The sequence below is a fragment of the Hordeum vulgare genome, chromosome 3H (genome assembly GCF_904849725.1).
Source record: "Hordeum vulgare subsp. vulgare chromosome 3H, MorexV3_pseudomolecules_assembly, whole genome shotgun sequence".
NCBI classification, from domain to species: Eukaryota; Viridiplantae; Streptophyta; class Magnoliopsida; order Poales; family Poaceae; genus Hordeum; species Hordeum vulgare.
In genome coordinates, this window is record NC_058520.1 from 20,320,676 (window position 1) to 20,391,970 (window position 71,295).

At 44.0% G+C, this 71,295-nt stretch overlaps 4 protein-coding genes and 1 pseudogene across 4 annotated transcripts in view; 3 read left to right on the forward strand and 2 right to left on the reverse strand.

Moving 5' to 3' along the window:
* Positions 1-4,525: 4,525 nt before the first annotated feature.
* LOC123441392 lies at positions 4,526-48,780 on the forward strand (annotated as a pseudogene).
* Positions 48,781-48,886: 106 nt separating this feature from the next.
* On the reverse strand, positions 48,887-50,631 carry LOC123442639 (thylakoid lumenal 15 kDa protein 1, chloroplastic). Its single transcript, XM_045118745.1, has 7 exons — positions 50,400-50,631; positions 50,217-50,312; positions 50,028-50,100; positions 49,809-49,870; positions 49,479-49,560; positions 49,289-49,349; positions 48,887-49,185 (listed from the first exon to the last, which is right to left on the reverse strand). Exons 1-7 carry the CDS (start codon positions 50,574-50,576, stop codon positions 49,134-49,136), a joined length of 603 nt encoding a protein of 200 aa, XP_044974680.1. The 5' UTR covers positions 50,577-50,631; the 3' UTR covers positions 48,887-49,133.
* A 4,950-nt stretch (positions 50,632-55,581) lies between these two features.
* LOC123439308 lies at positions 55,582-58,146 on the forward strand. The gene is made up of 2 exons (XM_045116043.1): positions 55,582-56,168; positions 57,036-58,146. Exons 1-2 carry the CDS (start codon positions 55,838-55,840, stop codon positions 57,980-57,982), a joined length of 1,278 nt encoding a protein of 425 aa, XP_044971978.1. The 5' UTR covers positions 55,582-55,837; the 3' UTR covers positions 57,983-58,146.
* Positions 58,147-67,409: 9,263 nt separating this feature from the next.
* LOC123442641 (glucose-induced degradation protein 4 homolog) lies at positions 67,410-70,502 on the forward strand. Its single transcript, XM_045118747.1, has 8 exons — positions 67,410-67,573; positions 68,307-68,368; positions 68,696-68,839; positions 69,465-69,538; positions 69,656-69,710; positions 69,788-69,850; positions 69,953-70,080; positions 70,180-70,502. The coding sequence occupies exons 1-8, from the start codon at positions 67,522-67,524 to the stop codon at positions 70,256-70,258; spliced, it is 657 nt and encodes a 218-aa protein (XP_044974682.1). The 5' UTR covers positions 67,410-67,521; the 3' UTR covers positions 70,259-70,502.
* A 142-nt stretch (positions 70,503-70,644) lies between these two features.
* LOC123442640 overlaps positions 70,645-71,295 on the reverse strand; it is a 2,233-nt gene continuing 1,582 nt past the window's right edge. Inside the window, exons 2-3 of the mRNA XM_045118746.1 lie at positions 70,988-71,295; positions 70,645-70,899 (exon numbers count right to left, since the gene is read on the reverse strand). The exon at positions 70,988-71,295 is cut by the window's right edge and continues 316 nt beyond it. Coding sequence (XP_044974681.1) covers positions 70,880-70,899; positions 70,988-71,295 — 328 coding nt within the window. The 3' untranslated portion in view covers positions 70,645-70,879. The remainder of the gene's footprint in view (positions 70,900-70,987) is intronic.

Below are 71,295 nucleotides of genomic sequence, written 5' to 3' on the forward strand. Positions count from 1 at the left end.
TTGTTGTGGACTGCATTTCAATTGAACCCAGTTTTCTCAATTTGGATTAACTGCTATGAGATTAAGATATCACCAAACAGTATTGTCAGATTTCAGCATACTTATCTTTCAAGAACCCTGTTTATATACATAATCAGCTCGTGATAACCGATGTGGTATGGTAGCGAAAGATCTTGGCGGCTTGAATGAATATTTGGTGATAGCACGTCATGGACAAAGTCCAACCTGCTTATTAATGCAAAGATGGATCTTTGCTGCGTCTTACTGTTTTGTAATTTTCAGATTTCAGCATACTTATGTTTGCAATAACTTGTCTATTTTCAAGCAGAACCAGTTTTCTTTAACTACATGAGAGATGCAAATAATTATGTACCAAGTATCGGATGAGCGGTCACTATGACTGGGTAATTATCTTCTACTCCCTCCGTAAATTAGTATAAGAGCATTTAGATCACTGTTTTAGCTTACAGGAGCAGTACAGTATATCTAAATAGGAGCCCCTCACCAGCTGATTTTCCTGGCCTGTGGTGAGGCCACGTCACCCCATATTTTTCCGCTCGCAGTGTCCCGCTTCCTGCTCCCGCTCGGGGGCTCGATTCGTTGTGCCGCGCGAAGGCTGATCGCAGGTTTAAAGCCCAGCTGTTTGCAGGTTTTAAGTCCATGAAAAGCCCAAAGGGAAACAAAACCATGAGAAGCCCATAAAAAATTCAAAAATGCTACACTTACAGGCAAGATACGGGGAGCTCCTATTTCGCGCATTCAGCGCCGCGGAAGCCAACCGGCGCCCAATGGAACGCCAAATGGGCCGGCCCATGTTGCGAGATCGCTCGCTCGCTCGCGCGTCTGCTGTTTTATATGGTCGTGGTTGATCAATTGACTGGTCAACCGTTGATTTAATAATGAAAAATTAAAATTAAAATAAAAAGTCATAAAAATGAAAAAAAGTAGAAAAAAAGTTCATGGATTTTTTAAAGATCAAATTTTTTTTATAAAGTCAAACGAATTTAATAAAAAATCATTTAAATTTTAAAAAAATACATTAACCTTGAAAAAAGTTCACCGATGTTAAAAAAAGTTCATCGAATTTGAAAAGATTTCACGGGTTTTAAAAAAGTTCACCGATTTTGGAAAAAAAATCACTAATCTAACCATCATGTATAGCAGAGTTATCTAAAGACATAACCTTGCAGTACTGCACAAGTTATTTATATTACTTTTGTCTACCGCGTTCAAAAAATTCGTTGTAGATTCACGCTGCAACGCCAGTTCTCTGGATGCCAATCCTAGTTCTCTATATGGATCTTTCACCTAGTTCTCTATATGGATCTTTCACTTTTCTTGGCCTTGTGGAAGGTTGTTCATGTTAACTTGTTTTCCTGATATAGTGAAGTAGCTCACTGGATGCCAATTAGAGTGTGTGAGAAATAAGACAAAGGTGGAAATCCCTGAATTGCTAATCTACATTTTTATTCGCATTATTTTGATCAGTTTGTGCCTATATATATACAACTTGCAGCCTAGGTAGTACACACATTTAACAGATACAACAACATTTGCATTTGGAAAAGAATAGTTTTCTCACATAATTTGTCATTGTTTTCATGTGCTTATCATGCACGAGAGAAGAGAAGTGGAAGTCAAAGCACAAGATCATGTTCAATTGTTGTTAAATCTTCTTTTCTAAGGGATGTCTTAACTGTCGGACTATTGTTATTCCAAATCATATGCACTCGATGCATCTCCCACCCCTCATGTGTAGCCCCCGCGCGGCGACCAGGAGGGCGACCTAGATCGCGTCGAGCGCCCCCTCCCCTTCCCCCTCCTTCCCTGCTTCGTCGCCGCCAGAGGGCACCACCGGGCAAAGCCCGACCGGTGCCAGCGGCGGCGAGGCCCTGACGTCTTCCCTGCTCGAAGGGGGGGGGGGGGGGGGGGTGTGGACTGCGCGGGCGTGCTCCCCTGGGCCGGAACGTCGCGCGGTGGTGGGTGCGACGGCGTGGCATCGTGCGGGCGTGGCTGCTGCACGCGGTGGCGAGGGCGGCGCGCTGGTGCGAGCGATGTGGCGGTGGGGCGCGACTGGGCTGCGACGACCAGATCCGGCCACCGGGCGGCGCGGGCTGCGGTGGTGCGGGCTGGAAGTCTCCGTGGTTACGATGGGTGGAGTCGCTCGAAGTAGAGTCGCCACGGATCTGCTGGGCTGCGAGGGCGGGCGGAGGAAGCAGGGACGGCGACCCCGGGTCGTGGTGGTGTCCAGTTTGTCTGGCGTGTGCGTTGGCATCTCACTCACAGCTTGAGGTGCTGCTGGGAGTGCAGGCACGGCTGAGCTTGGTGGTTGACGGAGGAGGTCGCAAGGCGTAGCACGCACGGCTCCGATGATCTCCATGTCCAGATCTCCGGGCTTCTATAGGGATGTGCGAGTTCCAGGCGAAAGCCTAGACCCGACTTTGTCGGTGCCGTTGGCGACTACACTCTCGGGCGTCGCATACCTTCTTGGAGGCGTCGTCGTGGAACTCCTCTTCCCTACGAGGGGCTTGGGCTCTCTGGGTGAAAACTTGAGTTCCGAATGGTTCATATCCTTGACCCCAAGGGTGAAATATAGCTACTGGTTCATATCCTTGGTCCCGAGGGTGAAATATAGCTATTGGTTCATATCCTTGGCCTCGAGGGTGAAATACTCTCTCCTCGTCATGGCCTCCGTCGGGATAATGAAGATGGCTACCGGAGATGTTTTCCCTCTCCGACAGGGTATTGGAAAGGATCTAGATGGGTTTTTCGTCGATACAGAGAGTTGCGGCGGCGGAGCGGAAGTTCTTTCTTTATTTCTGAAATTTCTGGTATATATATATAGGATTTTTCAGCTTTGGAATCACGTCAAACGGAGCCATGTGAGCCCCACGAGCCATCACGACGTGGCCTAGGGGGCGCCCTGTTTGCTTGTGGCCCACAGGTGGATCCCCTCTGATGGTTCTTCTTTCCAATATTGCTTATTTTCTTTAGAAAAAAACTATTAAAAAGTTTGTGGTGATTCAGAGAACTTTTATTTTCTGCACAAATACAACGACATAATAATTCTGCTGAAAACAACGATACTCCGGGTTAGTTCTAAATAAATCATATAAAATACATCAAAACTATATAAAATTATTGTAAATATAGGCAAACATGACATCGAATATTTCATTAATTACCGATAGGTTGAAGACGTATAAATTGGGTCGCCGTCATGCATAAAATTTTGCCGACCGTGGATCTATACCAACAACTGTACGGACACAGTTGGCATAGGCCTTTATGCTAACGACGTTTCTATGTCGACGGACGTGGCCAGATACGTCGACTTGCCGACGGCTTATGTAACTGTGCCGATGGGGGGCGGCCGCCTGCGTAGGACTCCAGTCCAGTAGGGTTGGAGGTATCTGCATACACGGAAAATACATAGCATGCGTATTATTCCATGATCATTCTTGGGCTTCTGGCTTCATGCGGAATTCTAGCTTTGAATTGTACGCGCGTGTGCAGCAAACGGCGATGACCAAATTGACCCGTGCATTGTATCTAGCTGGTGCATCATTTGAGAGTGGACTGTAGACTGGACAGTCGAGTAGGTCACTAATGTCGACTTCACACCTACTCCCTCTGTAAATTAATATTAAGATATTTAAATCACTATTTTAATAATTTAAATGCTTTTCTATTAGTTTATGGAAGGAGTATAAATTAAGGCCGCAGCGATGCTCGTGGATTAAACACTCCAAGCTGCAAACCTGTACACACATATGCTTTGATGCGTCTCCGTTCTGCCCTGCAGCAGCTGTAGCTCTTGTTCCGGACAGGGAAGAAGAAGAAGAAAAAGAAGAAACCTCATGTACGTACATAATTCATACTACAACACAATCTATGAACTAATTAATATAGTAGCTGGCAATATATAGAAAGCTACTTTTTATTCCGAAAATTGCTTTTGGAGACCGAGTTCCATGAAGGCTTCCGTTTGCAAAATTCAAAATCCATCCAAATTCATATTTTTACGTTTCAATTTTTTTTTTTAAATACAGATATACATCTCGAAATAGTCTTTTGCCCCGCTATACATCTCGAAATACAGATATACATGGAGGCATAATGTATATGTGTGTAAATATTTAGGATAAAATACATCGATATGAGGGTTGTGCAAAAACAGTACATGTCGGGGCTTTTCAGCACAACGGATTCATCTTCAAAACTCATGATTTTTTTTGTACAGTTCACATTTCAAGGTATCTCATTCTGAATTTTACAGAAATACATTTCATCCTTCTATACTTGCATATTTTTTTCAGATATTCTTTAAACCAAAAAATTTGAATTTTGAATTTATGAAAAGTAAAGGACTCCATGGAGCCCGGTCACCAAAACGGCCCACTCCTTTTATTTACAGTTCAAAATTACCCGTTGCCTTGTGTATGCATACATAGATAATACCGAAGATCTGACTTAGCCAACATACATGTATAGAGTATATATGGATACAGAGCTATACCCGGCCATGAAAGTTGCTACAGTTGGACAGTTACTGCTTTTGGCGTTGGTGACTTTCAGTGCACAGCATGTGCTGGCCGTCTACGGCTCCTTGTCCTTGCAAGGAAACGAGACGGACCGACTATCACTTCTTCGATTCAAGGACGCAATCAATCTTGATCCGCAGCAAGCTAGCCTTTGGAATTGTAGCACTCACTTTTGCGATTGGGAAGGTGTCATGCATGTGTAGGGTGAAGGTTGCACGCCGTGTGGCTTCTCTAAACCTTACAAGTCGAGGTTTGGCAGGGCACATCTCTCCTTCTCTTGGGAATCTAACGTCGTTCCTGCATTCTCTATACCTCATGGAAAACACACTCGCAGGAGAGATCCCGCCCTCCCTCGGTCATCTTCGTCGCCTCCAATACCTAGGCTTGAATAATAACACGCTGCAAGGAAGGATACCGAGTTTCTCAAACTGCTCAAATCTAATTGGCCAATTTCCTGCTGATTTGCCTCCTCAACTTCACATGCTGCATCTTTCAGTTAATAACCTTACTGGCACCATCCCAACTTCTCTTGCCAATATCACAACACTAACGGCCATTACCTTCTCATCTAATTACATTAGAGGAAATATCCCGAGTGAGTTTGCAGAGTTGTCCAGCTTGCAGTACCTATATGCGGCTGGTAATCAGTTAACAGGCAGCTTTCCACAAGCCATCTTGAATCTTTCTACTCTCATCGGCCTTGAACTTGGTAGCAATGGTCTATGTGGAGAGGTGCCATCATATTTATGTACCTTTCTACCCAATCTCCAAATACTTCACATGGCTGCCAACTTCTTTCTAGGGCACATTCCTAGTTCAGTCACTAATGCTTCCGATCTATACAAAATTGATTTGTCTGGTACTCCCTTCGGTCCTTTTTAGTCTGTATATTAGCTTTGTCCGAAGTCAAAGTATCTCTATTTTGATCAAATTTATAGAAACATGTATCAACATTCACAATGTCAAATTAATATTGTTAGATTCATTACGAAAGGTAGTTTCATGATATGTATATTTGGTATTGTAGATGTTGATATTTTTTAATATATATTTGGTCAAACTTTGTAAAGTTTGACTTGACCTAAATCTAATATGCGAAGTAAAAATGACCGGAGGGAGTAACAACTTCACAGGATTGGTGCCCAGCATGATAGGCAAACTTACCAAACTCTCATCATTGAATCTTGAACATAATCAAGTCCATGCACATAGCAGAGAAGATTGGAATTTTTTGGACAGCTTAGGAAACTGCACGAAACTACAAATATTGGCCATGAGTTCAAATCGTCTATCAGGGCCTATACCGAGTTCATTAGGTAACCTTTCCAATCAAATGCAATATCTATACTTAGCTGATAATAACCTATCAGGAGATTTTCCTTCCGGCATAGCAAACCTTGGCAGCCTAGATGCTATAGCATTGTCGGAAAATCACTTTACAGGTGTAGTTCCAGAGTGGATTGGAACTCAACATACATTGCAGCATTTAGTTTTAGACACAAACAACTTTACAGGTGTCATCCCATCATCCTTGTCAAACCTTTCTCAATTGGGAGTGCTTTTTCTACCGGTGAACCGGTTCACTGGCCAGATACCATCAAGCTTTGGAAACTTCCCGATGCTTCAATATTTGAGCATTGCCAAGAATAGTCTTCATGGCAGGGTTCCAATGGAAATCTTTAGAATCCCAACAATATTTCTAATTGATCTATCTTTCAACAACCTTGATGGAGATCTTCCTAACAACATTGGAAATGCCAAACAACTCCAATATTTTTTCCTTTCATCAAATAAACTATCCCGAGATATTCCAAACACTTTGGGTGATTGTGAAAGTTTAGAAGCCATTGAATTTGACTCAAATATTTTCAGTGGAAGAATTCCCGCTTCATTAGGCAACATAAGGAGCCTTATTCTTTCGAATTTTTCTACCAATAACTTATCTGGTTTAATACCACCATCTCTTGGCAACCTACAACTTCTTGAGGAACTAGATTTGTCGTTCAACCGTCTTCATGGTGAGGTTCCAACAAAAGGGATCTTCAATAATGCAACTGCCGTGCGGATTGAAGGAAATCAAGGACTTTGTGGTGGGGTATTGGAGTTACATATGCCAGCATGTTCTGTTGTTCCTTCACATTCAACTAGCCACAAGGAATCTTTAGTGCTCGAAGTAGTCATCCCAATAGCTAGTTTGGTGTCACTTGCTATGGTCATATTTGGCGTATTGCGCTGGAGAGGAAAGCACAAGACCAAATCTTCATCTCTACCATCATTTGCTACAAAATTCCCCAAAGTTTCTTTCAGTGATCTAGCTAGAGCAACAGAGGGATTCTCAACATCCAAGCTAATTGGCAGAGGGAGTTACGGTTCTGTATATCAAGGAAAACTAGTCGAAGATGAATATGAGGTTGCCGTAAAAATCTTCAACCTAGGGATAACAGGGGCACAAAAGAGCTTCATTGCAGAATGTAATGTGTTGAGAAATGTGCGTCACCGTAATCTGGTCCCTATCCTAACTGCGTGCTCAAGCATCGATTCTAATGGTAATGATTTCAAGGCATTGGTCTATGAGCTCATGCCACGAGGGGACTTGCGTAAACTTCTATACTCGAATCGAGACTACAGAGGCTCTTCATATTTGAACGTCATTACACTGTCTGAAAGGATCAACATCGTGTTGGATGTGGCGGACGCACTGGAATACCTACACCATAACAACCAAGGAACTCTTGAGATGAGGGAGGCGACTGGCGAGGCGACTAGCGAGGCGATCGGCGCCCCGGCTGTTGGAGACTGGGGTATTACATCCGACGATGAGATCCAGGAGATTTATCCTTGGGTGACTGCTGCTAGCGGTGAGGATGACAGTTGCTCTGCCGACGGCGGGTTTGGTCAGATCCGGGGGGGGGGGGGGGGGGCTCGGACCGATAGCGCTCATCGCCGGTGGGAGGTTGTTTTCCTGGCTTCGTCCTCATATTTTCTGGGAGACCAAAAGGGATTCATCATTCTTCACCTACCGTCTTTGTGGACTACCATTAGAGATGAAGAGGGAGACATTCTGGCGGGTCGGTATCTGCAAAAAGATGAATTCCCCAGGGCAGGACAGATCCTTGAGATAGATGGGTTCCGTTTGTTAGTGCAGAAGCAACCGGAGATAGGGGCTCCTATCAAGGAATCGGTAAGTAATCTTTCGCCTCCTGTTCGTTTCGGTGGACGGTTTTGGGTTCTTGCCGAGCAGGATGACGAGATGGATGATGAGCATGATGACATGCTGGCGGAGGTGTTGACGCCGGCAGTTCCATCCCCGTCTACCCCTTCCCCGTCCATGGCGATGCTCCAGGAGTGCAAGGTGCGACGCGACCCTATCCTTGCAAGGAAGAAGATGGAGGCACCTCCTCGGAAGCCTTGGATTGGGCCGATTCCAAAGGTAATTCGTCATCATATTTCCTTATCTGATTTCTTCAAGCCGGATTGTTGGATCAAGTGTACGAAGAACAAACAGCAGGCGTCCAGTGGCCTTCGGCCGTCAGGGTCGGCGACGATCACGGAGTCCGAGCGTGATTCCAGGGCGACGAGCGCGGAGTCCGTGCGTGACTACAGGGCCAACTTTTTGAATGTTGCGGTGACGGCAGCTGGGCCTGATGCGCTACCGAATTCGAGGGGCTCTCAATGGCCAAAAGCTGGGTATATGGCCCAGGACATACTGTCTTTGCAACCCCAATTCGACCTGGACTCCTCTATGACTGGGTATAAGGCCCAGGACGTATCAGACCCGATCGCCTCGACCGCGATCAATCTCTGCGGAGTTTCAGCGTCAAATTTCCACGTACGACAAGTCCCATGTTCGCAGCCACCAGAAGCTAGGGTTCGTAGACCAACAACTGACTTTCCACGGCTGGGACCAGGGAGAGCGATCAGGGTGCCGCCTCCTACTGGTTCTGCTTTGCTTGCTATGGCGGGTCGGGGCTCCAAGCAACCGGCACTCCATCGGCAGTCAGGGCAGCAGTTGGGGCAGGGGAACCCACCCGTGGCTAAGGCTACGACGACGGCCTCCGCGCAGGCGGGGAAGTTCCATGCTCCTGCACACGCCGGGAGGCCGCCCAGTGGTGTTGCCGGGCAGGCGAAGGAGACGCCTCAGGCAAACCCTACTCAACATCGCGGCCGCTGGGGCGATGACGGTTTTAACGGATATGGCGATGGGCAACATCGTGGGGGTTCGTCCTCTAAAGGCGGTCGAGGGTATGCTTGGCAAAACAATGGGGCTACTGGTAATGGTTTTAATGCACCTCCGGGGCAGTTTGTTCCGGGGCCTTCTGGACCTTCGCATCCGAAGAGAGGAGGCTTTAGGCAGAATTGGATTGGCAGAGGGGGCGGGAGGAAGCCTAGGCCTCCTGTTCTTACTCCTGAGCAGCCCGCAGATCTTAATGATTCTACCGTGGTGACTATGACGGAAACAGTTAAGGAAGTGGCTGATTCATCTATAGCTGATCAGAGCTTGGTGAGTGCCAAGGGAGACGGGGCAGAGAGACCTTCTAAGTGGGCACGTAAGAAAGAGAAAATGATGTGCTATCGTTGCAGTGAGACAGAGCATTTTGTCTCGGAGTGTAAGGCCGAGCTATGCGTGTATTGCTTGAAGCCTACGCATGGTGCTGCTAAGTGTCCTCTTACAATTGGGCCTTTGCCAGTCGTGACCATCTATGGTGTTTCTAGTCAAGATTTGATGTTTTTTGAGTCACCGGCTGCTACGGCAACTATTCATGCTCCTGATGCTGGCTTCACGGGTACGATGACGGTGACTCGGGGGGTGCTGACTGTGGAGCAGATAGTGCAGCAACTTAAGGAGCTAGTCTCCTCAACCTTCAGATGGGAACCGGTTTTGATAGCGGATAATGTTTTCAAGGTTGTTTTCCCTATCAAGGAGGATCTAGCCCGGCTGCTTAAGTTCGGAATGTGCCGGGTTGCTAGCACGAGTATTGTGCTTGAGTTTGATGCCTGGAAATGTGAAGAGCCTAAGGGGAGACCTTTACCCCAGATTTGGGTACACTTTGCAGGAGCTCCTTCTAGAGCTACTAATGATTTTCAGGTTACAAGGAGTTTGGGATCGCTTATTGGTAAAACTGAGGAGGTGGACATGGTCTACACTAGAGCAAAAGGCGTTGCGAGGATGTTGGTTAGTGTTCTTGATATTGAACTAGTTCCAGATGAGGTTATTTGGACCTTTGAGGGGATGTGGTACACTCTCCAGCTGGAAATTGAGAGCCCTACACTGTCTGATATACCTGACACAGATAAAGATACTCACATGACAGATGGCGATGATGCGGGTGGTTCGAAAGATAATGCAGAGGGGTCAAAGGACACAGGTCCGAATGGCTTCCCTAAGCAGACTACTACTACGCAGCAAAATCAGCCTAATCATAGCGCAGGTACTGGCCCAAGCAAATTGGTTTCTGCAATATACCAGGATCTGCGATTTGGCTCTTTTTAACCCGCGTCCGCACCGGCAAAAATTGGGTCTCGGGCGGCGTGCAATGACACACTATTACGGTCTAGTTTGCCGCGCTTTTTGGGAAAGAATCCCGGAGCAACAAAGGAATTGTGCAAGTCTCAGTCTACGTTGCAACCACTGTCTGTGGAGGAGTATTTGGCCGGAGCAAAGGCAGCGAGTAATCAGTATGGTATGCTCGAGTCTGTGCTTGATATACCGGCCGTGTCCAGTGTCGTCAGTAAGCAGGCTGATGGTGCTATGTCTCCTCGCTCTACAGTGTTAGATGTACCAGTGGAAGTACAGCCAGATAGCAACAACACTTGCATGGGTGGAGGAACGGCTGCTGGGATCGGCTCCTGCGTATACACTAGCCAGCCTTTGCATGCTGTCGAAGCGCCCCAGGTTACGTATGTGCATGAGGGCACTGTTGCTGCCCAGGCCATGCATATGCATGCAGGCGCTGCCACACAGCCCATGCATGAGGGTGCTACGGCTACTGATGTCAGCGATTCTAGTAGACCAAGGGATGGTTCTACTGAGTATGACCCAGCGGCAGTAGCGGAAGCTTGTGACGGGTCGTGGTGCCGAGCTGGGTTCGATCCTCTGCACCGCCATACCGGAGAACAATTTTGAGGATGTTGTCGTCTCCATGGATGGACCAGCTTTTATACCCAAGGTGGGTACGGAGTTTGCTCCTGTTGCTGATTCACCGCAGTCTGTACCGATCTCGGTTGATGAAGTCATAGCTTTCGAAGGTGTTCCCAATCCGATGGGTCCGGATAGACGAGCTAGTCTACGGGTACGTTGCTGATTCACCGCAGTCTGTACCGATCTCGGTTGATGAAGTCATAGCTTTCGGAGGTGTTCCCAATCCGATGGGTCCGGATAGACGAGCTAGTCTATGGGTACAGTCCCAGCCTGACGCGGATGACCTACAGATTGGACGGGCTATGCGAGCTGCTAAAATGAAGGAGGTTCAGAATTCAACAGGTATGAATTTTAATACAGAACATTCAATTCTTTATTTTACACCGCAAGAGATTTTAGATAATGCTGCGGCAATGGGGGTGACTTTGGGTGAGACTAGCAAACAAGTTTCAAAATCTATCAATGACCTATTAGACTTAGAAGTTGATAGGGCTTTGGATATTATACGAAACTTAGCGGCGGTTCGACCTATGAATGATAAGGAGATATCTGATATGGGGGGTCTGAATTTACTATGTGAAAATTTAGTCCACATGAGGATATTAAACAGTCACAAGTAGCTCTGGATGATTATCATCTACCTAATGATCATCTTAATGATAGTGGCAAAGATACTCATGGTTATATGGACCAGGAGTATGCTTCCACTAGTGGAAAACGGGCCTTTGGCCGGGACCATTTAGTCCCGGCCTGCCTCTGGGCCGGGACTAAAGGCCCTGCCACGTCGCCCCAATTCTCAATGCCTCCCTCGAGGCTTTAGTCCCGGCCCGTAAGGAGCCTTTAGTCCCGGTTCGTGTCCCAAACCGGGACTAAAGGGCTACGCGGCGGGCGGTGGTGGTGGCAACCGTTCGTATCCCCCTTTAGTCCCGGTTGTGGCTCAACCCCGGACTAAAGGACTAACACGTGGCCTGCCGTAGTGGTGGCAACCGTTGGTATACCTTTTTAGTCCCGGTTGGTGGCTCAACCCGGGACTAAAGACCCAAACGGTTTGCATCCCGCATCGTTTCGGGCGATGAAAAGCACGAACCGAAGCGTACAGTCGCCATTTCTCTGTTTCTTCTTCTCTCTCCCTCTCCTTCTCTGTTCTTCTCCTCTCTTCTTCCCTTATCTTCTTCCACCATGCCAACTAGCTTTCATGAGGTGCTCGCACATGGCACGACCAAGCTCGATGTCGTGTACACGAACCTGAGCTGGGAGGTGCCGTTTTTTCTTCAACAGTTGAAGGAAAAATGGTTTGACAACGCAGTGGATCATGAGAAGTTCTTGGGGCTTGATCTGGAGTACACGGCCGATCAACGCGGTGTTGCCGTCATCCAACTATGCTTCGCACGCCATGTCTTGATCTTCCAATGGGCGAGGTAAGTTTTGAGGCTTTCTTTGATCCAAGATAATGACATTGTAAGTTTATTTGTTTCAATCATAGTTGGTTCCCTTCAAATAGTTGTAGTGAAACAATTTTGATTAGTTCAAGGGGAACACAATGTAATTGGAATAGTGTTCCATAATCTGAAAAATCGTATTAGAATCAACTAGTGTTTAATATGTTCCATTGGAATCATAGTTGGTTCCCTTCAAATAGTTGTAATGAAACAATTTTGATTAGTTGAAGGGGAACACAATTTGATTGGAATAGTGTTCCATAATCTGAAAAATCGTATTAGAATCAACTAGTGTTTAATATGTTCCATTGGAATCATAGTTGGTTCGCTTCAAATAGTTGTAGTGAAACAATTTTGATTAGTTGAAGGGAACACAATCTGATTGGAATAGTGTTCCACAATCTGAAAAATCTGTTCAATATGTTCCATTGAAATCATAGTTGTAGTGATACAATTTTATGCGGTGTTCTTTGATCCAAGGTTATGAAAATTGAATATAGCTAGTGATCTCTCTAGGTTCCATTGGATAGCAATATGATATGTCATAGTCATGAAAATTGCATATAGCTAGTGATCTCTCTAGGTTCCATTCGATAGCTATAGTGATCTCTCTAGGTTCCATTGCATATGTTCTATTTGAATCCTAAAGATAAGTTTCTCTTTAGTTGTAGTGAAATATGTTTCCTTATTGCAGCAGTATGTAACATTTGTTCCATTTTAATTTGTTTCTCTTGCAGGAGTGACAAGCATTGTCCAGAACTCATGGACTTCCTTCGCAGCGGCATCACTTTTGCTTCCGTTGACATAAGGAACGACAAGCTGAAGATGAGGCACAGCTTCGGTATTGAGATACCAGCTGGTTGCCTCGTTGATCTCCAAACGGTATTCAGGCTTCAACATGACAGGACTTCGATGGCTCATATGGCAGTTGCCTTGATCGACGAGGGATATGGTGATATGAAGACCAGTTTCCCAAAGTATCAACACAAACTTTGGGAGAAGGGCCCACTTGATGATATCAACATTGAGTATGCAGCAAAAGATGCATACGTTGCATACGAGTTGTACCGCAAGATTCGAGTCATCCACTATGGCCGGCGTCACCTCGAGGAAGGTGGACATTCTGATTTAGATGATTCAGACGAGTAGTGTTCTGAACGTCGAACACTTGTATATATATCTAGGGTAGCTATTATTATGTACTGTTTGGACTAGTATCATGTACTTCTTGGACCAATTTATATATGTCTAGTTTTTGTTTGTGCCATTATAGTTTCCAAATTTGAATGGTTTAGCCCTTTCTAACTTCATTTGCTACTTTTGAATGGTTTAGCCCTTTCTAACTTCAAGGTATCATGCATTTCGACCACATATATATACAAAAAGTCTTCAGTTCAAATAATTTCAAAAAATGAAATCCCTTTTGTAACAGATCTGTTTTTGATTAAAACAGTCATTTAAAAATGAAAGACCATTAGTCCCACGTGGCGTGCAGCGGAACCACGTGGCGTGCAGCGGAACCACGTGGCGTGCAGCGGAACCACGTGGCGTGCAGCGGAACCATGTGGCGTGCCGCGGAACCACTTTTTTTGTGGGGGTCGCTTCTCCTTCTTCTCCTTGTGCTAGATATTGGTTATGCACTAGGGGAAGTAGGAGTAGCGACCATCATCGACGGTTGAAAAATCACGTAAATGCATGAAGAATACCAAATGAAGTCAGAAATTGTTGAAATTTTGTGATGTGCCTTAGAATGGTGCATTTTGAACACACAAAAAGTATGGAGTTCAAATAAGTTCAAAAAAATGAAATCCCTTTGTAAGAGATGAGTTCTCGTTCGAAACCCCGCTACTTCGAGAGAGATTGTCCGTTTTGTACACGAAGTGCATCCAGTTTTTGTCGTAGCCCTCTCAACTTTTTAACACATGCTATGTGGGTGAAATGATGATAGCATGCCAACTTTCAACATTTTCAAAGTTCATTTGTAGTGCTTTTCAATTTCAGGGTCAACTAGCTCAAAAAAAAAAGTAAATGCACGAAGAATACCAAATGAAGTCAGAAATTGTTGAAATTTTGTGATGTGCCTTTGAATGGTCCATTTTGAACACACAAAAAGTATGGAGTTCAAATAAGTTCAAAAAATGAAATCCCTTTGTAAGAGATGAGTTCTCGTTCGAAACCCTACTACTTCGAGAGAGATTGTCCATTTTGTACACGAAGTGCATCCAGTTTTTTGTCGTAGCCCTCTCAACTTTTTAACATATGCTATGTGGGTGAAATGATGATAGCATGCCAACTTTCAACATTTTCAGAGTTCATTTGTAGTGCTTTTCAATTTCAGGGTCAACTAGCTCAAAAAAATAATAAGTAAATGCACGAAGAATACCAAATGAAGTCAGAAATTGTTGACATTTTGTGATATGCCTTAGAATGGTGCATTTTGAACACACAAAAAGTATGGAGTTCAAATAAGTTCAAAAAAATGAAATCCCTTTGTAAGAGATGAGTTCTCGTTCGAAACCCTCCTACTTCGAGAGAGATTGTCCGTTTTGTACACGAAGTGCATCCAGTTTTTGACGTAGCCCTCTCAACTTTTTAACACATGCTATGTGGGTGAAATGATGATAGCATGCCAACTTTCAACATTTTCAGAGTTCATTTGTAGTGCTTTTCAATTACAGGGTCAACTAGCTCAAAAACAAATAAGTAAATGCACGAAAAATACCAAATGAAGTCAGAAATTGTTGAAATTTTGTGATGTGCCTTAGAATGGTGCATTTTGAACACAAAAAAATTATGGAGTTCAAATAAGTTAAAAAAAATGAAATCCCTTTGTAAGAGGTGAGTTCTCGTTCGAAACCCTCCTACTTCGAGAGAGATTGTCCGTTTTGTACACGAAGTGCATCCAGTTTTTGTCGTAGCCCTCTCAACTTTTTAACACATGCTATGTGGGTGAAATGATGATAGCATGCCAACTTTCAACATTTTCAGAGTTCATTTGTAGTGCTTTTCGATTACAGGGTCAACTAGCTCAAAAACAATAAGTTAATGCACGAAGAATACCAAATGAAGTCAGAAATTGTTGAAATTTTGTGATGTGCCTTAGAATGGTGCATTTTCAACACAAAAAAAGTATGGAGTTCAAATAAGTTCAAAAAAATGAAATCCCTTTGTAAGAGATGAGTTCTCGTTCGAAACCGTGCTACTTCGAGAGAGATTGTCCGTTTTGTACACGAAGTGCATCCAGTTTTTGTCGTAGCCCTCTCAACTTTTTAACACATGCTATGTGGGTGAAATGATGATAGCATGCCAACTTTCAACATTTTCAGAGTTCATTTGTAGTGCTTTTCAATTTCAGGGTCAACTAGCTCAAAAAAAATAAGTAAATGCACGAAGAATACCAAATGAAGTCAGAAATTGTCGAAATTTTGTGATGTGCCTTAGAATGGTGCATTTTGAAAACCCAAAAAGTATGGAGTTCAAATAAGTTCAAAAAAATGAAATCCCTTTGTAAGAGATGAGTTCTCGTTCGAAACCGTGCTACTTCGAGAGAGATTGTCCGTTTTGTACACGAAGTGCATCCAGTTTTTGTCGTAGCCCTCTCGACTTTTTAACACATGCTATGTGGGTGAAATGATGATAGCATGCCAACTTTCAACATTTTCAAAGTTCATTTGTAGTGCTTTTCGATTACAGGGTCAACTAGCTCAAAAACAATAAGTAAATGCACGAAGAATACCAAATGAAGTCAGAAATTGTTGAAATTTTGTGATGTGCCTTAGAATGGTGCATTTTCAACACAAAAAAAGTATGGAGTTCAAATAAGTTCAAAAAAATGAAATCCCTTTGTAAGAGATGAGTTCTCGTTCGAAACCGTGCTACTTCGAGAGACATTGTCCGTTTTGTACACGAAGTGCATCCAGTTTTTGTCGTAGCCCTCTCAACTTTTTAACACATGCTATGTGGGTGAAATTATGATAGCATGCCAACTTTCAACATTTTCAGAGTTCATTTGTAGTGCTTTTCAATTTCAGGGTCAACTAGCTCAAAAAAAATAAGTAAATGCACGAAGAATACCAAATGAAGTCAGAAATTGTCGAAATTTTGTGATGTGCCTTAGAATGGTGCATTTTGAACACAAAAAAAGTATGGAGTTCAAATAAGTTCAAAAAAATGAAATCCCTTTGTAAGAGATGAGTTCTCGTTCGAAACCGTGCTACTTCGAGAGAGATTGTCCGTTTTGTACACGAAGTGCATCCAGTTTTTGTCGTAGCCCTCTCAACTTTTTAACACATTCTATGTGGGTGAAATGATGATAGCATGCCAACTTTCAACATTTTCAGAGTTCATTTGTAGTGCTTTTCAATTTCAGGGTCAACTAGCTAAAAAAAATAAGTAAATGCACGAAGAATACCAAATGAAGTCAGAAATTGTCAAAATTTTGTGATGTGCCTTAGAATGGTGCATTTTGAACACCCAAAAAGTATGGAGTTCAAATAAGTTCAAAAAAATGAAATCTCTTTGTAAGAGTTGAGTTCGTGTTCGAAACCCTGCTACTTCGAGAGAGATTGTCCGTTTTGTACAAGAAATGCATCCAGTTTTTGTCGTAGCCCTCTCAACTTTTTAACACATGCTATGTGGGTGAAATTATGATAGCATGCCAACTTTCAACATTTTCAAAGTTCATTTGTAGTGCTTTTCGATTACAGGGTCAACTAGCTCAAAAACAATAAGTAAATGCACGAAGAATACCAAATGAAGTCAGAAATTGTTGAAATTTTGTGATGTGCCTTAGAATGGTGCATTTTCAACACAAAAAAAGTATGGAGTTCAAATAAGTTCAAAAAAATGAAATCCCTTTGTAAGAGATGAGTTCTCGTTCGAAACCGTGCTACTTCGAGAGAGATTGTCCGTTTTGTACACGAAGTGCATCCAGTTTTTGTCGTAGCCCTCTCAACTTTTTAACACATGCTATGTGGGTGAAATGATGATAGCATGCCAACTTTCAACATTTTCAGAGTTCATTTGTAGTGCTTTTCAATTTCAGGGTCAACTAGCTCAAAAAAAAATAAGTAAATGCACGAAGAATACCAAATGAAGTCAGAAATTGTCGAAATTTTGTGATGTGCCTTAGAATGGTGCATTTTGAACACCCAAAAAGTATGGAGTTCAAATAAGTTCAAAAAAATGAAATCCCTTTGTAAGGGATGAGTTCTCGTTCGAAACCGTGCTACTTCGAGAGGGATTGTCCGTTTTGTACACGAAGTGCATCCAGTTTTTGTCGTAGCCCTCTCAACTTTTTAACACATGCTATGTGGGTGAAATGATGATAGCATGCCAACTTTCAACATTTTCAGAGTTCATTTGTAGTGCTTTTCGATTACAGGGTCAACTAGCTCAAAAACAATAAGTAAATGCACGAAGAATACCAAATGAAGTCAGAAATTGTTGAATTTTGTGATGTGCCTTAGAATGGTGCATTTTCAACACAAAAAAAGTATGGAGTTCAAATAAGTTCAAAAAAATGAAATCCCTTTGTAAGAGATGAGTTCTCGTTCGAAACCGTGCTACTTCGAGAGAGATTGTCCGTTTTGTACACGAAGTGCATCCAGTTTTTGTCGTATCCCTCTCAACTTTTTAACACATGCTATGTGGGTGAAATGATGATAGCATGCCAACTTTCAACATTTTCAGAGTTCATTTGTAGTGCTTTTCAATTTCAGGGTCAACTAGCTCAAAAAAAAATAAGTAAATGCACGAAGAATACCAAATGAAGTCAGAAATTGTAGAAATTTTGTGATGTGCCTTAGAATGGTGCATTTTGAACACCCAAAAAGTATGGAGTTCAAATAAGTTCAAAAAAATGAAATCCCTTTGTAAGAGATGAGTTCTCGTTCGAAACCGTGCTACTTCGAGAGAGATTGTCCGTTTTGTACACGAAGTGCATCCAGTTTTTGTCGTAGCCCTCTCAACTTTTTAACACATTCTATGTGGGTGAAATGATGATAGCATGCCAACTTTCAACATTTTCAGAGTTCATTTGTAGTGCTTTTCAATTTCAGGGTCAACTAGCTCAAAAACAAATAAGTAAATGCACGAAAAATACCAAATGAAGTCAGAAATTGTTGAAATTTTGTGATGTGACTTAGAATGGTGCATTTTGAACACAAAAAAATTATGGAGTTCAAATAAGTTCAAAAAAATGAAATCCCTTTGTAAGAGATGAGTTCTCGTTCGAAACCGTGCTACTTCGAGAGAGATTGTCCGTTTTGTACACGAAGTGCATCCAGTTTTTGTGGTAGCCCTCTCAACTTTTTAACACATGCTATGTGGGTGAAATGATGATAGCATGCCAACTTTCAACATTTTCAGAGTTCATTTGTAGTGCTTTTCGATTACAACGTCAACTAGCTCAAAAACAATAAGTAAATGCACGAAGAATACCAAATGAAGTCAGAAATTGTCGAAATTTTGTGATGTGCCTTAGAATGGTGCATTTTCAACACAAAAAAAGTATGGAGTTCAAATAAGTTCAAAAAAATGAAATCCCTTTGTAAGAGATGAGTTCTCGTTCGAAACCGTGCTACTTCGAGAGAGATTGTCCGTTTTGTACACGAAGTGCATCCAGTTTTTGTCGTAGCCCTCTCAACTTTTTAACACATTCTATGTGGGTGAAATTATGATAGCATGCCAACTTTCAACATTTTCAGAGTTCATTTGTAGTGCTTTTCAATTTCAGGGTCAACTAGCTCAAAAAAAATAAGTAAATGCACGAAGAATACCAAATGAAGTCAGAAATTGTCAAAATTTTGTGATGTGCCTTAGAATGGTGCATTTTGAACACCCAAAAAGTATGGAGTTCAAATAAGTTCAAAAAAATGAAATCTCTTTGTAAGAGTTGAGTTCGTGTTCGAAACCCTGCTACTTCGAGAGAGATTGTCCGTTTTGTACAAGAAATGCATCCAGTTTTTGTCGTAGCCCTCTCAACTTTTTAACACATGCTATGTGGGTGAAATTATGATAGCATGCCAACTTTCAACATTTTCAGAGTTCATTTGTAGTGCTTTTCGATTACAGGGTCAACTAGCTCAAAAACAATAAGTAAATGCACGATGAATACCAAATGAAGTCAGAAATTGTTGAAATTTTGTGATGTGCCTTAGAATGGTGCATTTTCAACACAAAAAAAGTATGGAGTTCAAATAAGTTCAAAAAAATGAAATCCCTTTGTAAGAGATGAGTTCTCGTTCGAAACCGTGCTACTTCGAGAGAGATTGTCCGTTTTGTACACGAAGTGCATCCAGTTTTTGTCGTAGCCCTCTCAACTTTTTAACACATGCTATGTGGGTGAAATGATGATAGCATGCCAACTTTCAACATTTTCAGAGTTCATTTGTAGTGCTTTTCAATTTCAGGGTCAACTAGCTCAAAAAAAAATAAGTAAATGCACGAAGAATACCAAATGAAGTCAGAAATTGTCGAAATTTTGTGATGTGCCTTAGAATGGTGCATTTTGAACACCCAAAAAGTATGGAGTTCAAATAAGTTCAAAAAAATGAAATCCCTTTGTAAGAGATGAGTTCTCGTTCGAAACCGTGCTACTTCGAGAGGGATTGTCCGTTTTGTACACGGAGTGCATCCAGTTTTTGTCGTAGCCCTCTCAACTTTTTAACACATGCTATGTGGGTGAAATGATGATAGCATGCCAACTTTCAACATTTTCAGAGTTCATTTGTAGTGCTTTTCGATTACAGGGTCAACTAGCTCAAAAACAATAAGTAAATGCACGAAGAATACCAAATGAAGTCAGAAATTGTTGAAATTTTGTGATGTGCCTTAGAATGGTGCATTTTCAACACAAAAAAAGTATGGAGTTCAAATAAGTTCAAAAAAATGAAATCCCTTTGTAAGAGATGAGTTCTCGTTCGAAACCGTGCTACTTCGAGAGAGATTGTCCGTTTTGTACACGAAGTGCATCCAGTTTTTGTCGTAGCCCTCTCAACTTTTTAACACATGCTATGTGGGTGAAATGATGATAGCATGCCAACTTTCAACATTTTCAGAGTTCATTTGTAGTGCTTTTCAATTTCAGGGTCAACTAGCTCAAAAAAAAATAAGTAAATGCACGAAGAATACCAAATGAAGTCAGAAATTGTAGAAATTTTGTGATGTGCCTTAGAATGGTGCATTTTGAACACCCAAAAAGTATGGAGTTCAAATAAGTTCAAAAAAATGAAATCCCTTTGTAAGAGATGAGTTCTCGTTCGAAACCGTGCTACTTCGAGAGGGATTGTCCGTTTTGTACACGAAGTGCATCCAGTTTTTGTCGTAGCCCTCTCAACTTTTTAACACATGCTATGTGGGTGAAATGATGATAGCATGCCAACTTTCAACATTTTCAGAGTTCATTTGTAGTGCTTTTCGATTACAGGGTCAACTAGCTCAAAAACAATAAGTAAATGCACGAAGAATACCAAATGAAGTCAGAAATTGTTGAAATTTTGTGATGTGCCTTAGAATGGTGCATTTTCAACACAAAAAAAGTATGGAGTTCAAATAAGTTCAAAAAAATGAAATCCCTTTGTAAGAGATGAGTTCTCGTTCGAAACCGTGCTACTTCGAGAGAGATTGTCCGTTTTGTACACGAAGTGCATCCAGTTTTTGTCGTAGCCCTCTCAACTTTTTAACACATGCTATGTGGGTGAAATGATGATAGCATGCCAACTTTCAACATTTTCAGAGTTCATTTGTAGTGCTTTTCAATTTCAGGGTCAACTAGCTCAAAAAAAAATAAGTAAATGCACGAAGAATACCAAATGAAGTCAGAAATTGTAGAAATTTTGTGATGTGACTTAGAATGGTGCATTTTGAACACAAAAAAGTATGGAGTTCAAATAAGTTCAAAAAAATGAAATCCCTTTGTAAGAGATGAGTTCTCGTTCGAAACCGTGCTACTTCGAGAGGGATTGTCCGTTTTGTACACGAAGTGCATCCAGTTTTTGTCGTAGCCCTCTCAACTTTTTAACACATGCTATGTGGGTGAAATGATGATAGCATGCCAACTTTCAACATTTTCAGAGTTCATTTGTAGTGCTTTTCGATTACAGGGTCAACTAGCTCAAAAACAATAAGTAAATGCACGAAGAATACCAAATGAAGTCAGAAATTGTTGAAATTTTGTGATGTGCCTTAGAATGGTGCATTTTCAACACAAAAAAAGTATGGAGTTCAAATAAGTTCAAAAAAATGAAATCCCTTTGTAAGAGATGAGTTCTCGTTCGAAACCGTGCTACTTCGAGAGAGATTGTCCGTTTTGTACACGAAGTGCATCCAGTTTTTGTCGTAGCCCTCTCAACTTTTTAACACATGCTATGTGGGTGAAATGATGATAGCATGCCAACATTCAACATTTTCAGAGTTCATTTGTAGTGCTTTTCAATTTCAGGGTCAACTAGCTCAAAAACAAATAAGTAAATGCACGAAAAATACCAAATGAAGTCAGAAATTGTTGAAATTTTGTGATGTGACTTAGAATGGTGCATTTTGAACACAAAAAAATTATGGAGTTCAAATAAGTTCAAAAAAATGAAATCCCTTTGTAAGAGATGAGTTCTCGTTCGAAACCGTGCTACTTCGAGAGAGATTGTCCGTTTTGTACACGAAGTGCATCCAGTTTTTGTGGTAGCCCTCTCAACTTTTTAACACATGCTATGTGGGTGAAATGATGATAGCATGCCAACTTTCAACATTTTCAGAGTTCATTTGTAGTGCTTTTCGATTACAGCGTCAACTAGCTCAAAAACAATAAGTAAATGCACGAAGAATACCAAATGAAGTCAGAAATTGTCGAAATTTTGTGATGTGCCTTAGAATGGTGCATTTTGAACACCCAAAAAGTATGGAGTTCAAATAAGTTCAAAAAAATGAAATCCCTTTGTAAGAGATGAGTTCTCGTTCGAAACCGTGCTACTTCGAGAGGGATTGTCCGTTTTGTACACGAAGTGCATCCAGTTTTTGTCGTAGCCCTCTCAACTTTTTAACACATGCTATGTGGGTGAAATGATGATAGCATGCCAACTTTCAACATTTTCAGAGTTCATTTGTAGTGCTTTTCGATTACAGGGTCAACTAGCTCAAAAACAATAAGTAAATGCACGAAGAATACCAAATGAAGTCAGAAATTGTTGAAATTTTGTGATGTGCCTTAGAATGGTGCATTTTCAACACAAAAAAAGTATGGAGTTCAAATAAGTTCAAAAAAATGAAATCCCTTTGTAAGAGATGAGTTCTCGTTCGAAACCGTGCTACTTCGAGAGAGATTGTCCGTTTTGTACACGAAGTGCATCCAGTTTTTGTCGTAGCCCTCTCAACTTTTTAACACATGCTATGTGGGTGAAATGATGATAGCATGCCAACTTTCAACATTTTCAGAGTTCATTTGTAGTGCTTTTCAATTTCAGGGTCAACTAGCTCAAAAACAAATAAGTAAATGCACGAAAAATACCAAATGAAGTCAGAAATTGTTGAAATTTTGTGATGTGACTTAGAATGGTGCATTTTGAACACAAAAAAATTATGGAGTTCAAATAAGTTCAAAAAAATGAAATCCCTTTGTAAGAGATGAGTTCTCGTTCGAAACCGTGCTACTTCGAGAGAGATTGTCCGTTTTGTACACGAAGTGCATCCAGTTTTTGTCGTAGCCCTCTCAACTTTTTAACACATGCTATGTGGGTGAAATGATGATAGCATGCCAACATTCAACATTTTCAGAGTTCATTTGTAGTGCTTTTCAATTTCAGGGTCAACTAGCTCAAAAAAAATAAGTAAATGCACGAAGAATACCAAATGAAGTCAGAAATTGTCGAAATTTTGTCATGTGCCTTAGGCACCCAAAAAGTATGGAGTTCAAATAAGTTCAAAAAAATGAAATCCCTTGGTAAGAGATGAGATCTCGTTCGAAACCGTGCTACTTCGAGAGAGATTGTCCGTTTTGTACAAGAAGTGCATCCAGTTTTTGTCGTAGCCCTCTCAACTTTTTAACACATGCTATGTGGGTGAAATGATGATAGCATGCCAACTTTCAACATTTTCAGAGTTCATTTGTAGTGCTTTTCGATTACAGGGTCAACTAGCTCAAAAACAATAAGTAAATGCACGAAGAATACCAAATCAAGTCAGAAATTGTTGAAATTTTGTCATGTGCCTTAGAATGGTGCATTTTCAACACAAAAAAGTATGGAGTTCAAATAAGTTCAAAAAAATGAAATCCCTTTGTAAGAGATGAGTTCTCGTTCGAAACCGTGCTACTTCGAGAGAGATTGTCCGTTTTGTACACGAAGTGCATCCAGTTTTTGTCGTAGCCCTCTCAACTTTTTAACACATGCTATGTGGGTGAAATGATGATAGCATGCCAACTTTCAACATTTTCAGAGTTCATTTGTAGTGCTTTTCAATTTCAGGGTCAACTAGCTCAAAAAAAATAAGTAAATGCACGAAGAATACCAAATGAAGTCAGAAATTGTCGAAATTTTGTGATGTGCCTTAGAATGGTGCATTTTGAACACCCAAAAAGTATGGAGTTCAAATAAGTTCAAAAAAATGAAATCCCTTTGTAAGAGATGAGTTCTCGTTCGAAACCCAACTACTTCGAGAGAGATTGTCCGTTTTGTACACGAAGTGCATCCAGTTTTTGTCGTAGCCCTCTCAACTTTTTAACACATGCTATGTGGGTGAAATGATGATAGCATGCCAACTTTCAACATTTTCAGAGTTCATTTGTAGTGCTTTTCGATTAAAGGGTCAACTAGCTCAAAAAAAATAAGTAAATGCACGAAGAATACCAAATGAAGTCAGAAATTGTTGAAATTTTGTGATGTGCCTTATAATGGTGCATTTTCAACACAAAAAAAGTATGGAGTTCAAATAAGTTCAAAAAAATGAAATCCCTTTGTAAGAGATGAGTTCTCGTTCGAAACCGTGCTACTTCGAGAGAGATTGTCCGTTTTGTACACGAAGTGCATCCAGTTTTTGTCGTAGCCCTCTCAACTTTTTAACACATGCTATGTGGGTGAAATGATGATAGCATGCCAACTTTCAACATTTTCAGAGTTCATTTGTAGTGCTTTTCAATTTCAGGGTCAACTAGCTCAAAAAAAATAAGTAAATGCACGAAGAATACCAAATGAAGTCAGAAATTGTCGAAATTTTGTGATGTGCCTTAGAATGGTGCATTTTGAACACCCAAAAAGTATGGAGTTCAAATAAGTTCAAAAAAATGAAATCCCTTTGTAAGAGATGAGTTCTCGTTCGAAACCGTGCTACTTCGAGAGAGATTGTCCGTTTTGTACACGAAGTGCATCCAGTTTTTGTCGTAGCCCTCTCAACTTTTTAACACATGCTATGTGGGTGAAATGATGATAGCATGCCAACTTTCAACATTTTCAGAGTTCATTTGTAGTGCTTTTCGATTACAGGGTCAACTAGCTCAAAAAAAATAAGTAAATGCACGAAGAATACCAAATGAAGTCAGAAATTGTTGAAATTTTGTGATGTGCCTTAGAATGGTGCATTTTGAACACCCAAAAAGTATGGAGTTCAAATAAGTTCAAAAAAATGAAATCTCTTTGTAAGAGTTGAGTTCGTGTTCGAAACCCTGCTACTTCGAGAGAGATTGTCCGTTTTGTACAAGAAATGCATCCAGTTTTTGTCGTAGCCCTCTCAACTTTTTAACACATGCTATGTGGGTGAAATTATGATAGCATGCCAACTTTCAACATTTTCAGAGTTCATTTGTAGTGCTTTTCGATTACAGGGTCAACTAGCTCAAAAACAATAAGTAAATGCACGAAGAATACCAAATGAAGTCAGAAATTGTTGAAATTTTGTGATGTGCCTTAGAATGGTGCATTTTCAACACAAAAAAAGTATGGAGTTCAAATAAGTTCAAAAAAATGAAATCCCTTTGTAAGAGATGAGTTCTCGTTCGAAACCGTGCTACTTCGAGAGAGATTGTCCGTTTTGTACACGAAGTGCATCCAGTTTTTGTCGTAGCCCTCTCAACTTTTTAACACATGCTATGTGGGTGAAATGATGATAGCATGCCAACTTTCAACATTTTCAGAGTTCATTTGTAGTGCTTTTCAATTTCAGGGTCAACTAGCTCAAAAACAATAAGTAAATGCACGAAGAATACCAAATGAAGTCAGAAATTGTTGAAATTTTGTGATGTGCCTTAGAATGGTGCATTTTCAACACAAAAAAAGTATGGAGTTCAAATAAGTTCAAAAAAATGAAATCCCTTTGTAAGAGATGAGTTCTCGTTCGAAACCGTGCTACTTCGAGAGAGATTGTCCGTTTTGTACACGAAGTGCATCCAGTTTTTGTCGTAGCCCTCTCAACTTTTTAACACATGCTATGTGGGTGAAATGATGATAGCATGCCAACTTTCAACATTTTCAGAGTTCATTTGTAGTGCTTTTCAATTTCAGGGTCAACTAGCTCAAAAACAAATAAGTAAATGCACGAAAAATACCAAATGAAGTCAGAAATTGTTGAAATTTTGTGATGTGACTTAGAATGGTGCATTTTGAACACAAAAAAATTATGGAGTTCAAATAAGTTCAAAAAAATGAAATCCCTTTGTAAGAGATGAGTTCTCGTTCGAAACCGTGCTACTTCGAGAGAGATTGTCCGTTTTGTACAAGAAGTGCATCCAGTTTTTGTCGTAGCCCTCTCAACTTTTTAACACATGGTATGTGGGTGAAATGATGATAGCATGCCAACTTTCAACATTTTCAGAGTTCATTTGTAGTGCTTTTCGATTACAGGGTCAACTAGCTCAAAATCAATAAGTAAATGCACGAAGAATACCAAATGAAGTCAGAAATTGTTGAAATTTTGTGATGTGCCTTAGATTGGTGCATTTTCAACACGAAAAAAGTATGGAGTTCAAATAAGTTCAAAAAAATGAAATCCCTTTGTAAGAGATGAGTTCTCGTTCGAAACCGTGCTACTTCGAGAGAGATTGTCCGTTTTGTACATGAAGTGTATCCAGTTTTTGTCGTAGCCCTCTCAACTTTTTAACACATGCTATGTGGGTGAAATGATGATAGCATGCCAACTTTCAACATTTTCAGAGTTCATTTGTAGTGCTTTTCAATTTCAGGGTCAACTAGCTCAAAAAAAATAAGTAAATGCACGAAGAATACCAAATGAAGTCAGAAATTGTCGAAATTTTGTGATGTGCCTTAGGCACCCAAAAAGTATGGAGTTCAAATAAGTTCAAAAAAATGAAATCCCTTGGTAAGAGATGAGTTCTCGTTCGAAACCGTGCTACTTCGAGAGAGATTGTCCGTTTTGTACAAGAAGTGCATCCAGTTTTTGTCGTAGCCCTCTCGACTTTTTAACACATGCTATGTGGGTGAAATGATGATAGCATGCCAACTTTCAACATTTTCAAAGTTCATTTGTAGTGCTTTTCGATTACAGGGTCAACTAGCTCAAAAACAATAAGTAAATGCACGAAGAATACCAAATGAAGTCAGAAATTGTTGAAATTTTGTGATGTGCCTTAGAATGGTGCATTTTCAACACAAAAAAAGTATGGAGTTCAAATAAGTTCAAAAAAATAAAATCCCTTTGTAAGAGATGAGTTCTCGTTCGAAACCGTGCTACTTCGAGAGAGATTGTCCGTTTTGTACACGAAGTGCATCCAGTTTTTGTCGTAGCCCTCTCAACTTTTTAACACATGCTATGTGGGTGAAATGATGATAGCATGCCAACTTTCAACATTTTCAGAGTTCATTTGTAGTGCTTTTCAATTTCAGGGTCAACTAGCTCAAAAAAAATAAGTAAATGCACGAAGAATACCAAATGAAGTCAGAAATTGTCGAAATTTTGTGATGTGCCTTAGAATGGTGCATTTTGAACACGCAAAAAGTATGGAGTTCAAATAAGTTCAAAAAAATGAAATCCCTTTGTAAGAGATGAGTTCTCGTTCGAAACCCACCTACTTCGAGAGAGATTGTCCGTTTTGTACACGAAGTGCATCCAGTTTTTGTCGTAGCCCTCTCAACTTTTTAACACATGCTATGTGGGTGAAATGATGATAGCATGCCAACTTTCAACATTTTCAGAGTTCATTTGTAGTGCTTTTCGATTAAAGGGTCAACTAGCTCAAAAACAATAAGTAAATGCACGAAGAATACCAAATGAAGTCAGAAATTGTCGACATTTTGTGATGTGCCTTAGAAGGGTGCATTTTGAACACACAAAAAGTATGGAGTTCAAATAAGTTCAAAAAGATAAAATCCCTTTGTAAGAGATGATTTCTCGTTCGAAACCCTGCTACTTCGAGAGAGATTGTCCGTTTTGTACACGAAGTGCATCCAGTTTTTGTCGTAGCCCTCTCAACTTTTTAACACATGCTATGTGGGTGAAATGATGATAGCATGCCAACTTTCAACATTTTCAAAGTTTATTTGTAGTGCTTTTCAATTACAGGGTCAACTAGCTAAAACAAAATAAGTAAATGCACGAAGAATACCAAATGAAGTCAGAAATTGTTGAAATTTTGTGATGTGCCTTATAATGGTGCATTTTGAACACACAAAAAGTATGGAGTTCAAATAAGTTCAAAAAAATGAAATCCATTTGTAAGGGATGAGTTCTCGTTCGAAACCCTGCTACTTCGAGAGAGATTGTCCGTTTTGTACACGAAGTGCATCCAGTTTTTGTCGTAGCTCTCTCAACTTTTTAACACATGCTTTGTGGGTGAAATGATGATAGCATGCCAACTTTCAACATTTTCAAAGTTCATTTGTAGTGCTTTTCGATTACAGGGTCAACTAGCTCAAAAACAATAAGTAAATGCACGAAGAATACCAAATGAAGTCAGAAATTGTTGAAATTTTGTGATGTGCCTTAGAATGGTGCATTTTCAACACAAAAAAAATATGGAGTTCAAATAAGTTCAAAAAAATGAAATCCCTTTGTAAGAGATGAGTTCTCGTTCGAAACCGTGCTACTTCGAGAGAGATTGTCCGTTTTGTACACGAAGTGCATCCAGTTTTTGTCGTAGCCCTCTCAACTTTTTAACACATGCTATGTGGGTGAAATGATGATAGCATGCCAACTTTCAACATTTTCAGAGTTCATTTGTAGTGCTTTTCGATTACAGGGTCAACTAGCTCAAAAACAATAAGTAAATGCACGAAGAATACCAAATGAAGTTAGAAATTGTTGAAATTTTGTGATGTGCCTTAGAATGGTGCATTTTCAACACAAAAAAAGTATGGAGTTCAAATAGGTTCAAAAAAATGAAATCCCTTTGTAAGAGATGAGTTCTCGTTCGAAACCGTGCTACTTCGAGAGAGATTGTCCGTTTTGTACACGAAGTGCATCCAGTTTTTGTCGTAGCCCTCTCAACTTTTTAACACATGCTATGTGGGTGAAATGATGATAGCATGCCAACTTCCAACATTTTCAGAGTTTATTTGTAGTGCTTTTCAATTTCAGGGTCAACTAGCTCAAAAAAAAAAATAAGTAAATGCACGAAGAATACCAAAGGAAGTCAGAAATTGTTGAAATTTTGTGATGTGCCTTAGAATGGTGCATTTTGAACACCCAAAAAGTATGGAGTTCAAATAAGTTCAAAAAAATGAAATCCCTTTGTAAGAGATGAGTTCTCGTTCGAAACCGTGCTACTTCGAGAGAGATTGTCCGTTTTGTACAAGAATTGCATCCAGTTTTTGTTGTAGCCCACTCAACTTTTTAACACATGCTATGTGGGTGAAATGATGATAGCATGCCAACTTTCAACATTTTCAGAGTTCATTTGTAGTGCTTTTCGATTACAGGGTCAACTAGCTCAAAAACAATAAGTAAATGCACGAAGAATACCAAATGAAGTCAGAAATTGTTGAAATTTTGTGATGTGCCTTAGAATGGTGCATTTTCAACACACAAAAAGTATGGAGTTCAAATAAGTTCAAAAAAATGAAATCCCTTTGTAAGAGATGGGTTCTCGTTCGAAACCGTGCTACTTCGAGAGAGATTGTCCGTTTTGTACATGAAGTGCATCCAGTTTTTGTCGTAGCCCTCTCAACTTTTTAACACATGCTATGTGGGTGAAATGATGATAGCATGCCAACTTTCAACATTTTCAGACTTCATTTGTAGTGCTTTTCAATTTCAGGGTCAACTAGCTCAAAAAAATAAGTAAATGCACGAAGAATACCAAATGAAGTCAGAAATTGTCGAAATTTTGTGATGTGCCTTAGAATGGTGCATTTTGAATACCCAAAAAGTATGGAGTTCAAATAAGTTCAAAAAAATGAAATCTCTTTGTAAGAGATGAGTTCTCGTTCGAAACCCTGCTACTTCGAGAGAGATTGTCCGTTTTGTACACGAAGTGCATCCAGTTTTTGTCGTAGCCCTCTCAACTTTTTAACACACGCTATGTGGGTGAAATGATGATAGCATGCCAACTTTCAACATTTTCAGAGTTCATTTGTAGTGTTTTTCGATTACAGGGTCAACTAGCTCAAAAACAATAAGTAAATGCACGAAGAATACCAAATGAAGTCAGAAATTGTTGAAATTTTGTGATGTGCCTTAGAATAGTGCATTTTCAACACAAAAAAAGTATGGAGTTCAAATAAGTTCAAAAAAATGAAATCCCTTTGTAAGAGATGAGTTCTCGTTCGAAACCGTGCTACTTCGAGAGAGATTGTCCGTTTTGTACACGAAGTGCATCCAGTTTTTGTCGTACCCCTCTCAACTTTTTAACACATGCTATGTGGGTGAAATGATGATAGCATGCCAACTTTCAACATTTTCAGAGTTCATTTGTAGTGCTTTTCAATTTCAGGGTCAACTAGCTCAAAAAAAAGGAAATGCACGAACAATACCAAATGAAGTCAGAAATTGTTGAAATTTTGTGATGTGCCTTAGAATGGTGCATTTTGAACACACAAAAAGTATGGAGTTCAAATAAGTTCAAAAAAATGAAATCCCTTTGTAAGAGATGAGTTCTCGTTCGAAACCGTGCTACTTCGAGAGAGATTGTCCGTTTTGTACACGAAGTGCATCCAGTTTTTGTGGTAGCCCTCTCAACTTTTTAACACATGGTATGTGGGTGAAATGATGATAGCATGCCAACTTTCAACATTTTCAGAGTTCATTTGTAGTGCTTTTCAATTTCAGGGTCAACTAGCTCAAAAAAAAAGTAAATGCACGAAGAATACCAAATGAAGTCAGAAATTGTCGAAATTTTGTGATGTGCCTTAGAATGGTGCATTTTGAACACACAAAAAGTATGGAGTTCAAATAAGTTCAAAAAAATGAAATCGCTTTGTAAGAGATGATTTCTCATTCGAAACCCTGCTACTTCGAGAGAGATTGTCCGTTTTGTACACGAAGTGCATCCAGTTTTTGTCGTAGCCCTCTCAACTTTTTAACACATGCTATGTGGGTGAAATGATGATAGCATGCCAACTTTCAACATTTTCAAAGTTTATTTGTAGTGCTTTTCAATTACAGGGTCAACTAGCTCAAAAAAATAATAAGTAAATGCACGAAGAATACCAAATGAAGTCAGAAATTGTTAAAATTTTGTGATGTGCCTTAGAATGGTGCATTTTGAACACACAAAAAGTATGGAGTTCAAATAAGTTCAAAAAAATGAAATCCATTTGTAAGGGATGAGTTCTCGTTCGAAACCCTGCTACTTCGAGAGAGATTGTCCGTTTTGTACACGAAGTGCATCCAGTTTTTGTCGTAGCTCTCTCAACTCTTTAACACATGCTCTGTGGGTGAAATGATGATAGCATGCCAACTTTCAACATTTTCAGGGTTCATTTGTAGTGCTTTTCAATTTCAGGGTCAACTAGCTCAAAAAAAAGTAAATGCACGAAGAATACCAAATGAAGTGAGAAATTGTTGAAATTTTGTGATGTGCGTTTGAATGGTGCATTTTGAACACACAAAAAGTATGGAGTTCAAATAAGTTCAAAAAAAATGAAATCCCTTTGTAATAGTTTTGCATTATTTATTCAATTTCAAACACTTTTCATTATCATTGTTTTGTCAAATTCTCAAATATGCAAAAAGATTTTTTAATAAACATAGTTTTTGATTGAAAATAACATAATAGATAATAGTTTGGATAGTCAAAATAATTAATTATGAAAATAGAAAATAGTTTTGCATTATTTATTCAATTTCAAACACTTTTCATTATCATAGTTTTGTCAAATTCTCAAATATGCAAAAAGAATTTTTAATATAAACATAGTTTTAATTGAAAATAACAAAATAGATAATAGTTTGGATAGTCAAAATTATTAATATGAAAATAAAAAATAGTTTTGCATTATTTATTCAATTTCAAACACTTTTCATTATGATAGTTTTGTCAAATTCTCAAATATGCAAAAAGAATTTTTAATAAACATAGTTTTTAATTGAAAATAACAAAATAGATAATAGTTTGGATAGTCAAAATTATTAATTATGAAAATAGATAAAATTGAAACTATATTCGAAATCATAGAGAAAATTCAATCTAAATTCTCATTTGAATTTAGATTGAATTTTCCCTATAATTTATAATATGGTTTCAATTTTCAGTGAGTTTAGGCCCGTAAGCCTGCTTTAGAGAGAAGCTCGATGGAGAAGCTGCGACGGGGCTTATAAACAAGTGTTAGTCCCCCTCGTTGGGCGAGGTGGGACTAAACTTATCGTGCAGCCGAGGAGGGGCTTTAGTCCCGGGTGGAGCCACGACCCGGGACTACAGACCCCCTTTAGTCCCAGTTGGAGCGACGACCCGGGACTAAAGACCCCTTTTCGGTAGGCGAGGAGGCGGGAAACGAGGGGCTTTAGTCCCGGGCCGTGGCTCCACGCGGGACTAAAGGGGGTCTTTAGTCCCAGATCGAGCCACAAACCGGGACTAAAGATCCACCTATATAAGCGGGAGTTAGAAAATTCCAACCAAAATCGTCCATTTCTCTTCTTCTTCCTCTCGTTCTCCTGCCCGGCGCGGCACAACGACGAACTCGACGACGCCGTCAGGCTGCCCGACGTCCTGCTCGCCGCCGCCTGCCGTCCTCCTCGCCGTCGCCGTCGTCCTCCTCGCCGCGCGCCGCGCGCCGCGCCGTCCTCCTCCCCAACACTCCGGCCGGCCGGTAAGCCCCCCGCCCCCTCCTCCCCAACACTCCGGCCAGTAGAAGAAAAGAAGAAAAAGGAGAAGAGAAGAAGAAAAAGGAGAAGAAAGGAAGAAAAAGGAGAAGAAAAGAAGAAAAAGGAGAAGAAAAGAAGAAAAAGAAAAAGATTTTTTGTCATTTAATTCCTATTGTTATTAGGTTTGTGCTAGATTATTAGGGTTAGTAATATTTAGAATTAGGTTAGGGTTACAAGAAGAAGAAATATGAACAAAAATAAGAAAATAAGATTAGGAAAAATGAAAATAAGAAGAGGAGGAGAAGAAAAGAAGAAAAAGAAGAATAAGAAGAGGAGGAGAGGAGAAGAAGAGGAAAAATAGAAGAAGAGGAGAAGTAGAAGAAGAGAAAAAAGTAGAAGAGGAGGAGAGGAGAAGTAGAAGAAGAGAAGAGGAGAAGTACTACAAGAAGAGGAGAAGTAGAAGTAGAAGAAGAAGAAGTAGAAGAAGAGGAGAAATAGAAGAAGAGGAAAAATTAGTTTAGGGTTACAAGAAGAAGAAATATTTTTTTGTCATTTAATTTTGCTATTGTATAGTGTATATGCTTAAGTGTTAATAGTGTTTCTTAAATTATTGCTTAATTTTGCTATTGTATATGCTTAAGTGTTAATAGTTTAATTTTGCTATTGTATATGCTTAAGTGTTAATAGTTTATTTTTACCAAGAAAATTAATAGAACTAGTTTACTTTTTTAGTTCATTTTACGATGCCTATCCCGCATCCTCGTCGTCGACTCGGCGGAGGACACCTGCTTGATCAGAGGGGCCCTGTCCGGGACTGGGCTCCGCCCATCTGGTATTGGGAGGTGCTACCTTCCGGGGGGCGTAGGTTGGTGAGGAGCCAGCCCGTCGTTGACCCGATCCTTGTTTGGTGGCGGTCGCGTGGGCCAGTGAGGGTGCCGAGGCTTCCGGACACCGCGGAGGTGGTACGTCACCGTGTCAGCGAGGAGGATGAGCACGTCCGTCGCTACATGGTTGCGTTGGAGGGTAGGTTCGAGCATACCTGGTAGGTTCTTCGGGGATCTCACTGGAGCTATGATCCTGTGATGGTTCCTTCTCTTTGGGTGTCCACGGCCCGCGCCGATACCCGTCGGGCGCTACGGTTCTAGATGTATCAGTGATGCTATATGTATGATAGTATTCGAGGAGTATTAGTGATAATATTCGATGATGTACGGACAAAAGTGATGATGTATTAGCTTATAATTGAATGCATGCTAATTTGAATACTACTTTATTTTACGATTTGGTTTTGCTTATTGAATGCTCAAATTGGAAAAGTACTCCTACTTTGAATACTATGCAGAAATCTAGGAGTCCCGGGTGGAGCCACGACCCGGGACTTAAGTTGTTTTGGAACGGAGTTCCTGATAGAATAATTCTTTTTCGGTACAAAGGTTAAGAGAATCCGTTTTTTGCAGAACTATGGATCCACATATCAGGAACCTCGAAGAGGAAGAACTTCTCGAAGATATAATCAAAGACGGCCCCGACGTTGAACCAGCTGAATCTCCGTCGTCATATCTAAACCAGGACGTTGGAATGGAGGTCGAGCGACACGAAGATGAAGCCGATGGGGCAGGAGATAGGTCCAATGACGGAGAAGGTGATAGCTCCACTAATGGAGAAGCCGGTGAAGAAATAATAAAGTCCGGTGAGGTATACATATGAAGTTCGACAATCACTTGTAATATGTGAAAAATATTGGAGATAGCTCTATATTGTATACATATACATTCATTTGACGAATGTTTCTCCCTCTTAGGCCTCCACATCGAGCAAAACTACGAAACGAGGCCCGACTAGAAATTGGATGCACGGACGCATTACACCTTTGAGGTGATATTTCCTACGGGCAAACCCAAGCTTCCTAAGAATGTTGCTGACACATTCAAGAAGCAATGAGGAGTTCTCGTTAGGGATCACGTCCCGATCAGCGTTCGGGAGTGGAACAAGCGCAAAGGGGCAGCCGATAGTGACTATATCGCCGAAAGGTACAAAGATAATCTTTGGAATGATCTCATGTCACATTTCAACCTGCCAGAATGTGAGAATGAAGACGCCGCAGACAAACTGAGGGCCAAAGTCAAGCAGTGGACTCTGAAGAAGATGGCCAAACTGTTCCGTAGCTGGAAGAAGAAGCTATGGAAAAACTATCTGAAGAGAAAGAAAGTGCCAGTATTCGAGGGGTATCTAGCCAAGCAGGCGAATCACTGGAAGGCATTTCAAGAGTACATGGAGTTAGAAGATGCCAAGTGTGACGCCCTCGGCTTAATCGTACGCTAATCATACACGCAAATGCGTACGATCAAACCCAAGGACTCACGGGGAGATATCACAACACAACTCTAGACACAAATAAAATAACATCAGCTTCATATTACAAGCCAGGGGCCTCGAGGGCTAGAATACGAAAGCTCGATAAGCACACGAGTCAGCGGAAGCAACAAATATCTGAGTACAGACATAAAACATGGGGTGCCTTAGAGAAGGCTAGCACAAAAGATACAACGATCGAACGAGGCGAGGCCTCCTGCCTGGGAACCTTCTAACTACTCCTGATCATCAGCGGCCTCCACGTAGTAGTAGGCACCGTCGGGGTAGCAGTCGTCGGTGGCGGGGACCTCCATCTCCTGGGCTTCATCATCTGGTCGCAGCAAACGGATCAAGGGAACAATGGGGGAGCAAAGCAGCGGTGAGTACTCATCCAAAGTACTCGCAAGTCTTACATCAGAACTATTCTAATTATGCATCAGTATCAAAGAAGGGGGTTATATGTGGACTGACTGCAGCAATGCGAGAATAGAGAGAGAAGGCCTAGTCCTATCGAAGACTAGCATCTTCAGGGTCTTGCAGCAATAGACGAGGGTAGAACAGGGGTAACACAATAATAGTCATATTGTTGCAGCAATATTAAAGTGAGGTCACGCCTAAAGATCCTCCCTCGACTCCCTGCGAGGAAGCAATCCCGAGGCAAACTAATTCCAGTTAAGTAACAATTGTAGTTGTATAAGATCGGGGCACAACTCCAAGTCGTCCTGTAACCGTGGACACGGCTATCCGAATAGTTAATTTTCATCCCTGCAGGGGTGCACCACATGTCCCGTCACGCTCGATAACACTCTGGCCGGACATACTTTTCTGGGTCCTGCCCGGCCTCGGAATATCGACACGTCGCAGCCCCACCTAAGACTAATCAGAGAGGCCAGCCCGCCGGTCTAAATCCTAAGCACAAAGGGTTCATGGGCCCAGTTCCCCTTCACGCTCCTGCACGTGGCGTGGGCGGCCGACGTCAGTCCTAGCATCCCTTAATCACAAGCGCGATGCATCTCGGGACCACTCGGGCGCGCGCCGCTACACTGCTGGCATCTGAAAAGCTTCGGCTGATACCGCGACGTCGAGTACCCATAATTCTTCCCGCGTAGCCGGTTAGTGCGAAAAGGTCTCCGACCAACCCAGATCAAATACCCAAATCCATTAGCATTTTAATTAGGCCAACAACACAGTCTCGCGGGAATCCACCCGTCTTACAACTAATCACCGAAGATCCCAGTAACATGGTCGAGTAACTGTGTGGTTGTAACATCAGGGGAATCCGAGGAATCACCCTCGTTGGATTCCGAACGATGTACCCGTCAAGGTGGGCTTAGAGGAATCACCCTCGGGGGTCCCACACTCGCGGGGTGGCACGACAGAGACGTCATCGGGAATGGTGAAAGAGGAATCACCCTCGATAACCACGACCGACTAGCTATACTACAGAGATATCATCAGGAGTACTTAGCGAGGTGTCACCCTCAGTACCCGATAGTATCCCTGTAGCGTCGTACAACGAAGGGGGGTGAACGTGCTGTGTCGGGTCTGGCTCGTCGATCAGAGATCGAGATTTGGAAACAAGCGGGGCAACTGATCTACGGGGTCAGAGGGGATGACTGCTCCACCTACACTAAGCATATTAAAAGTACAGGACTGAAAGTAGCAGTTCAACAAAAACAGGCTATGCATCAGATTTAGGAGCTAACTACAACAGTAGCAAAATACTAATGCAAGCAGTAGGAAGAAAGACATAGGCGATATAAGAATGATCAAGGGGAATTTGCTTGCCTTGCTGCTCTGCGGCAAAGGACTGATCGGCAGGGTCGTAGATGTACCCGGCAGCAGTGTCAGTCTCGGGGTCTACCGGTAAGAAGAGGGGGAAGAAACAATAAATAATAGCACCGATGCAACACCAAACATGACATGGAAATATGCAGGCTAGGCATGAGCTAACGCAGGAACATCCGTCATAGACGGGTCGGAAGAATATCTGACGATATTTTCCGGGTCTCGGGCTACTACCGGTTACACTGGAAACGATGGAAAAGTTCCATGTTTGCTATGCTAGGGACGCGTGACAGACGAACGGGCCGTGTATCCGGGTTCGTCTCGCTTTGCTGATCAACTTTCATGTTGAAAATATTTGATCTGACTTACGGATTATTTAATATTAATTTTCAAAGTTTTATTAATTATTTAAGAATTAAAAACAGATTTAAAAGATTTAGTAAAATCCTATTATGACATCATCGCGATGTCAGGCTGACATCAACGTTTGACCGGTCAACTGACCAGCGGGTCCCGAACGTCATAGGCACAAGTTTTATTTAAGATTAATTATTTATTAATCAGATTAATTCAACGAGGGACCCACGTGTCATACTCTAATTATGTTAATTAATTATTTTAACTAATATATCTATTTATTTATTTATTTAAGAAAAACATTATTTTTAATTATCGCGTGGGGCCTCCCTGTCATTGACAGCGGTGCATTGGCCCCACCGGTAAGTGGCTTAAGGTTATTTCCTCATTTATTTTTATTAGATACCTATCCGTGCAAATACCGTATTCCTCTAAATACCCAAATACACAAATACATACATCACATCTCATACATACATACATACATACGCATCTAATACACCATTTATTCTTTTTCATTTTTTCTTTTCTCTCAACACTCATCTCTCTCTCTCTGTTAACATAGACATAGACAATTTTCTCTAACACCACCTAGAAGAACCAAATACTCAAATCCTCCTACCGGAGTCTACCCTCGACGGATCGAGGCCCCGTTTGCCGGAACGGAACCGTGACGTCGAGGAGAACGACAAGGTGGGAGGAGCCCGAGGAGGGGCTCACCGACGGTGACGTGACGGCCCGGTGAAGCCGGAGTTCGCACGAAGTGACGGTGGAGACGGTGACGGTGAGGTTCCGGTGGTGATGTGCCGGCGAGGAGGAGCCGGTGAGGAGGGCCCCGGTGAGGAGAGGCCCCCGGAGGTGGAGCCGCCGACGGGGAGGGGCGGCCACCGTAGAGAGGGCCGCCGGAGAGGGACCTCCCGGAAGGGGCCGGCCGCCGAGATGGGGGGGCCGAGGTGGCCGGCACCCCTGCCGGCGGGGTGGAGGCCGGGAGGGGGCTCGCCGCGGAGAGAGGGGAGGAGCCGCCGGGGGGTGAGGGAGATGAGGGGCCGCCGGGGGTGAGGGAGATGAGGGGGGCGGCCGTGGGGAGAGGAGGCCGCCGGGGTAGGAGGAGGCGGTGGAGGGAGGAGTCCGGCGGGGGAGGGGGCTGCCGGCGGGGGGGGGGGGGGAGGGCGGCCGCCGGTTGGGGAGGGAGAGGGGCGAGGTGGGGGGAGGCGAGATGGGGCTCTCGGTTGTTGGTGGCCGAGAGAGAGGGAGGGATCGTGGGGAGAGATGGGGGCTCGGCAGGGGAGTTGTCGGTGGGGTGGGGAGGGTCACGAGAGGGAGTGGGGGAGGTGGCGCGTGGGGGTGGGGCCCCCCACGAGGGGGGGTGCTGGCGGCGGCGCCCAGGGGGGGGGAGGGAGTTGGCGTGGGGGTGGGGTGGCGCTAGGGTTTTGGAGGGTGGGGGTGGTGGCCGGCTGGGCCTTTTGGCCCAGTTGGGCCACGGGGGGTGGGGGTTGTTTTCATTTTATTTTTTTTGATTAGATTTATTTTGTTTTCTCCTTTTCCCTTTTCTTTTTATTAATCCTTTCTTTCAGTTTTCTTTTCTTTCTTTTATCATTATTATTTCTTTAATACTTTCCTTTATATATATATATATATCCTTTTAATACTTGTAATGAACCGATAAGGTGCTTCCCGTTGCTTTCAAATCATCGATCCGGACAGACGCGAATCCACGCGGGTCCGAGATGGGAATTCGATGACGTGGCATCATTAACGGTTGACCACTGTAGCTTAATTACAATTACTACTGTAGCAAAAGTCGAGGATGTCACACCAAGGCATTATCAGAAAAGAACAAGATAAATGCCGACAAGAAGAAATATCACCACAAGCTGGGGCCACGGGGCTATGAGACTGCCATCCCAAAGTGGGATAAGAAAGAGCAAGATCTGATAGATAAAAGCATCGTACCTGAACCACTCCGTGATGAGTGGGAATTGAGAGCAAGAAATTGGTTCCTTGCGCATGGTGGGTCGTACGACGAAAAAACAGGGGACCTCATCTGCAATGACGGTCTTAGGATACCCAGGGAGAATTGGAAAATGATAGTGAAAGAAATTAAGGAGGGAAAAAGAAAGTTCACTGCAGATAGAGATAAAGATTTTCTCACACTGGTCCTCGGCAATGACGAACATGGAGGACGAACGCGAGGCTTCGGTCCTTCTTACCCGTGGTGGCTTGGGTTTGCCAGAGACCAAGACACTTACAGAAGCCGAGAGAGAGCAAAGAAGAGGTAGCAGGATGAGGAGAATGACAAGTTCAACCAGTTGCTTGCCAGGATTAACGAGCAACAGAAGCAGATTGATGAGCTTAGAGGAGTACCGCGCCAGGAAGATCCTGCACTTGATATTACCGGCACCCCATCTAAGCGGAAAAGCAGCGTGGCTGAATCTGAGGCCCCGCCCGACGATGCACGAAGAATGATAGAGGGCGGTCCGGGCTACCCCGTGGATGGAATCAAGGAGTCAACATCATGCGAACTCCATCAGAAATTCAAGAACATATCCATGAAGGTGGCCGTCGGACAAGCTTTACCTTCTGGCCCTGATGCACGCTGGCATGGCCGTGAGATTCCAGCTGGCTTTGCTAAAGTCGGGGTGGATGAAATCATGACGGGGTTTAATGATATGGAGCTCGACATAGCTGGACCCGAAGATGAGAGGACACTCGGAGAAGTACTGGGTGGAGTCATCCTATGGGACAAGAACTACATCAAGCTTCCAGGCTCGGCCCCAAGGACAACACCGTCTCCGAGTCGTCGCAGGTCACCTACACCTCCATTACCTCCAAGCCCTCCACATGATGTCGGCCAGCACAACACGAGTCCATCTCGATCACCGCCGCCGAACTTGGGTCGTCCGTCTCCGCCGCCGCCCGCACAGGATACTAAGCGGAAGCGTGCCAGCAAGAACGCTCCGTCGATGATTTCTAAGCGACGGATCTCCCCAAAGCGCAAACTGTCGCCCCTCCCAAAGGTACCTCATGCTAATCTTCCTATCAGACCTTATGATCGTACCCCCGAGGAAAATTCCAGGATAGCAAAGGAACACCATGATGCGCAGATGAAAAAGAAGGAATCCGAGCCCCGCCCGGAATACACCGAGAAGCAAATAGCATGGGCAAAAGACTTCATAACCCTTCCATCACAGTATGACTTACACTATAAGCCTGATGACTATACACGCACATTGCAGAAGGAAGTGAAAAAGAGCAACTCACGTGCAAGTGCAAGTGGGAGCAAATCAAGTTCAACTACAAGCAAGAAAAAATCAGACGTTCCTCAGCTTGGACAACAGGCCAAACAGTCGATCCCACCCCTCAAGGTGTTAACCGAGAATGTTCCCCCTCCGGTGCAGGGGCAAGCTTTTGAAAGAGAAAAGGAGTTGGCGGCTGAATGTGGTATCTCGGTTGAAGATTTGCTGGCTTCCCAAGACGACAGGATACCCAAGGCTGTGGTAGCCCCTAAGCCACAGTTTGTCATGGGAGAGCCTTTGGTCAGCAAAGATGATCTCCCAACAAATATGCGTTACTTGCATAAATGGTACTTAAGTTAATCAAAGAATGGGAGAACGATGATCGTGCTGAGTGTCCCACGGGAGTACTACGGCCGCTCCGAAGAAATCCATATCGACTTTGATGAACTCTTCTAGATGTACAATGGCGACGGCCTCGACAAATCGCTTATGAGTTGCTATTGTCTGTAAGTTTTTCAATTTGTTGTCTACATATAACTTGTTTAGTTATTTCAATTCATTGTCTATATATAACTTGTACTCTATTATGCAGAATGAAGATTCTGGATTGTAAAAGTAAGAGCATCCTAAATATTGGGTTTATTGACCCAGATAAAATACATATAGCGACGCTAACTGACAAACCCAAGGAGACGGAGGAAAACCTTCTAAGGTTTCTAACAGATCAAAATTTCTATGACCACATACTGTTTCCATACAACTTCAGGTGAGGGTCTTTACTCTGTTGTGTCCATTCACTTATAAGTGTAATTGATAAGTTACTGACACACACACACACAGATATATATATATATATATATATATATATATGTGTGTGTGTGTGTGTGTGTGCGCGCGCGCGCAGCTTCCATTGAATTCTGTTGGACATTCAAATTGATAAGGGAAGAGTTGATGCCTTCGACCCATTATCGAGACCCTTGGAACAGTTCCAAAGCCTGCAAGACATGCTCCAAGGGTAATTTCAATCATTCTTGCGCTCTATCGGTCTCTTTCGATGATTTTCTGATATATCAATTAATGAAAAACTTAGCAGTATGGAAGCGGTTCAAGTGCGTGACTCCCGGTAACTTTCCTGAGAAGCTGACCTTTAGAGCGGCTCACGTAAGTAGCAGTATGATATACTTATATTAATTTTCAATACATTTATGATGCTAGATTATTATTTTGATTATATATATTCTATTCTCGTAAAGTGCGACCAGCAGCCACGGGGAACACATCTATGCGGATATTATGTTTGCGAGACCATTCGCACGTTTACCTGTGAGTTCAAGGATCACAGATTCGACGTAAGCAATGAACATTCACACCTCTATTTTTACCCGTCATTCTTTGTTATCATGATTGATATTCATATTCATCTCCTCTTCTTATATAGCACACGGCCATGAGGACGAAGGTCCTACCAGAGCAACGCGCGATTGCTGTTGCAGAGGAGCTTGCGGGATTTCTGAGGACGAAAGTTACACAGCTCAAAGGATGATTTAGTGTAGCTAAGGGCCATTACTGATGTTCGTCCATGTAATCGAATAGACGGGCTCTAGTTCCGATAATTCAGATCTCCATATAGTTGTATATATATGCTCGCTTGTAAGATAAGTTAATCTTATATATATATATATATGCATAATTATTTCTATTTAAATTATATGAAAACTAATTCCCGAACACCAAACGAGGCATCACGTTAATCTCCCGAACACCTAAACCCTAAAACCCTAAAACCCAAAAATAATTTCAATTAAAAAAAACCCAAAAATAAGAAAAATCTGAAACTCTTTAGTCCCGACCCGTGTAACGAACCGGGACTAAAGGTCCTGCCCCTGGGGCGCTACGAGGCGCCTACATGGAGCACCTTTAGACCCGGCTTGTAACAGGGCCGGGACTAAAGGTTAGACATTTAGTCCCGTCCCTTTAGTCCCGGTTGGTGAACCGGGACTAAAGCCCCTTACGGGCCGGGGCTAAAGGCCCCGTCCCCACTAGTGTTCTGACAAGCCAAAGCGCACTTCGAAACGAAGAGTATATACAGTTTCTGCTGTTCGTAGGAGTGCTAGATTCAGGACTGTTAAATTTTTTTATGATGAAATATGAAAGGGCTTTTTTGGAATAGCAGAGGTATGAGAGACTTGGCTAAAATTAGGTTCCTTGCAGAATCAACGGTACAGCATAATCTTGACTTCATCGCGTTGATGGAGACGGGGCGGGAAAACTTCACATCGCATTTTCTTAACTCCATTTCCGGAGGTGTGGAATTTGAATGGCATTGTCTCCCTCCAAGAGGAAGGTCCGGAGGGATCTTACTTGGTGTCCGATGCAATACCCTTCAAGTGCGTGAAGTACTTTTAGGAGACTTCTCGGTAAAATTTCGAATTAGAAACAAGGAAGACGGGTTCCAATGGGCCCTAGTCGCGGTGTATGGTGCTGCTCAGACGGAGCAAAAGCCAGCTTTTCTTGCCGATCTGGTTAGAATTTGCGATGACAATCTACCGCTGGTGCTGGGTGGTGATTTCAATATCATCAGGAGAGCTGATGAGAAAAGCAACGATAATTTTGATGGCAGATGGCCCTTCATGTTCAATACAATTATAGAGAGTTTGAACCTACGGGAGATTGAACTCTCAGGTAGGAAATATACTTGGGCCAACTCCCTACATAACCAGACTTTTGAAAAATTGGACAGGGTACTTACTAGTGTTGACTGGGAGCAGAAGTTCCCTTTAGTCACAGTTTGTGCTATGCAGAGGGCTATATCTGACCATACTCCACTTTTGCTAGATTCTGGCAATGCCACTCACAAAGGAAAAAAGATGCTTTCTCCTTTGAATCCAGTTGGTTCACACGGGAGGGCTTTATAGACATCATTGCTAGAGAATGGAGCAAGCATACAGATGGGACATCTAGTGTCGACATCTGGCAAAACAAAATCCAAAACCTTAGACAATTCTTGAGAGGTTGGGCTAAGAATGTGTCCGGAAATTATAAAGATGAGCAAGACCGATTCCTCCATTTCATAGATGCCCTGGATCGTAAGGCTGAGACCGGCATGTTGGATGAACATGAAAGGTCGTCAAAGTATGAGGCCGAACAAAGAGTGCGTGTCCTCCTTCGAGAGGAGGAAATGAAATGGGCTGTCAGAGCCAAGGTTAGGGCAATTGTCCACGGGGATAACAACACAAAGTTTTTCCACTTGATTGCAAATGGCAAACATAGGAAAAAGAAAATCGTACAGCTTGAGCAAGACGAGGGTACCATAGTAGGGCATGAGAATCTTAAACTATATATCACAAATTACTACAAACGGTTGTTCGGTGCTCCAGATCATAGCTTTGTGTCTATGGACGAGCATCAGATTGCGGATATTCCTCAAGTTGGACAAGCCGACAATGAGAGTCTCTCCGCACCATTCCTAGAGAAAGAGGTGTTACACGCGATTGAGGGTATGAAAAACGGTAAAGCTCCTAGGCCAGACGGGTTCCCAGCTGAGTTTTATAAGAAATGTTGGCATATTATTAAGGCAGATCTTATGTCTATGTTCCATGATTTTTTTCTCTGGACACCTACAACTCTTTCATCTTAATTTTGGTACGATAACGTTACTACCGAAGAAAGAGGGTGCATCCAGAATTGAACAATTTCGTCCTATATGTCTGCTCAATGTCAGCTTTAAAATTTTCACAAAGGTGGGAACTGATAGGCTAACTAAGATGGCACATTCGGTCGTGCAATCTTCGCAGACGGCTTTCATGCTTGGTAGGAATATTCTTGAAGGGGTTGTCGTACTGCACGAGATCCTTCATGAATTGCACTCCAAGAAACTCAATGGAGTTTTATTTAAGGTTGATTTCGAAAAGGCATACGACAAAGTCAAATGGTCTTTCCTGCAACAAACTCTACGTATGAAAGGGTTTGGTGACATTTGGCGAAAACATGTAGATTGTTTTATAAAAAAAAGGTAGTGTCGGTATTAGAGTAAATGATGACGTGGGTCACTTCTTTCACACACTTAAGGGACTTCGGCAAGGAGATTCCATGTCACCTATTTTTATTTAACATTGTTGCGGATATGTTGGCGCTAATGATCAGGAGGGCAAATGACAAAGACTTAGTAGGGGGACTAGTACCTCATGTAGTTGATGGGGGTGTCTCGGTCCTACAATATGCGGACGACACGATCCTCTTCATGGAACATGATCTCAAAAAAGCCAGAAACTTGAAACTCATACTATGCTTATTTGAACAGCTATCTGGGCTGAAGATTAATTTTCACAAAAGTGAGCTCTTCTGCTTTGGGGAGACGTGGATGTCGCCTAGAGGGGGGGGTGAATAGGCGCTTTAAAATAATTAAGGTTTAGGCTTGAACAAATGCGGAATAAAACTAACGTTTAATATGTCAAGCACAAAACCTACAAACAACTAGGCTCACCTATGTGCACCAACAACTTATGCTAAGCAAGATAAACAACTAAGTGATAGCAAGATATATTACAATAAACAATATGTCTATCACAAAGTAAAGTGCATAAGTAAAGGGTTCGGATAAGAGATAACCGAGGCACGGGGAGACGATGATGTATCCCAAAGTTCACACCCTTGCGGATGCTAATCTCCGTTGGAGCGGTGTGGAGGCACAATGCTCCCCAAGATGCCACTAAGGCCACGGTAATCTCCTCACGCCCTCGCACAATGCAAGATGCCGTGATTCCAGGGACCCTTGAGGGCGGTCACCGAACCCGTACAAATGGCAACCCTTGGGGGCAGTCACCGAACCCGTACACATGGCAACCCTTGGGGGCGGTTACCGGTACCCGTACAAATTGCTCGGGGCAATCTCCACAACCTAATTGGAGACCCCGACGCTTGCCCGGAGCTTTACACTACAATGCTTGAGCTCCAAGACACCACCAAGCTTCTAGGACGCCAAAGCATCCACAAAGAACAATATCTAGGGTACTAAGTACCAAAGGTAATAAGCTTCTCAAACTTCACTTCCACGTATCACCGTGGAGAACTCAAACCGATGCAATCAATGCAATGGCAAGAACACACGAAGTGGTCAAGTCCCTCACACTCAAATCCCTCCACAACGACGAAAGCTATGGAGAAATATGAGAGGAAGAACAAGGAGCTCACAAAGAACTCCAAGATCTAGATCCAAGGGGTTCCCCTCACATAGAGGAGAAAGTGATTGGTGGAGATGTGGATCTAGATCTCCTCTCTCTTTTCCCTCAAGAACAAGCAAGAATCATTGGAGGGATTGAGAGTAAGCAAGCTCTAAGAATGTCAACAATGGAGGTAGAACAAGAGCTCAACGGATGGATCAGGCCAAGGGCGAAGAAGACCGCCTTTATATAGTGGGGGAAGGAATCAGACCGTTACCCCCACTTACAGCCCGAGCCCAGCGGTACTACCGTTGGCTCCAGCGGTACTACCGCTGGCTGCAGCGGTACTACCGCTGACCCTCCAGCGGTACTACTGTTGGCTGCAGCGGTACTACCGCTGAGCCCATGATAGCGCAAAGATACTACCGGGCCAACCACCGCCAAGAAAGTCTTCGCAAAAATGTCCGACGCAGTACAACCGCAACGATGACGGTACTAAAAACTTGGAGCGGTACTAACGCTGGCCAGGGGCGCTACTACCGCTAGGACAGCGGTACTACCGCTAGGGCCAGTGGTACTACCGCTAGGGCCAGCGGTACCACCGCCAACTCTAGCGGTACTACCGCTAGGTCCAGCGGTACTACCGCTAGCCACTGAAACAACCATAACTTTCGCACACGAGCTCTGAATCGAGCAAACCCAAGCTTGTTGGATTCAGGACGACACGAGCTATCCAAACAGCAACCATGCAGATATGAAAATGCCAATGATATAGAGATGTGAGTCCTCTATGAATGAAGAACCGGCAAAAACTCCAACATCGAAAACATCATAGTAGATGCATATGGACTCTGTTTTCGATGAACTCGAGCTTGTCACGAAGATGACCATAAGCTCTAAAACTCACAAAGAGAAACACCAAACAAGAACCAAGAAGTATGATGCAAGGATGCAAATGGTTTGAGCTCTCAACGAACGATACGATCAAGCTACTCACTTGAGAGCCCCCCTTGATAGTACAACAATCTATCCTAAACAGAAAACCTATCAAGGGCAAACCTATACCTTGCACCTCGTCCTCTTGAGCTAGATGATGATGATCTTGGCTTCCTCAAGATGGACCACCTTTCTTGATTGCGTTGGCTTGATGAAGACTAGTTGATTGCTCCCCCATACTCACTATGGGTGAGCCACTCTTCAACATATCTTCAAAAGGTCCATTGCCACCACAATGGACGACAAGCTTCAAACATGATATCTTTGTGCTGATCCACTTGAAGTTGCACATCGCAATCTCGATGACGATCACAACTTGACGTCATACTTCATGGGTTGTATGAGATCTTTCCTTTGACGCAAGCCCATGGAAACACACCTAACCCCCACATAGAACTCTCACGAAGACCATGGGTTAGTACACAAACACGTAATGGACAATGCTTACCATACCATGGGATCACTTGATCCCTCTCGGTACATCTTGTACGCTTTGTGTGTTGATCATCTTGATTTACTCTTTGTCTGAGATCTTGATCAACCATGTGTCTCTATGACCATTTTTTGGATAATACCTTGAATACCATCTTGGTCATCATATAAACTCCTTGAACCCAACAGATGGACTTCAAGAAGTGCCTATGGACAAATCCTATAAATGTAACTTAAGGCAACCATTAGTCCATAGGAATTGTCATCAATTACCAAAACCACATATGGAGATATATGCTCTAACAATGCACAAGCTGAACAACTCACGTATTATCAACTTTTTGGTTGTGAGGGTGGTAGGTTACCATTCACATACTTAGGAATCCCCATTCATCACCGGAAGTTGACCATCAAGGAGTGGAGATGTATCGAGGATCGTTTTGAGAAAAAACTAAGCTGCTGGAAGGGCAAGCTATTATCCTACGGAGGACGATTGGTTCTCATCAACTCAGTGTTGACAAGTATGCCAATGTTTCTTCTATCCTTTTTCCAAGTGCCTGTTGGGGTGCGGAAAAGGTTGGATTTCTATCGATCTCGATTTTTCTGGCAGAGTGATGAGGTAAAAACTAAATATAGACTGGCTAGATGGGACATTATTTGTAGACCCAAGGATCAGGGAGGTTTGGGGATTGAAAATCTAGAGGTTAAGAACAGATGTCTGCTTAGCAAGTGGCTATTCAGACTGTCTGTCGAATCACAAGGGATGTGGGTACAAATTATAAAGAACAAGTATCTACAGCACAAGACCTTAGCCCAGATCATTGCGCGACCGGGCGATTCACCCTTTTGGAAGGGTCTCATGAGGACAAAGGCCGCTTTCTTTAACAGGACTAGATTCGTCATTGGCAATGGTGAAAATACTAGATTCTGGGAAGATACTTGGCTAGGAGCGCAACCTTTGGCTCTCCAGTATCCGCAACTCTATAATATTGCACAGCGAAAACAGACATCCGTTGCGGCAGTGTTACGACAGACTCCTCTCAACATTCAATTTCGTAGAGCCTTGATCGGAAATAGATGGGTTAGATGGTTACATCTAGTCAGAAGGCTAATGTATATTTCCCTGTCTGATTTTCCTGACAGTATTCGTTGGAGGTTGACCACCAATGGTACTTTCTCAGTGAAATCGATGTATGACCATATTATTGATACGTCTCCTATTCCAAAGTCCAAGAATATAAGGAAGGTCAAGGTTCCCCTTAAGATAAAAATCTTCATGTGGTTTGTTCACAAAGGAGTTGTTTTAACTAAGGATAACTTGGCTAAAAGACACTGGAAAGGAAATAAAAGATGTAGCTTCTGTCAGACGCATGAGACGATTAAACACCTCTTTCTGGACTGCCCTATGGCTAAATTATTATGGCGCTCAATCCAAATTATTATGCTGAAATAAAAGATTTAACAACGAAGGAACTATTGTTCATTGTGATCTCAAGCCTAGCAACATTCTTTTGGATTTAAATATGACGGCTCATGTTGGAGACTTTGGCCTGGCAAGATTCAAAGTTGCTTCCACAACGTCATCTCTTGGAAACAATGACTCTTCTTCACTTTCAGTAGTGGGAACGATTGGATATGCTGCTCCAGGTAATAATATTTTTAAGTCGGTGTTGCTACATTTTTTTTCAGCATCTATATGTTAAGCAGCAAAAGCGAAATGAACTTGTCTTTTTATCCATTGATCTGTAGAATATGCAGGGGGTGGTCAAGTTTCAACCGCCGCGGATGTTTACAGCTTTGGTGTTGTTCTCCTCGAGATATTCATTCGGATAAGGCCAACTGATGACATGTTTACTGACGGACTAAGCATTGTGAAGTTTACAGAGGGCAGCTTCCCTGATAGGGTATTGGAGATTGTCGACCCACAGCTGCTAAATGAGTTGGATGAAACTCCAATAGCCTTCAAGGAAAAACATGCACATTGTCTGATATCTGTGCTAAATGTTGGCCTTTGCTGCACTAAGACATCCCCGAGCGAACGCATCAACATGCAGGAGGTGGCTGCCAAGCTACATGGAATCAAGGATGCATATCTCAGAAGTAGTTCTGTTGTTTCGGTAGTATTAGCTACCTGAATAAGTTGTTGTACAATTGACGCTTATCACATAGAATGTGTGTAAGGTCCCAGATTTACAACCCAAACCCTCTGTGTGTCTTTGAGTCAGCCCAGCTAGTGCACATTGGAAAACTGAGATGAATGGCATTTCCATGTATCAATATTACCAGACAAACATGTATTTTATGTACTAATAATTTCTTCCCTTCAACCAAACACACCTGACATGCTGATACCACCCACTGATTTCCTATAGCAACCATTTCACATTATAGAAACTGGAATGAACTCTCTGCACCCTGGGGGACAAGGAAGTTAAAGAAAATTTTGGCAGTGCTATTCAAGAACTAAATCAGCCTCTGAACTCTCTAGTCTCTCCATTCTCTTTCATTCTTGTTCTTTATTTGCAGAAAAGAGTCTCTTTGGTGGCATTTCCGGTAGTTGTATTTACCCTGGCGCACAAAAATTGCAAAATCGCTAAGAACCATGTCATCAAACAGATTCAGAAAAAATGGATGACAAGTTCCTGCATATTGACATTGGTGTTCTTCTCACCCGTCAGCAATTTTGCAGAGGTAGTCCCGTTGATCGTCTCGAAGTGGAACATCAGTGAAATCTGGAGAGGGAAAACAGTTGAAAACATGACATGGTGATGCCACAGTACAGTAAGATGATTTCACTATGCCACTATGACAGTAAGTTCAACTATCTTCATGGAGATAAGCAGTTAGCACTTAGGACTTGCCTGCCCCGTATATGTTGGAACCTTTGAAAGAAGTGTTCCCGGTCACAAGTGCCCCTTCCAAGTTGGCATTTGTTAAATTTACCTGCAGAACGGAACCAGATTGCTGTGAAACCATATTCCAAAATTAAGGCACTATGCTAAAACTCAATAAAGAGAAAAACAGAATAGGATAGTACTAGTCTGATGCTCTGACGACCAGATGTGATGGTCACTGAACCGACTACATGATATGAAGCCAAAATTCAGAAGAGCTATGTTACTGCTTGTTCTGAACCCGAACAATCATGATATGCTTTGCTGTCTAGTGTCTATATCTGCTATTGTACCTACCTTTGTTACATTTGCCAGCGAGAAGTCCGCGTTTCTAAGATCAGCGTCGGAGAGATCAGCGCCTGAATTCACCAACAAATAGCCAAAAACAAAAACATCACCCATTTTATCACAAACTGAACACCTGACAGCAGACAAGCATCACACCAACTATTGTCTGCCTGTCTGCTGATTGGAACCACCGAGGAGACGAAGAAGAGATGTAAATCGGCAGGCTACCTGTGAGGTCCGCGTCGAAGAAGCTGGCGCCGAGCAGGTTTGCGCCTTTGAAGTTGGTCTGCCGCAGAATGGACTGCAGCAAGAAACGCAAATTCAGAAAAAATCAGCAGAGACATTTCAGATGCTCAAAAATTGTACTGCATTTCTACGCGCTAGGAAGGTCAGTCGGAGGTGAAATGGAGTAGGTACGGTCTTGAAGTCCTGCTTGATGAGCGTCTGGCCGCTGAAGTCCTTGCCGGTGAGGTCCTGCCCCCGCGTCACCTGCTGCCCGTACGGCCCGCCTCCCTGCGTCCACCCACACGCCATTAACGCCGGCTCAATCGCCGCACCACCACACTCGATCGACAGGTACACAGATACAACAGGACTAACCCTGAACGCGAGGGCCGGGTCGGCGACGAGCAGCGAGGCGGCGACCAGCGCGGCGGCGCCAGCTTTGGCGAGGTGGAAGTGCAGCGAGGAGGGGCCGCGCCACGCCGGCAGCGAGGAGGTGGTCGTCGCCGGCGGGGACGGGGCCAGCTTGAGAGCGCCGAGGATGGTCATGGCCATGACGAGCTTAGCTTCCTGGCGGGCTGTTTGTCGCGGTCTATCCTTTTTTGGGCTAACGCCGACGAGTTTATCCGTCTTATCTTCATCTGTTTGCTTGGCCAATCAAAGGATTGCCACGATGGACATTTTCCCTCTACTTCCATTTGTTTCCTCTCTTATAAATTTCGATGGATCAAGTGTTTTTAATTATTACTCTCTCCATTCTTAAATATAAGTCTTTTAAGAGATTTCATTAGGTGACTACATACGAAACAAAATGAATGAATCTACACTTTAGAGTATGTCTGTATACATTCGTATGTAACACGATGTATGACATGGCAATATGTAGTGCTCTGGATGAGCTAACACAGTCCTACACGTTACAGACGGAGCGGGAAAATATCTGACAATATTTCTCGGATCTTTGGCTATTACCAAACAGATGATCATAACACCAAATGTCCATGTTCATCATGTTAGAGGCATGTGACAGATGAATGGACAACATATTCGGATTCGTTGGATTTTTCTGAGCAACTTTCATGCATAAATTATTTTCATTTCACTTATAGATTAATTTATATGATTTTTCAAATTTTTATTTTATTTTTTTGAAATTATTTAATTTCAAAAAAGATAGCTAAATTGCTAAACACGCCGAAAACTGTACCCAACTGTTCAGCAAGGGGCTGACAGTGGGACCAGTTAACGGGGTCAACAGACCAGTTAACTAGAGGCTGACTGGTGGGCCCAACCGCTAACTCGGCGGCTGACTCGGCCGGGCCTATCCATTTAAACACAGGGCGACCCACCTCTCATACAAAGTTGTAATTAAGCAGGGGTTTAGTTTAACTAAATATTGAGAAAGCCACTAGGGCCCGCATGGCAATGACTAGTTAGGTTAGTTAATTAGGTAGATTAGTTAAACCAATTTAATGACTCGGTAGGCTCGAGTAGTTAGTGGGTTACTAGGGTTAGGGGCTGGCTTAATGGGACTAAACACCGGGGGCCACCTGCCGATGAGTCGGACATGGTGGTGCGCTGGCGGTGAAGCGCCGACAAGTATGACAACGGCGAAGGAGGTCGGGCCAGTGTAAGGAATTGCCTACGATCCGCCAAAACGAACGCGGTCGGTCCCGTTCAAACAGGCGGAGCGAGCCGCGTTGACCCGTGGCAAGGGCGCATGCTGAGTTGGCCGGAGCGGACACCAACGTTGAGGCGATGCGACGACCATAGACGGAGCTTGTCGGGCGGCGGTAGGTGCCACGTGAGGGTGAGTGGGTGTGTGCGTCAGGCTCCTAGCAGCCCTAGGAGAATGTTACAAAGCTTGGACGTCATTTTTGCCGGTTGTGGCTTCGTCGATGACTAGAATGGCGGCGACGAGCTCGCGGGTGCGATGGAGTGATCTAGGGGCGAGCGGGCCGGCGCAGAGAGAGGGGAAGGGCAGGGAGCTCACCTCGGAGGTACACGAAGGCTCAGTGAGTGGCTAGGAGCAGCAAGGGCGGCGAATTTCAACGATGGCGTCGCGATTATCGTGGCAGAGGAAGAAGAAGCGATCGTCGTCGAGGTGGCCTCCGGGCTCCAATCCGGGGGGGGTTGGCGATGAAGGCGACCACGCCCGAGCTCTTGGACACACTGGGACGACGAACGATGGCCGGGGGAGCTTCTACGAGAGAGGCATAGTGACGGCTGCGGGAGGCAAAGGCGAGAGCGAAGGAGAGGGGGAATGAGCTAGGGTTTGCAGGGAGGGGGAGTGACCTTATCACCCTGCCAGCATAAGCGGATGGACGACACGTGGCCATCCACGACAGTGGACGTGAGCACGGCATCCACTGCGTCGGGGAGGAGCAGTAGGAAGGTGATGACACCCCTGGTGGGCTGTCTCGACAATGTTTGACTTAGGCCGAGCTCACGAGTAGCCAAGTTAGCTTTTCCCTTCTTTTGTGCTTTCATCTATTTGTTTCTGATTCAAATATTTTTATCACTAGATGATCTTTGTGATCTTTGTAACTTGACTTATAATTGTTAATGCAGTTGTCCGTTGCTTTGAGTTTACACTTTGGGCGGGGCTCGTAACTTAATACCAGCGAGATGTTCTGGATAGATATCTCAAAGTTGGCCACGAAATGCCTCCTGCACCATCCGTGGTGAAGCTTTGGACAACCTGGAATAACAATGTCCATTGCCTTGACTATGCCATGATGCCGGTCAGATATGATGCATACCTCCTATCAAAAATCACCTTCTGCCGCACATGACGCATGAACCACTCCCAGTTGTCTTGGTGCTCGAAAGGCACCAAAGCAAATGCAACTCGCAACACATTATCGTTCGACGAGTGGGCCATCGCTACCATTAGTGTGCCCTTGTATTTGCCAGTCAAGAAGGTGCCATCTACAGACAAGATCGGACGACAATGCTTAAATGCTTCCACACATTGTCCATAACTCCAGAAGGCACGGTGGAACACTATATGGTTATCATCTACGACATGATACATGCCCGGGTTCCTGTATGCAATTGCTCCCAACAATCTGGGGAGATGGTTGTATGCTTCTTCGTAACCACCATACAACATTCTAATAGCATTTGCCTTATCCCTCCATGCCTTCCCATAATTGACTTCATAACCATATAGTTTTTGCACCGTCCTCATGAGAAACCTCACTTTGACAGTGGGATCAACAGCTATGTCTTTCATAACTTTGTATCCGAGGTACTCGGACATGAGCTGACGGTGTGTCGTATGATCACGTTTCTTTGGTGGTTTGCAAAAATGAGTGGGAACACAACTTCTTAACACCAATTCTCCGGTTTCTCCTACTTTCTTGCACGAACCTTCCATGGGCATCCTTCATCTCCTTTCTCACACTTCACGGTGAACCACAAATTTATGTCGGAGTGCTCAACATAAAATGGCATGTGGTTCCGAATGGCATAGTCAGACAACCAAACCTTCATGTCATCCAAAGTGAGAAACTTCACTCCTTTCTTCAAATAAGCATTCTCGTCCTCATCATCATCCCTTGGTTTGCCTGGATCAGGGCAAGGTGTTGGCTCAATCGCCGTGTTTCCCATGCCACCATCAACTACGACTTTATGAGTGAGGTTGAGATCTCGAAACACGCGTGTTCTTGTTTCCAAGCCGGTCAACTCAAAGTGAATTTGGTTTTCCTCCTTCGTGAATCCATCCTCGTCCAATTCTTCCTGAGGACCTTCGTCATCTGAGTCATACCCATATAGACGCCTAAAAGGTAACTCACGATCCATATCATTTTGCGCTATTTACGCATCCAAGTTACCAACATCAATACCATGAAACCCTTCCTCTACTTCATCCATATCAACATCATCATCCTCTTGAATTATTTTCTCAGTAGCAATCACATCAACTCCATTTGCTTGGCTAGTTGGTGGTTGGCTACAAGCATTAGGGCCATACAAATCAACCTCATTTTCTTGGCTAGTTGGTCGTTGGTTATAAGCATTGGAGGCATCAATCACAATACTATCCTCGACAAAAGGCACACTTCTCCTCTCGGTCATTGGGGAAGACACATGCCGGTTCAAGTCAACTGCAAACCGCGGAGCTTCAACCTTGGTGGCAAATAGTTCAAGTGACTTGTCTTCTGATTGGGAAGCTTTTTCCTTGTACACATCCCAATGCAAGTTAGAGGTGATAGGCATACTTTTCATGCGAGATTTGGCTCCAACTCCAACATCATACCTTCCTATTAACTTAACATCATCATTGGGTCCATCCACTCTAAAACATGTCTCACTTTTGCAACAAGCTCATCATAGTTAGGACTTGTATAAAAAACAATTGCTTCCTCATCGGCGTCGGCATTGTTAGTCAAGAATGCCTCCTTGTCCATATAATGAACATTAACAAGTCTCCCCATCTAAAGACACCATGAATGAATTAAACACATCAATGACAATACCCTAAACACTAATTAAGATACACTAATGACATTAGTTAAGATACACTAATGACATTAGTTAAGATACACTAATGACATTACCCTAAACACTAATTAACCCTAAATTAAAAAATTTCTACTCATGAAGCTAATATTTATAACTACAACAAGCTCATCCATATTACTAACTACTCTCTCTGTCCCAAAATTCTTGTCTTAGGTTTGTCTAGAAATGGATGTACCAAAATAATAAAACGTGACTAGATACATTCATATCTAAACAAATCTAAGACAAGAATTTTAGGACGGAGGGAGTATAAAACAAGCTAACCTAAAAGACACCAAAATTAGGGGGAAATGCATGAACTAGGGTTTGTTCAAGGTTTCAAGCATCTGTGTAAATAACAAGATTTAAGCAAAAATAAATTGGATGAATCAAAGAAGATTACCACAAGCAACAAGGTGATGGAAAGATCCACCGAAGGAAACAACCTTTTGGAGAGGATTTGAGAAAGGGGGGGGGGTTGAGGTTTGGAGAGAGGGGAAAATGAGAGTAGGAGGAGAAAGCTCGGGCTGGATTTGGGAGAGTGAGTGGGGTGGGCCCCACCCACCCACTCTCCCGTGGGCTGTGCAAGTTACCCGAGCCAGACGCGAGGGTGCCTGGTGTTTGGCTCTTGGGGACCAGACGCCATGGCCCCTGGGGTTGGCCCCTTTGCCACGTCAGCTGGTCAACGACGGAGCGGGACCCTATCAGACGCCATGGCCCCTGGCGACTCCGTGCAACCCAGACGCCGGGGACGTTGGCGTGACGTAAAGAGGTCAGATTAGAAAAAAAAATCAAACAGAGGTCAAAACTGGGTTTTCTTTGTTCAAAAGGTTAAAGCACAAAAAAATACCACCAATGATCCCCTTGGTGCTTTTTGCAACTCTTTTTTAGCCACTGTCGACATTCTCGCCGTGTAAAGAACTAATTGATGACCTCATTTGACCGAAAGGAACCGCGATTTGGACGGAGTGGGGTGGTACGTAGGAATCAAAGAGAAAAATAGCACGATACTTTGATGAGAGCGAGGCAGAGTAGACGACGTCTCTCCCTCCTAACTCCCAAAAGCGGTCTCCAACCCCCAATCATTCCGTCATACCCAATTTTATTATCTCTCCAACTCCTCTCCTTCTCCTAGTGGGGCTCCATTCTTGCAAAGTTGACAGCTTCTCTTGGCCGCCTCCGATCGGACGCCGTACGTCCACCAAACCCGCCATTGTCTCCTTTCCTCTGCCTCCCGACCCCAGCTCATCGGCATCCTCCTCTTCTGTTTCTGGACTGATCCACAAAGCCCCCATGAATCTTTGGTGATGGTCCGCGAGTTGTTTGCCGTGCTGGTGCGCGCGGCGCTGCAGTGGGCGCTGGCGTCGCTGCTGCTCGCCAACGGCGCCGCCTTCTGCCTCATCGCGGCCGCGGCCTCGTCGCTCCGCCTCGGCCCGCCCTGCCTCCTCTGCGCACGCGTCCACCGATTGCTCTGCTCCGACTGCGGCGAGGAACAGCAGGACGCCTTCCGCCGCCTGCTCTGCGCCGCTCACCTCGCCGCCGTCGCGCGCTTAGGCGCAGCAGAACCAGAGCCGCAGGCGTGCTCTCCGCCTCATCACGTCGGCACGGGGACGAAACTCGATTCGGATAAACCTCGAGGTAACCAGTCCATCCTCCATCGATTGCTTATTTTCTTGGAACTAGCGGCGTGGCGTGGCACCGATGATGGCCTTGTCCCCGCAGGAATTGCTAGGGAAAGAGAATACGCGTGGCAACAATCAGATTATAGCAATCACAAAATGACTCTGAATATTATATACTAGCAACATGAATTTGTTTATGTTTATCTGGTCGAGTTGTTGGCGATACCACCATTATGATCCGGTGATGCACTGCATGAGAACAGTTTAGAGATGTCATTCTCGAAAATCAGAAGACGGGAATGCATGCTTTTCGATAGGTTTCAAACTGCCCGAAATTGAGTTACAAGGAACCTGTACCCAGTTTGGCAATTGCGAACTTCACTGGTTCTGAATGAAAAAGGTGGTCCAAGGCGCCGAAGCTCCAAATTCGTGCCAATTTTCCTGATAACATCGTTTTCCCTGAACGTGCAGCAGTTCCTTTCTTGCCAAATTTCACGGGTGATTATAGGATAATCATAGATTTCATAGCCCTTCTTGCCGCGGCGGGAGCCGTCTGTTGAATGATGATGTGAACTGCATCGATCGGTAGGGTTGCCAAATTGCAGTTCAGTGTTGTTCAACAATTCCAGGCGAATAGGAGGTTTGACGTGTGCTAGGAAAACGGTCGAGTAAGAAGTCGACGATCTTGCCGTTTGTTTTTGATCTAACGGCCCAGATTATTCCAAATCGACTGACCCTAGTATCATTTTTTCCAGTCAACTGAAGGATGGGTTGACTTGACCCTATAGTTTTACTAGTTAAATATATGCACTAAAATAAATGTACATTAGCGAATGAAATTACTCACAGGTCTTCGAATTCTTTGCATTGACAATGCTCACAGGTCTAGAGTCTCACCGCGTCGTCTCCATCGGCAGCGAGATCTGCGAGCAAGATCGTGGCGCCCACGACGACGACCAACCTCGTGCCGCCGCCGACGTCCTCAGCAACCTCGAAAGAACGTCGAGCATCGGTAGCGAAGGCCCGTACGTGTCCCTATTCGAGCTCGCTCCCCTCATCGCCCTCCCGGAAGACAACCGGCCGCCGGATCACGGTCACGGGACGACCAAGCCGGAGGAGCACGGGAGCGCGTCCTCGACCGACGTGACGGGCGGCGAGCAGGCGCTGACAGTAAGCGGCCTCGTCGCCGCCCTCGGAGCGCAGCGGAGGGAGCTGGAGGCGGCGCGCGCGGAGCTGCACGGCGAGCGGCGCGCCAGGGCGGAGCTGGAGGAGCAGGGCGAGCTGGACCGGGAGGCGGCGCGGGTGGCCATGCAGCTCGTCCACGAGACGGAGACGGAGAAGCACGAGCTGCAGCGCCAGCTCGACGCGTTCAGGGTCAGGGCCCAGCTCTACGACGACCACGACGCCGGCTTGGAAACTGACTACTCTGCTCCTCCGACCAACCGGCTCCGCCTCCGGCCGAGCCGCGACGGTGGCCTGGAAGTGGAAGACGAGGCGAGCTGGGGCGGGAACAAGAACTACCAGTCGCTGGTGGACTTCTTGCCGGGCTCGGTCTACTCCTCGTCGCCGGACCTGGCGAACCTGCTGAGGCTGTACACCGCCCAAGGCAATGGCAATGGAGCTCGTCGGCAGAAAGAGGGTGATATCAGTATCACTGAGGAGGAGGAGGAGGAAGAGGAGGTCGTCGTCGCCGTCACCGTCACGGCCGCAGCTGTCTCTGGTTTCGACGGCGGGATCGGCGAGGCCACTAGCACTAGCGCTGGTGGTGGTGGCGACCAGGTCGAAGCAGATCTTGCACAAGACGAAGCTGCAGGTGTAGTGCGTGCGTGATGCATCGGTCGCATATCACCAATTGACCATGCATGTGTGTGCGTATGTACATATTGATTGCTTTGTTTTCCATTTATATATCGGCCGTTCATTTACACTAGTATTTGTTGTATGCACATATTGACAGCTTCGTTTATACTTTGGATTGTCGGAGCAATTTCCAAACGGAGAAGTCTTTTGGTCGTTGCTGGCAAAAAAAAAAAAGGGCCTCTCTTAAGCGTCATCCGGATGTACGGGAAAAAAGAACAGACGGCTTTTCTACTCCCTCTGTCTCGGTGTATAGGTTATCTTAAATAGACTGTGCATCGCGATCAAAACAAAAAGAAAAACCAAAGAAATCTATACCTAGTAATAAAGCGGCTATTGCTTCTGTCGAAAACCCATCGCAGTATTTTTATAAAAAAAGCCCTTGTAATTTTTTTTATTCAACCCGCGCTCCATCATTTATCTGCAACGTAAAAGGAAAAAACGGTTCGCTGCAAAAATTATACCCGTACACATCGCCTCCTTCAGTCGACCCTGGGCCACCCTACTGTGTCCAGACTGCCGCCACACCACTCGCCGCCGCGGCCGACCTCAACCACCACTGTGTCGATCTCAACCCACCCGCCTCCGCGGTCGTACCTCTGCCCGCTTGATGCCCCCGTTTCGGCGCTCGAGCACAACTTCTGGATCAAATCAACGCGACTGAGGATGATGCGTCTGCTCGATGCAAAACGGCGGTAGCACGCGGATAAGGCACGGTGGAGCGAAGTACTTGCAGGTGGAGGCGGGCCTCCATGGCTCACACGAGGAACTCCGAGGTTATGGCGCGGCAACGGCGACTCCTTATGGCCAGATAGAGGCGCCTAACCCTTGCTCCCCTCATCGTATCCCCTCCTCCGGCAGGAACTCAACATCTGATGAGACCGCCTCCCCATGCCTCCAACCGTGTGCCAAGCACCGGCAAGAAATTTTGTTTTATGGGAACTTGTTTGCTGATGAATGAATGTATTGAATGTAAGATTGCATTGTTGTAGAGACAGAGAATGAAACACCACCTTCAGTTTGTCATCTGATCTCACATTCTCTACCCTATGAGTGAAATAAGATAACAGTCCATTGGTCAATTCACGTAGCCTCTTTGTTTTGCTTTGCTTGTCCCGCTCAATTTCTCATCATGGTGGAATTAACAATGGACGGGTTGATTTCTCAACAAAATAGGATAGGACTGACTACATTAGTTAGTTAGCTTATTATTTTAATAAATCAAAATGATTATAAAAAGATTAAAAGTGTGTGGTATTTTTTTCTCCCGTTGCAACGCACGTGCCCTTTTGCTAGTTAATGTTAATTTGCCAATTAATATCATTGCATGTAATAAATTGATCACTGCATGTCGTTTCTTCCCCACCGTGAAATCAGTTCACAACACGCCACTGACGTCGCAGCATCCTCCCGCAGCACTCGTCACAGCGTCGGCTCGCAGCACGATGAAGTCGTCTTAGCGCCTACCCATCGCAGCTTCTTCTCATAGGTCGTTAACAGCCGTGGCAGCACCAGCTCGCGGCACGGCTACGTCGTCGCAGCACGTCAATTGTCATCGCAGCATTAGCTTGCAGCATGACAACACTGTTGAAGCACCGGCTCGCAGGATGGCGACACTGTCGAAGCACCGAATCACAGCATGACGGTGTCGCCATAGCATCGCCGGAGCAGTCGGGGCACCGTCGCAACATCTTCGTGCCACGGAAGCAAACCGACATCGTCGCAACCAGTGGCGAATCTTGGAAGAACATGAAGGGGAGGCTCAAACTTAAAATGTGTGTATAAAAGTAAAAAATTCTTAATTCTTTGATCCAAATAAGAACACAAAAAAATATAGAATACAAGTAATTTTTCTTTTCCTATTTTCAGAGGGGGGGGTCGAGCCTATCGAAGCCCCCCTATTAGATTCGCCACTGGTCGCAACCCTCCACCAGTGAGTTGGCTTGCAGCAAATCACGTGAGAACTTCGGGCTGGTTTTTAGCAAAGAATGCAGTCGACGGATACTAGCTTGTACCACCGGTGCACTTCAGTAGGCCTTCCCAACAATGGTGGTGCTCGGTCGTCGCAGCACCGCCTCTTAGCAGCATCGCCACCCTCACTTCTCGTGACGTCGTCGGAAGCGTCACAACAATTTGCAGATTTGAAACTTCGCAACATCAGCCAAGGAGGAACTCCTCTCCCTTACGTTCGCGTGGAAGGAAGAGTTGGGCTGCAGGTTGCAACACTTGGGGAGGTGTATGTATGGCAGCCGCTGCCATGGGGATGGAAGAAACTACGCTCCAACGAGACGAGGGAGCCGGCAGCGGGGCGAAATCGGAGAGGATGAACTACGACGGGAAGGAATAAAATGTATGACTCTCCCCAAGGCTGGAGGAGACGGGGCTGATAAGGGGAAAGCGGTGGGTGGGCCATGGGGGCATGTGTCACAAGCGTGACGCGGCTGCCGAGCAAGCGGCTACATCCGGATGTATTCAATTAGAGCATCTCCAACAGCCGTGCTTCGCGCCGCGTCCAAAAAATGCGTTTGCCGCGCGCGCTTCGGCTGGTTTAGCGCGGGGTTAGGCGCTCGTTCCAGCAGCCGCGCTATAATGCAGCGCGCGTGCGCCGCTCCAGCAGTGCCCAAAAATGCAGTACGCGCAAACCATTTTTTAATAAATAGATTGCATTAAAATAAAAAGCATACAAAGTTATTTTACATAGATTGCAACTTGATAGGTAGTTCGAAAACATAGATAGATAATCCGGTGCTAGATAGTTCAAAAACATAAAAATTAATCCCAGTCGCTCCAATCATCTGCACCATCATCATCGTCGTTGGTGTCGTCAGAGGTTGACAGCCAGATGTCGAACCAACGCTCGTCTTCTTCAGTGAAGAAGGAGCTCCCGCCTGCATTGACGATGTCGGCCTACGCACTCGCCAATGCCTTCCGCCGACGCCTGTCCAATCGCTCCTCGCGGCGTCGGTGCGTGTCCTCCTCGCGGCGCCTTGCCCAATAATCCTGCTCGTAGGCGACGTCCTCCGGGTGGCGCCGGCGCCACTCCGCCATGACCCGCTCGTCCTCCTGGGCGACGAGGAGGCGGTGCTGCCGCGCAGTGTGCTCCACACGGTCTTGTGCGGAGTTTACACGAGGCGACGGGGCGACGTCTAACGCCTGCTGGAGCGTGTAGACGTCCTGGAAGTTCATTTGGCGGCGCGGCCTGCCTAGGCGCCACGCCGCGGCGTCGAACGCGCGGGCGGCCTCGTGCGCCGTGTCGTACGTGCCGAGGCTAAGCCGGAGATCGCCGGAGCGTATCTCGGCGTAGAACCCGCCGTTGGGGCGCTCGCGGACGCCGCGGTAGCCCGACGCAGAACGGCGGCGCGGCGGCATGCTGGCGCGTCGGGGGCGGGGGCGCTAGAGCGGCGGCGGCGCGAGAGGCAGAGGGAGAGAGAGAGAGTGGAGCGGTGGCGGCGCGAGGGAGCGGCAGAGCTGCGCTTTTATAGGCGCGCGCGAAGCGGCGCGACAAAAATGACGCGCGAGCTGCCGCCTTTTCGCGCGCGCGCAACCGATTACCGTGCGCGTTGTTTTCCCTCCGCCGCTGGAGCGCGCCATTCCGTCCCACGCGTGCTAAATTGACGGTTTACCCCGCGCGCGCCCCTTTTCGCGCGTCTGTTGGAGATGCTCTTAATTTAAAAAAGAAAATGACCACGTGACGGACGCCACAATGTTCGAGGGGAGGGAGGAGGTCTCGTGCACCAACCCTTGTGTTTGTGGTGCTATCGAGTGCATTGAAATTTCCTATCATATGTTAAATTGTTTGAAAACGTGAGAAGTCTTTTGGTTATTGCTGGCAAAAAGAAGCATGGGCTCGCGACTGGATGACACAATTTTCGAAGGGGGGCAGAAGGAGGTCTGGTGATCGACCCTTGTGTATGTGCTGCTATCGAATGCATCAAACTCCCGTACCATATTTTAAAATGATTGAAAAAATCTAAGAAGAAATTAACACATCCACACACAACATCAATGTATGCTATCATAAAATTCTAAAATCAAATTTTGAAAGGTAGCCCAGGAAACAAAAACGAAAAATTCAACAATGAAGTAGTACATACATAAGTTGGGCTTTAGATTTGACCCAATATCAAATCGATGTCAAATTTATCGTTTTTTATCTCGAGCAGTGTTTTTAATTTGCTATGAAATTTTGTGACAACGTACATTGATACTACGTCAATGTGCTAGATTTTTTTTCAAATGTTTTAAAATGTGTTACAACATCCAATGCATCGATGGCACCACAAAGATAGGTGCACGAGATACATTCCGGTGGGGGGAGGGGGGGGGAGGGAGGAAGAGGTGCCACTACCTGATTACCGTCCTTGCGGATGCTCGAGGTTATTGATTGGCTCGGGAGACTACAACAAACGTCATGACACGAGCGTGAAAAGCAATCATGAGCAAGAGAGAAGATGCACTTAGACACATGAGAGGGGTGGAAGGCAACGATGATCGAGCACAACCACATAAATCTCTAGTGGCACGGTGATGGCGGCCACGAGCTCCACCTCGATGGTGATATGTGGTGACAGGAGGAGGAGGAGGAGGTTCGGGAGGTGGCTATCTGCCATGGCCGGGATAGGGTGAGGACGGGCGATCGGGGAGGTGTTGCTCGTTTAGTGGCCGACATGCCCGAAGAGGTTAGTGCCAATGGAAGAAACCTCATTACATCAAATGCACAATGATATACTAAGATCATAATATTATGAGACAAAGGTAGTATTTTTTCGCAAATCACGAGCCTGCACTTGCAATAAAAACATGTATTCCCTGATGAGGCGTCCTTCTGCAAAATACTTGTAACAACAAAAATGTCCCCATCATTCAGAGTTCAGACACGACTCAAGTCACTCCCCTTCTCCAGCCAGCCTTGTCGCCGGCGAGCCCACAGGCATGCGTCATCGCCGTCGCCGTCGCCACTGTCGTTGCCGCCGAAGATGCCGGTCAGGGTGGTCGACAACGCCACACATTCCTTGCATCCCCTCAGGTTTTGCTGCCCCTCCCCCTCCCCCCATATCTGTGCTATCCATGCCACGCCTCGAGACTTCTCTGCCACCTGCGCCGGATCGATCGAGTGCATGTCGAATCCAGATTACTAGTATTAGGTTGGACCATTGAAAAAAAATCAGTTGGCAAAAAAATTCAGCCCTTGTCGAAATCACTGAATTTCACTGAAATTCATTGATTTCAGTTTTCAATTCGGTCAAATGACCTAAATTGCGATTTGAATTCCGCCTAAAAAACTACCGAAATTTGGCTGAAAACTGGCCGAAAAATGTGTGAGATTTCAATGAAATTTCACTGAAATTTCCGTGCAGAAGAACAAAACATTCATGGGAAGAAAAAACACCAAATAACCATCAAATAGCTTATGAATCGTACTTCATCGAGTAAATAAAATTAGAAGTTCAAGATAGTCCAGGATAACATCACTTCGGCAGTCCATAACAATTCATGCAAATATCACAAAAGGTGATGACAATATGACAAGATAAACAGAAAGCCAAAGTCACTTGTCTTGTCGCCTTTCTTGATTCTTGACACCCTCGACAAGTCACCCATGATTATCCTTACAACATGTCATCTAAACTACAAAACCAATGCCCAAGTCCAAGGATGCATGAGAGGATATTAATTCAATATTTATTGTGGTTACATCAGACTTCAGTATGTTAGGGTGTGTTTGGTTGCTGTCATGGGCTGGAATGTCACGGGTCGGACCCGTTCTTAGTACTCGTTCCTGCGTTTGGTTTACCAACTGGAACAGAACCCACTCATTCCACTCAGATCTGGAACGTGCTAGTACCAAGAAATAGACAGAATCACACGGAACGAGCCTTTCCTCTTGCGCAACTCGTCTCCTCCTTCCCCAGCTGCGCCGCTCGAGCTCCTCCTTCCCCAGCTGCACCGCCGGCCCCCTCCCTCTCTGCTGCCGCACTGCGCCGCCGGCCCTCTCCCTCCCTCTCTGCTGCGTCGCCACGCCGTCAGCCCCCTCCCTCTCTGCTGCCGCGCCACCCCGCCGCCCGCCTCCCTCTCTGCTGCCGCGCCGCGCCACGCCGCCGGCCCTCTCCCTTCCTCTCTGCTGCGTCGCCGCGCCGCCGGCCCCTCCCTCTCTGCTGTGTTGCCGCGCCGCGCCGCTGGCCCCCTCCCTCTCTGCTGCCGCGCCGCGCCGCCGACCCCCTCCCTATCTGCTGCCGCGCTGCGCCGCCGGCTCCCTCCCTCCCTCTCTGCTAATTCCTGCCATGTCTTGATCTGCAGGTAGAAGGTGAAGAAGGTGCTACTCCGGCGCAGCAACACAGCGAACCAAACAAAATGTTGCTGCAAATTGTGTTACATGTCAATACATATATTGTTGTGTTGTTTTTCTTCAAAATACAAACGAAATGCTGCTGAAATTTTGAACTTTTGTTATTTCATTTTTCATTCCATGCCTCCCAACCAAACACTCGAACGAAACCATCCCGTTCCACTTTTTTGCTCGTACCAAACACAGGAACGGAACCGACCCGTTCCTCTGAAATGAAACCATTCCATTCCATAACAGTTGGTTCTCCAACCAAACACACCCTTAGTTTGCTGAAACAAGGCCGCCTTTAAATATTTTGGCCCACCTGTCATAACATGTCAATGGTCAACCTGACGAGTGGACCCGAGCTCTCATAATAATGTTTAAAGTTAATCAACATAGTTATTATTGTAACATGTTAGTTTTTCAAAACAACAAACCAATTTTGTAGTAGCATTTTAATTTTATTTTTTAAAAAGTGATAGTTTTTCTTAGCCCTGACCCGTAATATGGTAGTTTTTTGCTATATACTTTAACAATGAAGGTTCTAAAAGAAATTCTAGGTTAGAATAGATCATTTTTTAACACAGGTTAGAATAGATCATGCTTCCTGTGTTGCCGCATCCGTCAATTTTGATTAGTATTTTCTCTACATACTTATTACATATTGGTATGGAAAGTGAGAACTAATTTTCCCAGAAACAAGATATTTTTTGAACGATCCTCTACAGCCATCGGATTGCCACCATGAGGGGAATCCTGGACAGTAATCATGATCTGGCCTATAGGTCACATTGCATCATCCAAACTAATCAACCTCCTTCGGGCGATTCAATCGTATAGAATAGATCCTCTTCAAGTACGGTCATAGAAAAAGATATTTAATACAAGTTTGTTACTAGAAGGTTTTTCTTTTTTACATCTATAAATTCCGAACTTTGGATTTTAAGCATGTCATCTTCAACATTATTTTACGGCAACTTTAGTTGACGTGAGGTGTGGCGGTTGTTAAAACCTGGCAACTTTTTCTGAATTCGCTTCTTGTCAAAAAATTATCATCTTTCTAAACCTCGCGTGAACTGAAGTTGCCATAAAAAACGTTTGGCTTGCCATGCTTAAAATCCAAACGTTCGGGATTTATTATTTTTATTTTTATTTGCATCAAAAACTTTTGATATATTCATCAACTGTCAAGGCAGTACAAAAAACACCAGAAGTAATAATTATATCTAGACTACCTAGCGACGATTACAATCGCTGAAGCAAGCCGAAGACGTGTTATCGTCATAGCCCCTCCTTCATCGAAGCTGACAAACCTTGTTGTAGTAGATAATCGGGAAAGTCGTCGTGCTAAGGCCTCAAAAGACGAGAACAACAACTGTCACCGATGAAAGAAAGCGTAGATCAGAGTGATCCAACTTGTAGAGACACAAACGTTGATGAACAAAGACCATAACCAAGCGGATCCACCGAAGACAAATGTCTACTAAATCTCATGAGATCCGATGGAGAAAAACCTTCATACACCCTCCAATGAAACTAAAAGCACCATCGAGATGGGCTAGGTAGGGAGAATCTTATTCCATCTTCAAGGAGCCATCACCGCCCCGTCTTTCTGAACATGACACAAAGCATAACAAAACTCAGAAAAACACCCACAAAGGAGCCTCCCGTCGACAAGGGTCGGGTTGCGAGCCATTGGATCGATACGAACGAACGGCCCAACGTGACACCATGATGCCCTTTGCAGCGGCGACTCTTATCATTTGCCACAACATTAGTCATGTTTCAATTTCGCTACAACATCAGGCATGTTGCAATCTCGATCGGGCACACAACTCGTCAAGTGCGAGGACGATGCCTACGACAACCTCGACATCGATGGTCTTGTGGCTTCCTCTGGCTGTAACAATTGCGCCTCGTGTGAGAGGATGGGGTGCATCATCTTCGCTGTGACGGGAAGGGTTGCACCATCCTTCTTCCTTGTCGGCTTGCCTCCTTTCATATTATAACCCGCCACCCACCAGCCGTCACGGTGCGAGCAACAACATCTCCAGGGCGAGGTGCGAAGGAGGAACAGTGCCTCATATGTGAGTGTGTGGATGGACATAGCTTCAGATGTGGAGAGAGGGGGCCCTAGGGAGAAGGGAAGGAGGAAATAAGTGGACAAGAGGTTTCTTCAAGAGAAAATGTTATGACACCGTGTGACCTGGTGCGTGACCCATGGAACACGTGGCATTCGTTGTAGGCGACTGAAACCTATGCACCGCGAGGCGTGTTGGGCTGGGGAGGTTGCAACATGGCCAGTTTTGCAATCATCTAACCTTTGCCAGCATTATAACATTGAGTGTCGTTCGATCAAACTCGTACCCGACGAGCGTGGAGATGTCCGACGTGCGCCGAGTTACCAATCAGTTGTTTTCTAGCATTTTCCTATATGTTATGTGTTAAATTATGTTTTGAATTTAAAAAAATGTTTTATTGATTATTCTTTTGCAAAATATACCCGGTTTTAGGGTTCATGGTGCATCATCTTTGCTGTGGCGGGAAGTGTTACACCACCCTTCATCCTTGTCGGCTTGCTTGCTTTCATCTCATTACTTACCACCCACCTTCCGTCACAGTGTGAGCAACAACATCTTCAAGCCGAGGTGCGAAGGAGGAAAAGTGTCTCATGTGTGAGTGTGTGGATGAAGAAAGCTTCATATGTGAACTTGTGAAGAGAGGGGACCCTAGGAAGAAGGAAAGGAGAAAACGAATGGACAAGAGGTTTCCTGAGGAGAAAATGATAGGACGCCGTGTGACACGGGGTGTAACCCATGAAACACATGACGTTCGTGGAAGGCGACTGCACCGCAAGGCGTGTTGGGTTCGGATGGTTGCAATTACAATCATCTAACTTTTGCTAGCACTATATCAAACACATATGAGACGGTGTGGAGATGGTCGATGTGCGCCGAGTTACCAGTCGGCTGTTTTCTAGTGTTTTCTTATATTTTGTGCATTAAATTATGATCTGGAATTAAAAAAACATTTTACAGATTATTCTTTTGCAAAATACTGGTGACAAAAGTGTCCCCAATCGTTCAGACACGACTCTAGGCACCAAAACGCCGCACTCCTTCTCGAAACATCCATCCAGCCTCGTCGCCGGCGACCTCACCCGCCGCCGCCGCAGCCGCAGAAGATGCCGGTCAGGGTGGTCGACACCGCCACCCCTTCCTCGCAGCCATCCTCAGGTTCCGCCCGCCCTTCCCCACCCTTGCACCCCCCCCCCCCCCCCTTCCATCTCTATGCTATCCACGCGCGCCCGCTTTGGCCCGTCGCGCGGCTCCCGGCTCTAGATCCGATCGGAGACTGCTCTGGCACCTTCGCCGGATCGATCCAGCGCGTGTAGAATCCAGATTACTCTTAGGTTTGACCGGATTGTGCGAGTAGTTTGGTATACTGTCGATTTTAGGATTCCTATGGCTCTGTATCCTTCTGACTGCGTAAGGTAGGCTGCTGTAATCCGGCCACACGTGCAACGCGTTATTGTGATCTGGAGGGTCCAGATGATTCCGTGAACCTGCTGCTCCAGTGCCAGCTGGGAGTACTGGGGATTCGGGGTACAACTGATTTTGGTTCTGACCTCTGAATTCCTTTTGATTCCGTGTCAGCTGTGTAAGGAAGATTCCTAGATAATCATGTGTTGCGTATGCTTGGCCGATTTTAATCATTCATGCGCGGTGAATGTGTGTTACGCCGTTCGAGACTGATAAAAAAGTCGCTGTCTTTGGAGAAAAGAAACTAGGGTTCTTGTCCTTCGAAGAACAGTTCGACCGTAAATTTGGTCCGCGCTTTTGCATTGGGGGTCTGAAATCAATTTTTGAAAAATTAACATGGTTATTGCTTTGTGGTCTTAGCTGTTTTTATGACGCTTTACTAGTTTGGCAGCTCATCATATAGCACTGATTGAAATTGTTGTTGCAGGTCAAGATGCAAATGCTGTGCAGCCGTCTCCTCCTAGCTGTTCACTCTTAACTGCTGGAAGAGTAAGTCTTTTTGATGCCATACTTGAATCTTCGATTGAGATGGAACAACTGAAGCTTGAATTATTTTGTATCAAAAGGATTGCCCGAAACAGCAGTTATCATGCAACATGACTGGTTTTTGTTACCACCGTGTTCTCCCATAAAGAAAATGTGAAATATATTACTTGCATTTGTACGGCAAGGGAAAACAGTGTCTGTGTTTGGGTATGATGTCAAGCTAGAGAGTCGTGTTGTTCCTCCATTTTTCTCTTTGCTATCCTCGAATAAAAGCTTCGGGGTGTTCATGTTACTGTGAATTGGCCTAATCTACTCGTATATTTCATCCAGTGTTTTGCAGGAACTCAGAATGTTTCAAGTTTACAAAAAGATGAAGCATGGAAAGTCAATGTTCGTATCCATGGTTGTGATATGGAACAGGGTTATTTATGTGGAACGATGGAGGCACTTAATGTTCCCTTAGCCGACACACCTGTAAGAATCTTGTTTCTTCTTCCACTTTGACTCCCTGACTTTATATGTTATATCTTTTCCTCGAGAAACATTTATGGACAGATCAAAACCAGTTTTTCCTTTTATAAATTACGGAATCTACTAGTTTCTTTTGTCTTATTATCATTACTAAATTTGCAATGTCAATGCGCATTTAGATGCATTAAATTAAATATTGGGCCAGCATAGAATTTTTAAAATGAACTAGAGGAATGTGCTGCTGCAGAGGCAGACTGATTTCTCTCAGGAAGAAGACCAGATGTGGAGGGCACCCTAGGCCTTTTTCGAAGAAGAAACAATAAACTTGGGTGCGGTATTCACCCCCGTGGGGGCTGTAGCCGACTCGCTCGGAGTACAAGGCAGTGCTTCTACCAATGAGTTAGCATTCAGTTCTCCGAGGCAATCTGATTTTTTTTATAGTTCTAGAAACAATTGCACTACTTAAGAAGAAAATCCAACGGGCAGAAAATCAAGTATTGGGGTTTTAAAGGAAAAATAAAGTACTTTGTGGATAATCGTTTCTAGATTTATAGTTGATGCATTTCCCTTACGGTCTATTTTTATTCATCAACTTCAACTTCGTTATTGGCTCTCTTTCTTTCCATAGGTGGTGACATTCTGGGAGGGGGAGATAGTAGATGCTAAAAATTATACTTTTTTTACTGGCAAGTGGGAGGCATCGTGAGTATTGTTTATGCCAATGCCATCATTTAACTTTTGTTCACACATATATGTCCCGGTGCAGGATAACATTCCAAACTTACTCTTGGAAACACAATTCTTGTTTTTGTTTTGCAGAGCAGAGGATGATGTAAGACACTGGTCCAAGTTCTCATCATTTACCCCTCTTCTGGTAATCAATTACTTAAATTGGTGTAGTCAGTCAACATGAATTTGCGAATGCGTTACTAATTTATTTTTGTTTTGCAGAGTCAGATTGAGGCAGATGGTGGCAAGTCTGTGGACCTTAGCAACTATCCCTTTATATTTATGGTACTATACCACCTGACATGTTCATATGTAGAAGCATCATCACATCTTGAAATGCTTAGCTGTTAAATTTATTAGCTTCCAATTTTCCGATGCTACTTGCAGAGATGGAAAGAGCAGTACTTTGTCAATGTGGGAGTGGACTGTGGGTTGACCATAGCTGGTTTCTATTACGTCTGCTTTTCTTGTAGCGATGGATCCATTAGTGGCTTTTATTACGACCCAAACAGCAGGTAATAAATAATTTGGCACAGTTTACACATTGCAAGCTTACCATGAAATTTCTTAATTAGGAAGTTGCTCCAAACATCTTTTCTTTTCTGTTTGTGTAGTCCATTTCAGAAGCTTGAATTGAAGTGCACCAACGAGAAACAATCTGGGTTCACCTTTTCTTCATATGAGCTGCAGTGACATGCATGACGCTATTAATTGAAGTGGCAGAGATTACACAGGGGAACTTTCGGCGCTTGCCAATATGAACAAATACTGTGTGTGTATTAAACCCGTAGTTCCTGATGTTCCTTTAAAATAGTTGAGATGTTATGTATGTACGGTTGTGCCAGTGAATGTTGCAAGACCAAACAATTATGTAACTTATCCTTTTGCAATCTCAGTATTTTGGGAAAAAGGTATCAATTTCTTTATTTTATTGGAAGTTCACCTGTGTTACTTTTGATAGGCATTATTTGTGCCTGTTTTTGCATAAGTTAACTGTAGAATTGAGCATTTGTTGGTTCAGTTATTGTCAGTTGAATCTGTAACAGAATCATAGTGCTGAGGTTTATCTGAAGAGGAACTTGATCAACATTGTAGTCATTTACTTTACTCTCCTGTACAAAGGTAAAGAAACCTCCTTTGGTTTCATTTTGCAACACAGAAGATGTTTGTACTGCCGATTCTACGAACAAAGTATACTCGGGGCATGCTCTTTGTCCTCGCCTCCAGCATCTATATACTGTAAGGTGAATAACTCTCTACTGATGCCGTGTCACTGTGTTCATCTCTTGCTTCAAGCAGTAGTTAACCCTCTGATTAGTAGAACTCTTCTGCATCTGCATGGCATAAGTTTCCAGTTAGCTAATAGAATGCTCTGTAAAATATTTTTGCAGATAGGACTGGCCTTGCACACTAGTGGCTTACCTTCGGCAGCACAAGGATGTGTAGACAGCGGAACCGGAGGTAATTTTTCTCTCCCTTCTTGCAGGAACCAAGAAGAAATTTTCTTTGCCTTCTGCATCAAAGGCCTTTCAACATTCTCACTCCAGGCGTCTAACAGATTTAGGACAGCCTCAGTGATGACTTCCGCAAGTGCTTCGTCATCTGGACTAGGCTCCAGCTTGAACAGAAGGTATCTATTAACTGATACTAATTTCTCTACCATGTGCCTTTTGTCTATATTGTATGCTACCATTGTATCTTGGATTATAGAGACCATCTTGAGGGCAGCC

Excerpts from the sequence above, each read along its gene's own strand:
- LOC123439308 (XM_045116043.1), top strand. The coding sequence starts at position 55,838 with ATGGTCCGCGAGTTGTTTGCCGTGCTGGTGCGCGCGGCGCTGCAGTGG. Across the intron at positions 56,169-57,035 it reads CGATTCGGATAAACCTCGAG|GTCTAGAGTCTCACCGCGTC; the intron begins GTAACCAGTCCA and ends CAATGCTCACAG.
- LOC123442641 (XM_045118747.1), top strand. The coding sequence starts at position 67,522 with ATGCCGGTCAGGGTGGTCGACACCGCCACCCCTTCCTCGCAGCCATCC. Across the intron at positions 68,369-68,695 it reads CACTCTTAACTGCTGGAAGA|TGTTTTGCAGGAACTCAGAA; the intron begins GTAAGTCTTTTT and ends TATTTCATCCAG. Across the intron at positions 69,711-69,787 it reads CATCATTTACCCCTCTTCTG|AGTCAGATTGAGGCAGATGG; the intron begins GTAATCAATTAC and ends TTTGTTTTGCAG.
- LOC123442639 (XM_045118745.1), bottom strand. The coding sequence starts at position 50,576 with ATGGCCATGACCATCCTCGGCGCTCTCAAGCTGGCCCCGTCCCCGCCG. Across the intron at positions 50,101-50,216 it reads TCAAGCAGGACTTCAAGACC|TCCATTCTGCGGCAGACCAA; the intron begins GTACCTACTCCA and ends TTCTTGCTGCAG. Across the intron at positions 49,561-49,808 it reads CGCTGGCAAATGTAACAAAG|GTAAATTTAACAAATGCCAA; the intron begins GTAGGTACAATA and ends TCCGTTCTGCAG.